Source organism: Macrosteles quadrilineatus, unplaced genomic scaffold (genome assembly GCF_028750875.1).
Source record: "Macrosteles quadrilineatus isolate MER2022 unplaced genomic scaffold, UCM_ALF_1.0 Scaffold_8__2_contigs__length_117827958, whole genome shotgun sequence".
NCBI lineage: Eukaryota > Metazoa > Arthropoda > Insecta > Hemiptera > Cicadellidae > Macrosteles > Macrosteles quadrilineatus.
The window spans coordinates 10,139,999-10,200,946 of NW_026542601.1; the positions used below are offsets into that span (position 1 = coordinate 10,139,999).

A 60,948-nucleotide genomic window follows, 5' to 3' on the forward strand; every position below is an offset into this window, starting at 1 on the left:
CCATTTGAGGAAACAAACTGTAGTGACTATATACTAAGCAATACATTACAATAATTTATTAAATGAGAATTACTCACATGAAATAATTAAAAGACTGTTGTCTCCTTTCTGTGACAGGTAAGCTAAAATCCGACCAAACAAAAAAAATGTAAAAGAAGAAAATACACTTTTTTTACTTATCACGCCAAATGTTTTTAACAAATTTGTGCACACAATACTTTTCTTTCAATGATACAAGTACGCTTTAAGCTTACCGGTAAAGGAAATTGTGAGCAAAATCTTAGGATATATCATACACATCTGGATTGAGTCAATCATTTTAGTCATATAAAGAATAAAACAATAAAAAACTTTGTTAAATGATAAGACAATCAATAATAAGACAATCAATAATAAGACAATCATTGATAAGGCCATGATTGATAATGATTAAGACCCTGTTTGTGTACACGTATAACTCATAGGTCAAATGTTAAGTGTCAAATTCTCTCCTAGAATACCAATAAACCTGACAAACTAAGGAGAAAATTTGTTTTTCCGAGGTGAGGACGTGACATGACTCTTAGGTGGGTCTGAGAGAAGAGGTGCTAAAACAAAATTACAGTTTATGGTAATAACCAACCCACTCCCCTCTAACATTGTACTTCAATATGAACAGTATGTTTGTCTTTATAGTCGTGTTTAGTGGTAAATAACAATACAGCTTCATTTGTATGAGCTGGTTTAAGTATCGTGAGTTGTAATGATAAATAGATTCACGTTTTATTTCTATTTTCTCATACTACCTTACCTACAGTTTCGTATAGGGGGTGGATTTAAAATCGATAGGAGCATGACTTAAAAAATAATACTGTAAGTAGTGGCGAACTAGCAAAGAGACATCACTTTAGGCACGTTTTCCCCATAAGAATAACATGGGGATCATTTTTTGGCCACCAAAACCAAAAATCCTGATCTTTGCCTAAATATCCCTATATAATTGTCAAACCTTATTCCTTACTTATTCCCCATAAATATATTTGATATTAAGCTAAAAAGCTATTTCTTATATTTATTGACCCTTACAAGTGTAAATTTAGAGTAGTGACAATAGAAGAATATGACGTCACTTGGGGCGTTTTTCCCCATAAGAATAACATGGGGATCATTTTTTAGCCACCAAATCCAAAAATCCTGATCTTCGCCTGTACACCCCAATATAAATGTTCAATACCATTGTATAACTTCATTACTATTTCAAATCCACATGCATTCACAAGTATATTCTCAAAATCATCAACTTGATAGTGCGAGGTTTGCACGTGCTCCCAGCTCACGGCGCGCTCCCTTGGATATCCTTAGTGGAAATCCATGAATTCTGACTACTTGGGAACCCAAGCCATTTGACATACAATAAATCACCCTTCCTTCTAATTACCTTTTCTATTAAATACATGTCTTTATATTTGGTCTTTAACAACTCCTCTGTATAGAAGCCTCCCCTGATTATATTGCCATTTTCATCATTCAAGATATAAGTCACAGGCTTTGTATTCTTAACTTCTGCTATTGTAAATAGCTCACCTGTCCAATTTGGGGTATAACCTTTACTAAAAACATGTTTATACTTGGAAATTCTCACGCTATCACCCACCTTATATCTTGGCTTCTTAACTTGCACTACTTTAGAAGTCAAAGTCTCATGCACATATTTACTATTCTTAATATTCACTTGGTTAGGCTTCATTCCTATAGATCTATGCACCTTATTATTATATTTTCGAATTAACTTTGGAAGTAAATCCAACCATTTATAACTCCCCTGAGCACTAAATTCCCTATATAACCAATTCTTTAAAGTTCTCTGAAACCTCTCCACAATTGCAGCCTTAGTTGTAGAAAATGTGTGATAGTGATTAATATTTAAGTTTTTCATTAGTTTGCTAAAATATTGATTAAAAAATTCTTTTCCATTGTCAGATTGAATGTTTTTAACCCCCTTTGGTAGAATGGTTTTAATGGCTTCTGTAACCACCAACCCTGTCTTATTCTTTAGCGGAGCAGCATAAGCTTTTTTAGAAAATGTATCTATTAAAGTTAAAATATATTTATTGCCAGAATTTTCTCTAGCATAGTTTTGCATATCAATTAAATCTATTTGTAAGGTTTCGTTTATACCTAATACTTTAAAAGATCTTCTAATGAAATTCTTTCTTGCAGGCTTATGAAGTTCGTATGCAATTTCATTCATTTTTTATAACATCACTCTTTCCTTGTACTGTAAATATATTACCATTAGCCCCAATCAATAGATTATCTTCCATTCTTTTAAATACATAGTTTTCTGGTATATAAGGTCTATTATCTATATACTTAAATCCACTCAAAGATGTAGGGTCGGCAACTAATAAATCAGGATTGTATTCCATCAAATTAAATTTTCTTCCTGCATATACAAATTTTGATCTATCATAATACATAGCTTGTGACATTAAACAAATATCATCTAAATATTCCCCCTTTGGCAGATTCCTTATAAATTGTTTTTTGGCATCCCAACATTTTTCTTTTTTATCAAAAGTTATAGTCTGTTCTTTTGTAACACAGTCAGTGTCATCAACGGCGGGTTTTACACGTACTAACCTTTTATTATTAAAATCCCAATAGCCTGCTTCCATTTTTGGAACTTGTGAAACATTCACAGCATCTTTACTATCTGTACCTTCCATCAAATTGCTAAGTTTCTGTTTCTTAGCATTCCAAACACCATTCTCAGATTCTAAAAATTCATAATTATTATCGTCTTGTACAAATTTACCATCTTCTTTTCGTATTAAAGTCTGTTGTAAAGTGGGCACATCATTTAAACTTTCACCCTTTTCTACATTAGTAATTTTCCGTTTCTTAGCATTCCAAACACCATTCTCTGATTCTAAAAATTCATAATTATTATTGTCTTGTACAAATGTACCACCGTCTTTACGTATTAAAGTCTGTTGTAAAGTGGGCACATCATCTAAACTTTCACCTTTTTTCACATAAGTAATTTTCTGTTTTTTAGCATTCCAATTTTTATTCTTAGATTCTAAAAACTCATATTTAGTTTTACCTTGTAAAAAGACATCACCTTTTCTAGTTAATGTCTGTCCCAAAGTTGATACATCATCTACAATCTCCCCATCTTTAACATTACCAATTTTACGGTTTAAACCATTCCAACTATCGTCTTGTAAATTTAAAGTAGGTTCATGACTAGCCCTGGGTTCTGCAGGCTTATTATATGGATTATATAAACGATAAAATTTATCTATAAACATATTTTTATTTAATAAATAATACCACTTTCTCTCAATTCCTCAATAATGGAATCTATTTCATTATCCACTCCTGAGTTACCGGCTTGGCGACTTAGCCAAAGAAGTCTTAACCTATCTACAAGCTCATTAGGATCATCCCAATAAATATAGTCTATTTTATTACCAGTCACTTGTCTCAAACCTTCACCAACAGATTTAAATAGAGGTTTAATTATATTAAGATATTTAGTATGTCTATTACTTGAAATTGGTGCACCATCTTTGTAACTCTTTAAATGCCCATTTGTAGCTTCCAAAATTTCTTTATAATTTTGCAAATCAGCCGGAGTATAATCCTCAGGTTCTTTTAAAGTTAACAACTGCCACAAGCCTTTTGTCCCCTTGTAAGTTTTATTTGCAACTGTAACATCATCATTGGCAATATCAACTTCCTTATTTCCAATAAAAAATTTATTTGCTTCTCGTCTAATACCATATGTAGTGTCTGTCATACTACTTTTACTGAGGTAATTTCCTAAATAGTCTGATGCTAAAAGACCAAAATCTAATTTCTGTGGGGTGGATTGTTGTAATCTTGGTATCATTGATATTCTAGATGGAGTCATTGGGAGTATCTCCATTCGAGGCCTCTCTGTTTTGGCGATTTTTTTAAATTCTTGTAATGGCTCTATTAAAGGTTGGAATGTTTGGAACCTCTCTTCAGCCTCTAGAAATTTGCCACGTTTTAAAGCTCTATATTTCTCTCGTATTTGATTTGCAGAGTCAACCAATTCTTGTTGAATGTTTTTCATCTTTTATTTAAATTTTATTTATCTCATTTGACAAAGGATTGTACTCAAACACTTTATCATGTATTATCAAACAATATGCAGATGTATTTGCTGGTACATTTTCTGCAGTTTCAATCTCTAATTTAATATCAACAATTCCTTCCTTCATTGTTTCGTTCTGTCTAGAACAATCTATTACAATTAGTGGATATTTCTTTATAAACTCAGCCCTACTAATCATAGGATCTGGGATAGTAGTGTAGTAAGTCTCTCTAAACCTCATAAACATCTCATAAGCTTTAGAGACATCTCCATTTTCAAAATCGAGATTTAAATCACTATAAGGATAATATTCAGAGTTTAGAAATACTTTGAGATTTTTTAACTTACAGTGATCAAATTCATCAGTTCTTTTTCGTGCACTATTATCCCTTGCTGTTTGAAAACCAAATATAATATACCTAGGCTTCTGCAAACTTGAAGATGTCTTTACTGACCATGTATGTCTTGTAGTATTGGGATATGATGGAAGTTCATGCAACTCTAAACTTCTAAATGCAATTTGCAAATTTTTATTTTGCAATAACATCTTTTGTAATTGTAACTTCTCCCCATCTGATGGTGTCACATGTGGCATCACCCATTGAATTGAGTTAAGTGTAATTTTGGGAATCATATCAGCAGTGCCACTGGCTGGAGCACTAGCAGTTGTTAATATACAATTCAAATCATTTTTGGATCTTTTCAACACCAATTCTTGTTTGACATTTACTAATACCTTATTAAAATCCTCAAATACACCCATTAACAGCTCTAATGGCAAACATGTACTAAACTTACCACCTTTATGGAAATCTTTTAAATTTGTGTCAGAATCAAATGCCACATTTGACAATTTAGTAGTTTTATTGTAAGAGCTCAATATTTTCATAAGACTAGAAATTCCTGGGTTTCTTACAATGTCTATTTCTTTACCTGCAACTTCGTATCTAATTTCATCAAATAAGAACGCAAATGCATTATTTATAAAATGACCTTTATCATGATTTTCAATTTCTCCCTTAATATACAGATAACTCCTACATGGGAGAGTTAGCAAATCTTGATTATTAATACATATTCGAATTTCATCAGAATTATTTATTGCTAAAGTATTGTGGGGAACATAGGAGTGATTTGTAATTTTAACCACACTATCGTCGAATTGGGATTTCCCTGTAACGTCTAGAAAATCTTCCATTTTTATTAATAGAAAATTTTAACTTTAGTCCTATTGATTTTAGGAACCTAGCATTTTGTACACTTATAGATAAATTCTTATAAATTCTCATATCTTTTTTATATGACAAGTAATTGTAGTTTCTTCTCCGTTAAAGTCAATTGCCTTGTCGTGTTGATCGGCAAATGTAATACTGACAACATCTAAACTTCTCTTATTTACAGGAAAATATATAATATTTCTTGGAACTTCGATAATTTTGTAGCCAGGAGGAGCTTCTGGATAAAAGCTATGTATGGTGTGTGATTTGTTGCCATTTAAATAGGACCCGTTTGCAATATTACATTTTACTCTAATCACATTTACATTATTAATGTTTATTTTATTTGTAGATTCAAACTGAACACCAGGAGTAGAAACACCTTTAAATCCCAATAAAACAGACCCTAAACATGGTTTTGTAAAATCAAACACGTGGCTAGAAAGTAATGTAGCTTTCATAGTTTTATTATTAGCTGTAAGGAAAAAGTCTGGGATTTGCTTTTGAATTTCCTTTGCAAGCTCAACCACCTCATATGTTCCTTCAGAAATTTCTATTGTAACTGGAGCATTGTGATCATAATAGAAAACATCATCACCTTCTCTAATGGTTAATTTGTTGCCTTTAAGTTGATTTAATTTTGGAATAAGCCCTTTGAATAAAAGTTTAGATTTAGTATTAATTAATGCTTCTCCATTTTTATCTATTATAACTTTAAGTTTACCATTTAATAACTGGTTTAAATCATCGACAGAGATCTCTCCTTTTGGTAATGTCATTTTCTCTACTTTGTAATATGTTAAAGTATTTAGTGGTTTTTTAACATTAAATATAGAATTATAACTTTGAAAATCTACCAATCCAATTACATAATCATCATTTAATTCTATGGGAGGAAAGAATACTGACTTTAGCTCTGACTCTGTACCCGAAAATGTTATGGTAAATGAATCCATTTTTATAAAGAAATATTTTTTATGAATGATAAACATAAAATTCCACAAATAGAACTATTTAAATCTTGTATTTGATCGGTTGTATAGAATATTTTATATCCCTCAAAATATTTAATTACTTCTTTTGGAGGTTGGATTCCAAATGGATCAAAATAAATTACAATATCCTTATTTTTACGATAAGCTGTCCAATGTGTGCCAGATGAACTGTCTAAATTAACTATTCCGCACTCTTTTACTCTTGGTGTTAGATTTTTTAGCTCGCTTTTTAGGTACACTCCCCTGAAGTGAGGCACGTCTTTTGCGGCCTCTAACAGCTGGTAGTTGTCCATCTTTTTTATTAAATTTTAATCCCATTCCCATTTTTGCTTTTGCCTTCATCAAATTTGTCACGGCATAAGCAGCTGCTCTTTCAGCAAGATTTGCATCATTGGCCGTTACTCTAGTCCAAGCTAAGTCTGCTAATCTCATGTCTGCTTTGTTCCGAGCAGCGGTATCAGGATTATTCATGTAGAATATGTCATGCTCTTTACAATAAGAGTCTAGTTTATTTTTTGGAGGTACATTTTTAGCTAGATTCTCACGTATATTCGTTCCAGGTCCACAGTACCGATATGATGGTATGTGAAGTGGAAATGGAAGGTTATTTATAAGAGTATTCAATAACCCTCGACCTCTGTAAGGCTTTAGGAATAAACCTTTGCCCTTTTTACATGTTTTCTTATTATCATTTTTTACCATTTTTATTATATAAAAAATGTCTTTTATTCAACAAAAACATAAATTTAAAATAGTACATACTAAGGAAAATATACCAAAGAAGTTGGGTCTATTTCCTACCAATATTCGATGTGTTATTTGCGGTCCAAGTGGAAGTGGGAAGACGGTTGTAATTTATAACTTAATTGTAAGAAAGGAAGGATTAAAATTTACAAACTTATATTTAATATCTAAATCATTAGAACAAGAAAAATATAAAAAAATAATTGAAATATTTAGTTTGTGTGATGAAGTGAAATTACACACGTTTACTGACTGTGAAATCACACCAAATGATGTAAAATCACAGTCAGTTGTTGTATTTGATGACATAAATAGTCAAAATATTACACAATTTTTCTCAATGGGTCGACATAAAAATATTAACTGTTTTTACTTGTGTCAATCTTACAGCAAAGTACACAAACATTTACGTGATAATGTAAATTTCCTAATATTATTCAAACAAGATGATTTAAATTTAAAACATGTATATAACAATCATGTTGGTAATGACTTTTCATTTAACCAATTTAGAAATCTCTGCCACCAATGTTGGGATAAAACTAAATATGGCTTTTTCGTAATAGACAAAGAAAGGTCAAAGAATAATGGTAAATATAGATTTATGTTTGACCAATTCTATCAAGAGGATGGTAAGGGTAAATAAATAAAAGACTGGAGTTTTTTAACATTTGTATTTATTATATATCTACACATACAATTCATGTTTGATCAATTTTATAATGACCAAGCGCAAGAGTATTAATGCCATCTTCAAGAATAAACCTCTTGTCATCGTCAAAGGATAGTACTTTCTTGTTCATGGTCAAGGTTTGAAGATGATGATTTGTAGATTTAATTCTTGTCACATTCTCATAGTAATCTTGCCCAGTTGCAAGACAGTTCAAATAATGTTGATGTCTGAGGAGATGTTTAACAGTGGCACCATCAGCTCCTTTAGCTTTCTTCACCTCTAAAGCTTGCTTGTCTTCTTCATATAACCATTTTAGAGGAATGTAAGAATATAACTTTGGTCTTAAACCACAATATTCATACATAATATGACCACCTAATTCATCTTTAAACTTTCCAGTGACTTTTTTATTTTTATCAGAGTATAAGAAATGGTCTTTACTATATCCAGAGGTGTCAAAATAGTGTAAGTCACATTCTATTTCCTTGTAAAAGTCCTCTGTAACTATAGCATACATTAATGAATCTGTATCTGTCATTAGAAATCTTTTATTCTTAAATTTTGACATATAATTATAGTGGAAATCATACATTATTACTTTACTAATATCCAAAATGGTCATTCCCAAATATATTGGTTTATTAAACTTTACAACTAATTTATTTAAATGTATAGCATGTAAATTGTTATCAAACTTTTTGCTACAGTCAAACCTTGGATTAGTGACATATTTTGTTAATAGTGACTCATCCTTGAGATATATATCACGAAACTTGCGTTGATTCATGATTGTTCGACCAAAGAGACTATTATTTAACAATTTATAAAAGTCTTTTTCGAAATCAGTTTTAGCACATTTGCGTTTTTCAATATTAAAATTAATATAGGGCGCAAGCCATTTAGACTGTCTAAATTTTAAAATTCTATGGTATTTTGTAACAATCAAACCCAATTCCTCATATTTTTGTAATGCTTTATAATGTAAAATATATTTAGTTTTGTCATTTAAATTCGGCATTAATTTGCCATTCATTTTCTCAGGTGCTAATGGGTAGTCATTATGTAAATCATGTAAGCTTTTATCATATTTTAAATCAACTTCTAAAATGTATCCAAACTCATCATTTTGATTGTATTTGTAGTCTATCTCATTAGTCCAACGAAATCCATCCACAGGTAGTGGCTCACACATTGCTGTGGAGTATAGCGAGTTACAATCTAAATATATTAAATACACACTTTCTTGATTGGGGTCATAGTATTCGCCCATATATCTATTATTGGCTTTAGCATAACGTGTGGAAATCATACTGACTCCTCCTCTGATTGCACTTTCTATGAACAAATGCATGTCAATATCTTGAAATAATTGTAATTTTATACCGGTCATTCTAAGACAGGCCTCCCATGTTAGTCCAGGGAGTGAATACATATGTACGGGGTCAAGTTTATAATCTTTTAAACACAGGTCTCTAAATGTCTCAAACACATCAGCCAGTAGCAATACGTCTGTTTTAAGATATAAATCATGATATTCTTGTAAATTATTTATATTAAAATGGGTCCAGACATTTTTAGCATGTTCGTATTCGTTGGAAGAGATATGTTCTTTAGTTAGAGTGCTATAGAATGCTTCTTTTGGGGGTAGAGACTCTGCGAACTTATCTGGTCCCGTCATATATTCATAGGGATATACACCTTTACGTTGTAGTAGTGGATTGTCTATAAATCTAAATGTATTTAAATTGGAAGCTAATTTGTATAATGGAAGGGACAAAAAGTTATAGGAATCTAAAAATACTAAATCATCAATAGAGAATGAAATGTACTTTTCCATATCCTTGGCTATGCAATTTAATTTACGATCTAACTTTGCATATTTTCCCAAGTGTTGCATTATTAAATGACCGTCATAATTTTTCAAGTTATGGAAGAATACTGGGATTTTCTTTGTTACTTTATAGTTTAAATTGCAATCATTGTGGGCAGCTCCACGGTATTGGCCAGATGAATGGCAATGATCTCTCACCCTATCAAAATATAGGGGCTTTTCACAAATATAACAATGTGTCGAGTTTTGGAACGACGCCTCTTGCTCTGGAGTCATTACCAGGGGAATATATATCGCCATTTGACTTTTAATATAATCGTAAGTCTGAAATAGTCTTTCAAAAAACACATCCATAACATTTTCGACACTATATAACTCTTCAGAAATAATCTTAGAATCTTTTACTACGACAAATGCAAATCCAGATGGAGTATGGTTGTTAGAGTTTATAAAGCATTCAAAATCTGCATAAATAACAAATGGGGCTTTAAGTTGATATTTATAGTTTTTAAATTGTAATGTATCTTGTTTAGACATTTCCACTCGTTGGGCATCAAAGTTTTTACAATACGTTGTGTGACGTTCTAATATATCATTAGTGTAAAAATGTTGCAAACACAACTTACAAAAATGCTTCTTATGGTCATATTTTGTAGAGTGGAACATTAACTTATCAAAATCACGAATTAAACAATAATGTGATTTACGACCTTCTTGTAATAATAATAAATCGATGTGAGTATTACTATTCAGTTTGGTTGTTCTTAATGGATATACACATTTCTGGTCTTCAACTCCAAATACATTTACACTTATATTATTTTGTGTTTCAAATTTATCTATATCAGATATTTTCACAGGATACTTAATGTTTGTCATATTCAGCTGACCTATGTAGGGTACATAGCTGGAGACTCTATTAGCATTTTCATTAGAGTTCCTTGGATATAAAGCTGCTAATATCGACCAAAGGAAGCATTTATTATCAGCATTTTTTATATTTAACACTGCATGTTTCGATTGAATAGTTTTTGGTGTGGGAATGTATGACTTTGGAGTTAGGGGCTTATACTTGTAAACATGTAACTGCCAATATTTAGTATGGTCATAAATCCATCCACTGCCTTGGGCTTGATATTTGTGTATGGATGCATCAATCTTTAAAAATGCATTTTCAATTTGAGGCTTTAAATCTCTCTTCTCAATAGTTAAGGTAGTAAGGCTTCTAAAATTTGCAATACATTCTTTTTCATTAACTAATTGTCCATTTTGATCCATTGAATATTTTATAAATTTAATTCTCCTTACTAAAGTCCATTTTATTGGCAGAGGACAAGACTGAAGAGTATTTTTAAGTTCAGTTCTAATCGATTCACCAACAAATTTAATCATTGTGTATGGACATTTTATGCAAGAATTGGCATGTCTTTTAAAATGTCCAACAACATTCGTTTTACAGAAATTACAAGTCTTGTGATTTTGTAATATATGAGATTTTAGAGCTATGTTACTATCACAGATTAAATTACAAACTTTACACAGTTTTACCTTGATTTGATGTATCAAATTGTAGTGGCGAATCAGGTTACTTTTGGTGGAGAGCGACACGGAGCAGTGTTGACAGGTGGGCCTCATGGTCCAGAATGAAATATCACCCGAATGTCACTTCTATTTATAGACTTTTCGAAAATTTCAAATTTTTTTAAAATTTCAAAAATATTTTTACTAGAAATTAAAAATTGTTAAACAATTTAACTAGAAATTACTTCAACAGGAGGTCACCCACCCAGGACTTAATCAAGAGCTGCCACTAGAGACGAGAAGACCGACCATGGGTCAGGAGCGAGAAGCCTGACCATAAGTCGGGAGCATGCCCACGCCGTGAGCCGGGAGCACGCCCGAGTTCGCATACAAACCTCGCTCGATTTTGAGAATATACATGTGAATAGATGTGGATTTAAAATAGTAATGAAGTTGTACAATGGCATTGAACATTTATATAGGGGTGTACAGGCAAAGATCAGGATTTTTGAAAAAAGTGGCTAAAAAATGATCCCCATGTTATTCTTATGGGGAAAAACGCCCCAAGTGACGTCATATTCTTCTATTGTCACTACTCTAAATTTACACTTGTAAGGGTCAATAAATATAAGAAATAGCTTTTTAGCTTAATATCAAATATATTTATGGGGAATAAGTAAGGAATAAGGTTTGACAATTATATAGGGATATTTAGGCAAAGATCAGGATTTTTGGTTTTGGTGGCCAAAAAATGATCCCCATGTTATTCTTATGGGGAAAACGTGCCTAAAGTGATGTCTCTTTGCTAGTTCGCCACTACTACTGTAATAATATTACAGTACTTGACTTACAACATATCGATTATCTCATGCAATTCTTTACATCTCAAACCATATAACATTCTAAAGCGTGTGGGAAAACATTATCAAGGAGCTCAAGCTACATTAAAATCAGTAACTACTGCCTACTACTACTTACACAAATTGAAGCTTTCAACTAACAGATTTTGTCCTAAACCGCTGGTCTATTGAATTTGTTTGTGGAGAAAAAACACATTCCTAGATTCGTTCAAAAATCAAACGATCAAAAGTTCCGCTAAATTAATCTAAAATGTAAAGTAAATGGTATAGTGTCTATTTAGAAACACGTTTTATTTATTTACTTAAATATTTCATGAAAAAACAAAATCTAGGAAACTAATATGGTTATTTGCACTCGGATGTGTATGTAGACGATCTAGATCATCCATATTAATAGCAAAAAGTTTCCTTATCAAGTTATAATAAGAAATATAGCTTACTTGTGTTATCAAAACATCACAGTAATTTATCACAATTTAATACTTGACCATTATAGCATTAGGCCTACATCTTTTACTAATGATGATTCTATAGGTCTATTGGTCATATACTAATACAAATACAAATACTAATACTAATAAAGTATTATGTTTACTATTCACCCTTTTCCCCTTCCCCGTAGCAGAAACCTTTGGTACTCCGTTAATCTGATGTTTTTTGAATTAGGTAAAAAGTGGCATATTTATGGAAATATTTGAGATAAAATCAAACTAGACTAATTAAAAATGCGCTTGTTTTGCGGGTCTGTGGCGAAATTTAAACAACCCTGACTATTTTAACTGATCAACACCTAAAATGTTAGGACAACTTGAATATAAAACACTATCACTGGCGTATCTACAAAAACACTGTTATCAAACTGCGGCTTATTGTACAAAGTTGGTAGAAGTGGTGGAAGGTACAATATCGCCAGTGTCTGGCAATGACGTCAGATTAGAGGTGCTTACGTCTTAAACGTCTCACAGTTACAATTCTCAGCCAAAATCTTTGTAGCTCCTTTTATTCTGCAGAAAACCAAGTAAAATAACGGTGTTGATTAATTTCTTCCTGCATCTTGAAATTTACAAATTATAGAAGAAGGGTCTTTGTTGAAGGTGAAGGAGTGCGAACACTTCTAAGAATGTTTTGTAAAACATTATTTCCTGACCATGAAAAGTTTTTTCAAACCTTTGCTAGCTCTTGCCGTTTTCAAGCTGGAGCCGTTAAAAAAAACAATTTTCTCAAAAAAGGGGGGGGGAATTAAATTATTGAGCTGGCATAACTTTTGACAGGAATGACGTAGAGACCTCTAGTTTGCGCCATTCTTTTTCTTTTTTCAAAAGGGGTACCTTGCAGTTTAAAATTTGTAGGTTAAGGTACTTGTTTATTTATTTCTACGTCAAATAGCCATTATACAATAACGCAACAAAGGTAGAGGGAGAAAGGGGTGAATAGGAACTTTACATTGAATTCACAAAAATTGTGCCTTTACGTCAATAGATGATTCCCGCAAACTGCATATTTCTATCTATTGCAGTTGTAACATTAATAAGGAAGCAAGTTTTTAACACCTTGTATAAAATAATCAGTTCACTTGTCTATGATTATGGTGTTATCCGCAAGTTTTACCAAGCAAGGAACAGAGTTGAATGGTGTTATCATAATATATATGCCGAAGCTGGCAATAACAAAAGTATATATATTTCCGGTTTCCACACCACTATTTATATGCTTGGAGACTAACTCTCAAATTGAATTGAGTTGGAGATTCATTCCTTGTATTCATGAAAATACGCATGACGTAGACTATCTATTTTAGTACTTAGAATCTATGATGTTAAATATTGCAGTATTATAGGAGTGTGTTTGTGTTTTTACGTGATTAAGTCCATTTAACAGAGATTCAAACTTATTTTATAGAAGGAATACATAAATGTATAATACCCCCACCGCAGCAAACCTGCCGACTAAGCAAATTTCCATTTGTCTGAATTTATTTTCAATTAAATATATTTCAACAACATTAAGTATAACTAGTAACTAGGTTTGCTCCTACAAGGAAACTAATAAATTGTGGCTTTTAGTAAATTATTTATAGCTTAGTATGAAATAAAAAAATTGTCAAATTTTATAAAGAAATATATCTATAAACAAGCAAACTACAACAGTTTACAATATTCTCCTAGAATAACACGGGAATTTTAAATTTACAATTAATTTTCTCCTTTACCAATAACCACCCAAAAACACTTTGATATACTAAATTATTTGTTGTAAGGTCTTAAAAAAGGTCTAGAGAGAAGTTGGGAAATTTTGTGTTTAAGGGTTGAAAATGAGAAAGGCCAATTTTATCCCGTAAAACCCCGCTCCCATGGTCCGATCATGCTGGTTCACGAACTCGTCCAAGTTTATCCCGCCTTACATCCTTAAACCAAATTTCATCAAATTCTGACAAAAATTACGCGAGTTATCACGTTCACAGATAAATATATACAACTCTACATATAAACATTTGAACGAATGGTATTTTTGACCTCTGGAGACATCAAAATGAAAAAGTAAATCGGTCCCGGGCCTAGGTCTTACCGGGACCTAAGTTAATAGCTACTTCCCTATTACAACTTCGCTAAAATGAATCTTTCAATACAATTGAAATATGATAAAAATTCTACCAGGCTTATTAAAGAAGGAAAACATTTTATGCAATGTAATATTCAGAGTGGTTAGTTTGCTGGTCTAATGCCCAAGTGATGTTTCCTAAATTACCTCATTCTTAGCCTAAATTATCCTCATTTCATCCGTCATCTTCTGAACATCTTCATTTGTGAAACGTTAGACGAAAAATACCTCTTCACTTGTTCATTGCATTATAATGCTGGATTTATAATGCTGGATTTCTTAAGTAATTATTTCGTAACTAATGGGAGTTTTTTTAATATTATTAACAATCACTACTCATAACTTTTAATAAAGGTTATGTTTTCGTTAATAACCTCTCGTTGCCACTGGCAGTGATGCAAAGAATCATTGTAACGAAGTATGTTTTATCTATGTTGTAACAAACCACTCATTAACAGTTAAACTGGCCTGAACAGCTGATTAGTTAAATTTCGAAGGCTATTTGTACAAGAACTACCTTGAGATAAAACGTGTTTACATGCGGTAGATAATTAGAGCTAATTTTTTAGCTCATTAACATGGAGAAGGTTCTATCTAGTTTAAGTTATCAAGTTGGTAGACCTGTTAATGGCTCAACAAACATTGTAACACTTGATCTTGTGTGATGAGAGGAAAGCTTCTCACTCGATGGAAGTGTTAAAGTGGATCCATAATTTCGGTAAAACATCCTATTCAATGCTGATACCTAAGCGGTGATCATACAATATTTATATGCACTTAACTTTGCTAGTTTGCAGTGATGTAAACTATTTGGTTGTTGACTTTAGTGTTTGATACCTCTAATTTAGAACAAATAAAACACTATCTTTTTCTTGAATAACTAAACATAATAGACAGGATTGTCTAACGGTACAGGAAATACCTAAAGGGCCGCAAATGGTATTTCAATACTAAATTACAGTTTAAAATATGCTCATTTAACAGATAAATCGGTAACAATTTGTTTGACCGCTATACTAACTAAATTTTATATTCCAAAACCAGGAAAACACTTCCGAAGTAGAAAGTCTGGTAAACATATTTCCTTTCGGTCTCAACCACAAAAGTAAACAATCTGTGTGGGATCCAATCTAAATATTTACAGAGATAAAGATAAATCCAAACCGAAGAGATTGGACTGAGTTGTCAGACTGAAGCTGACTTTAGAAAATCACGTTTCAAGGAAACACAATCAGATTACTTTCACTGGATTGGATTTTCACTAGTTTTACGTGTTTTGAGGAGATTCGGGTCAAATTTCATACTTGGCGAACTTGCTTATGTTTATACTGTCTTTAAAGACGAACTGATGAACAAAATACACACGGTATTATTTTCACAAAACTTACTCAATATAAACTACTTTTTTATTGTAGAGTACATATTTTAATGTTTTATATTATTCTACTCAAGTATGGAACTACAATAACAGTAGTAGTAGGTATATCCTTATTCCGATTCTGGTACGGTGGGGTCGTCCTGTAATCCAGCTACTAGGAGGTCCCAAATTGTGGATATTTATAGGCATGGACTGTGGATGCGATGATCCCTGGTGTGGATTATCGTCCACTCTAGTGAGTACTACGACTATCCGCAGTACTATCCTGATAATTTGACCAATTCGTTAATTACAAGGAAAAAATGTGGTTCAGATTTCACTATAAACTGTTTAGGTCCCTTAGTTGCCATTAGCTGTATTGGCTATTAATTAACGGCTGTGTCTAAGAAACATGTCGGCCTTAGTCACTAGCAAGACTACAAGATCGCGCCACTCATCCTACACTCATTCCCATTCATACTTGGCTTAAAATACCGACTTTGTATGGTCGCCATTTCATTAAAAAGTATTTAAGTATGAAAAACTCTCTAACCACAGAAAATAGATGTACAAAATAAGGTAAAATGCAATGCGTAAGATCCCAGGTGATAAAGGATGATAAGTTAAAGTGAGGGGAAATTTACAAGAACCTGGCAACTGCAGATGAAGGGAGAAAGTGTAAGTCTTGCGTAAAACTTCGCTTCTGAAACTTGACTTGTATTTCACTTGTAAAAACTTGGTTTTGAGCACAACTTTGTGTGAAAGTTGGAATGTTTAAGGTCTTTGCAAATATTTACAGTATACTTGAATACCAATCTCGTTGTCTACTTTTACTAACACCATTTTTTAAACCAGCTGTTTCAGTTCAGTTCATAAAATAATTGAAAACATTTATTTACTTAACAGCGTTTTAGCAAATTTTCCTATAGGGAAGTAACTATTACTGTAGGTGGCAATTTTGTTTATTTCATACTAAGCTATCAACATTTAAATAAAAAAACACACCTCAATACCTTCCCTGTAGCAGCAAACCTAAGTACTCACTAAAATTAATGTTATTTAAATGGGAAATAAATTTGACAATTTTTAGGGAATATTTTAGTGTAAATCCAGCCAGGTAAGTGGAAATTCACTTAGTCTGCAGGTTTGCTGTGGCGGGGGTATTTATTTTAATAAGGATTATATATATATAGATATTTACATTGCGTCATTTTATAGTATGAATCCAACGCTTATGTTAGCACAGTTTATTACTACAAAAGAACTCAACGTTTCGGCAATGTAGAAAAACTGTGCAGAATTATTATATATGGGGAAAAGTTGGCAACAACAAAAGTATATATTTCCGATTCCCGTGGTGTGGATATTTATGGACTATAATACGCCTGGAGACAAACACTTGAATTGAATTGTGTTAGATAAATCTTTGGTATTGCAGTGATGGTAAACAATAAATGGACGAACTGGGGATATTTTTGTTGTTTTCAAAAATATTACTCTTTACTAGTTTTTCAAAAGCTGTAAAACCAAATCTACAATGCAAAATGTTATCAAATACGAATTCTATGTTTTGTTAATAAGTAAAACCAACCCATGTTAAAATTGATAATTATTTAATTAACTTGGAAAAAGTCCATAAGTTAGCTCACATTGTACAGTACCGGAACAGTAAAATTTTGAATAAAAATCATTTTAATTTTTACAACTTTTTAAATTTAAATCAGTAAACATAACTAACACTAAACCTACAAAATAGCTTAGTTTGGTAAAACGAAGAAGATAAGACTCGTACGTTAAGTAAACAACTGCATTCCACCATTTCTTTTCACAAGGACTCTGTCACAAACATTGTAAAAGATATTGACAACAATCTTCACTGGATCCAATCTAAATATTTACAGAGATAAAGCTAAGTCCCAGTCTTCGAGAGATTGGAGTGAGCTTTTGCCTTCAATTTGACTTTGGAAAATCGCTTCTCGAGGAGATAAAATTAAATTACATTCTGCTAGAAATGGTTTTCATTTTTAGGGGCGCCAAAAGTAGGTCACTTTAAAATTCAAGGGTTACCTTTTTCTTTCTTCAGTAGCAAGGTATTATCACAGGGTATTTTTCTACGCAACCCAAAAATTACAAGTGCTGTGATTGTTGCATAGTATCATTGACTATATATACCTACCTAATTATGTTAAATTTGTACAAAATTTAAGAAAACAAACCTCATATGTTATGGTGATAACTATTTGTGCAATTCTCTCAAGGCAGGCAAGTCCTTAAAAAGTTACATCTGCTAATCGTATGGATCCATGCAGGATTATTTCTGCCTAAACTGCAAAATCTGGCCAAGATTGAGAAAATGTCGATTGGTTTAGGTCAAAGGTCGGGTTCAACCAGAACTGTGGGTTTACCAGATGACATTAGCAAGCCAACACAGGAAAAATAGCGATACTAAGGTTATGAATGCCCACATCTTTACTAATGAAACTAGTTATAGATGTTGATAGTTCTGAGCGAAGCTTATAAGTTAAATTGATGAAATAGTTGTATTTTTTATTATACCTATAAAATGTTTATTTATTTATTGCTTTATTATAACTATGAAACGTGATCGCTCCGCTCAAATGGCTTTCACTGCTATGAAAGCAATCCTAGTAATGTTGTGTAGGCATATAAATAACAAAAAAGCCGTTGGTTACATCGTGTGCATTTATAATGCATAGGTGAAATCTTTAAGTGTCGAGTTTTCCCTTAGAACACCCATAAACCTTACGAATTAAGAAGAAAATAGGGTTTTCCGAAGGTAGGACAGGACTCACTTGCTAAATTGGACCAAGAGAAGAGGTGCTAAAACTAAATTACAGTTTATGATAATCCTCACCCTCCTCCCTTACTAAAACTGTTCTTCAATATGAATAATATGTTTCGGTTGCGTAGCCATGTTTGCTGGTAGTACAGGAAAGCGTTATTGGTAATGTCTGATCTAGGTACCTGTTGTTGCAATAATAAATATAGTTTTTGTTATAATCACTTTCCTTTTAATCATACTATATTACCTAAAACTGTTTACAGAAAATTCACTGATTCAATATATGTAGCAGTAGGTACGATTTAAATAAACTTTATATTATTTTATGATAGAATCTTTTGACAAACGATAAGTCATTATACAGTACTACGCTATAACATCCCAATTGATTTAGCATAGTTTTGTAGCTTTTGGGAAAACATTTTTATAGAGCTGAAAGCAACATTGAAATCACCAACCACTGCAATCTTCTAACACAAATTAAAGCTTTCAACTACTTTCCTAAGCGATCTGGTCTATTGAAGTTGTTTGTGTAGAAGAAACACATTCTGAGGTTCGTACAGGTTCAAACGTCAAAAGATCAAAGGATCCGCTTCACTCACATAAAAAATCAATTTAGAAGGGTGATTTTTTATTATAATGTAAATAAGAGTTAAGAAAGACTTATGTTGGCTAATAACCTGTTGTAGTAATATCATTAAAGTCCAATAAAACGCGTTACAAATCATAAAATTACATTAATTACCCACTCATTGTTTGTAAAATTAAAGCTTAACTATTATAGAAGTTTAAAATAACGTGAGAACAAAACGCTATCATTAAATACTGGCGTATCTACAAAAACACTGTTATCAAACTGCGGCTTATTGTACAAAGTTGGTAGAAGTGGTAGAAGGTACAATATCGCCAGTGTCTGGCAATGACGTCAGATTAGTGGTGCTTACGTCTTAAACGTCTCACAGTTACAATTCTCAGCAAAAATCTTTGTAACTCCTTTTATTCGATACAAAAACCTGCAAAGTTTTTCAGTAAATTTGTTCTGATTACTGATTTACAGGGTGACAAAAAAGTTTGGAAACGGTTTAATATCTTTTTAACTAAATCCATTAGAAAATTCAAACCTTTCACATCAACTTACATGTATAAAAACTACTTTCTCCAAGAATTATCATTTTTTTACCTCTACCAGGGGACGGCCCATGAGGAGTAAGTACATAATCTTTAATGTAAGCATAGGTTGATATGCACACCATTTTAAAGGTCTGGTCAAGTGGAGTTCATTGCCGGAAACCATGTCAAAAAAGGTTCATCCATTACAAAATGGCGGCTGTCCAAAGTTCTTGTTGAATATACCTGCACAGGGCTTACTATTGGTAAATACTCGTATTAAACATAAGCTCGAGAGCTGAAACTGTATTTTAAAGTCAACTAGCTCATAGACTAATATTATTCAATCTTCAAAACAAATTTAAACGGGTTTCGGATTTCCCGGCTAATTTTAAATATGAGTATTTACCAATACTAAGGCCTCTGCAGGTATATTTTGCAAGAATTTTGGACTGCCGCCATTTTGTAACGGATAAACCTTTTTTGATGCGGTTTCCGGCAATGAAATCCAGTTGACCAGACCTTTAAAATGACGTGCATATCAACCTATGCTTACGTTAAAGATTATGTACCTACTCCTCATGGGCCGTCCCCTGGTGAAGGTCAAAAAATGGTAATGCTTGCAAAAAGTAGTTTTCATACATATAAGGTGATGTGAAAAGTTTTAATTTTCTAACAAATTTAGTTAAAAAGATATCAAGCCGTTTCCAGACTTTTTTGTCACCCTGTATATCCTATTGTATATTATGTATCACAGCTGTGTCGAAGGGACATTTCACGGCCTCAGTCACTAACAAGAATACAAGATCGCACCACTCATCCTTCATTCATATTTGAATTAAAATATGCACATAGTGGCGTCCCCATCCTAAATAATTGGTTGATTGCCGTAATGTATCTCTCAAACCGACGGGTAACGCCCTTGGAAAAAAAATCAGCGAGATGAGATGAGTGTGGCCCCGGCCTTGCCATCGTTGAACTTTTTACATCGTTCATCCGTATGGTTTAGCCACGGTCAATTTTAAAGTTCTAGTACCTGTTTGTATGTTCACTATTTGTTTATTTCATGTTATTTATATAACTGTAAAATTATTTTAACATAATGACAAAGTTTATAGACCACTACTTTAAACTAAGGGATCCACTTTAATAAACACTCCTGTGTGTACGAGAAGCTTTCCTCTCATCACACAAGATCAAGTGTTACAATGTTTGTTGAGCCATTACCAGGTCTACCAACTTGATAACTTTTACTGGGTTGGAAGTGTTTTTTTTTTCAAAATGTTGGCACCTTGAGAATAAATTAATAGATATTGGAGAGGTTTGAACAGTGAACACGTTACCTTCCCAAAAAGTAGATCATTATGTTAAATGTTGTGTTAAACTGTGTATCCTTAACAGTATTTATGAAGTTTATTTGTGGGTTTATCTTCATTTTAAAGACCTTACTGATAAGCATTCATACTGTTTAGCTGATTACAATCTTTATCTTTGTGGTATAACCATTTGAATTTTCATGCGAGTTCTTTCTTCAGAAATTGCACAAAAATGGGCTTGTGAATATAAGTTGTTGTAATTTGTGACGCCATTGATCAAACACCCTCACCTGAAGAAATAATTCTTCTCCTTGTCAACATGAAGAATTTAATAAGCCATTAATAACCTTTTCTGAATCACTAAAATGAATGGGAATCAACCGCTCTTAGTTTAAACATCAGTATTGGAAAACTATAGCGGGCAAGGTAAAGGATTAAATTTATTTAGGGTCAGAATAGACCACGGCTTGGTTTGGTTCTGAAATCGACAGTTCTGATTTATCAACTCCAAATCCTTACCTTTAAATCACTTAGAAACAACTACCACCACCACCCCAGATGTTAAAAATGTATTTAATCCTGAATTTTGTTTAAAAGATATTATTAAGTGTTGACTATATTGTTTTACAGTTAATGGTTTGGCTAATTAAATTTAATATGATTTAACAACAATAATATTTTTTTAAATTTAATTTTTCTTCAAAATCTAGTTCAAGTAATGAGTTTTTTTTCACCAAAAATATTTTCTGCAGTTTGATTATACAATTGAAAATGTGATATCTGTCTTATCATTCATTTCCGGTACGCCACCACTGAACTAAATTATCTGAAAATGTTCACCAAGATAATATACATACACAGGTTTGTCATAGGCAAAGGCAATTTCCAATTTAATAATGACTAGGGGTCACGTTAGCAAATTGAGTTTTTTTAGGGTTTAACCTTTTTGAGACAAAACGAAAACTTTAATACCCGAATACCAATTAATTTTCAAAGATTATTTGGTTTAAGTCACTGTAAGAGAGCCACTAAGGGAATAACACTATTAATTTACTATTAAGTTAAAAAATACTGATTAATTTGCCTAAGTAGTGTTAGCCGGCCAAACACTGAGATATTAATGCAAAGTGTGTATGCATCCACGTTTCCCATACTCCAAATATAAAAATTTTCCAAGAGATAGGAAGTAATCCGGTTATCTTCCCGATAGTTCCACGCGCTGTTGACTTCAGACAAACCATTTCCGGTTCCGCCCCGCCACTCTCACTTCCGGGTTTGGACATCCGGTACTTTGAAAAAAGGGCTAGAATCCAATATTCGGCTAAGCCACCACTCCTGTATCAATTTTTCGCTTGTAAAAAGGCCTATTGTATGGCCTGTATATTGCTTAAGGAAAATAGTAAATTACTGAAATGCACTACTAACTGCGTGTATGTAACTTTATTTATTTTGTTTCACTAGTAATATAAAAATCAATTTTAATTTGTCAAGCACAGCAATTACTTATTTGAGTGTATAATTATTACAAGCTATTTTACCACTCTTTGCTCGAGTAAACATACTAATGGTCAAATAAATTAATCGCCTGTGAAACATAGCTGCACAAATTAGTAATAATCATCATGATATAAATTACCTACCAGTTTCATGGTATACACTTGTCCTATCCTCGCATTTGGGCAAAAATGGGCTTGAAGCCGCCTTTAAAATGATTCCCTCTCTAAGCGAATTTCCATTAAAAGCAATATTAAATTTAAATAGTTAAAGAAATTTTCTTTGATTTGTCCTTGTTGGAACAAAAATGCATTGAAAGTATTCGGACCACTTGTCTAAACGCTTCCCCGCTGCTGCAACCTGCGACGTAACTATTTCCCTTCACCTTTCCATTGATCACAAACGGCTATGAACAAAACAAACAGCCAACCAATTCAGACGCTGCACAATTCAACTGTTGACCGGTATGTTGAAGTTGAAGGCGTCTTCTGATCACTGTGTGTGAGACCATATACTCTCAGTCATTCGAAAAGTCAAAACATGGTCAGCAACTCTTTGTGTGCAGTAGTTACAAATTAATTGTTTTTATCTGCCTTCCAAGGGTAGAATATCAGATATAGCATGAAGAAAACATGAACCTATATTCTTAGATGAGGAGGTGTCCAAACGCCATCAAAGAGGTGGATGTACTTTACACGTCCATCAGGTAAAAATTCAAGATCCATATTTGTAAAATAAAGAAAAATTTAAAACACAACCTAAACTAAATAAAAAATGTGAATTGTGTTACGTAAAAAACTGTGGTAAGAATACGTTTAACCAGGGAAAATTACCAATAACATTCGTGGTCAAATAAATGCATTATAAAAACCAACAGACAAAATTAATATGGCCTACTTATATTATATAGAAATTATAATAGTCCCAAGTATTATTATCCTTTACTTACCACTTGGATTATATTTGGGGATTTTTGTTTTGGTGTTGAACTTTAGCATGGGGGGTTCACACGCGCTTTTGGAATAAAACGTTAGGGTTAAGTTTTATATGCACAGAGAAGTAAGGTATACAGAAAACTCGCTTAAGGAACGGCTGTGAACTTTCAACTCCAGAATTAAATATGATACCATTTTCTTTGTTATAAAACATGTTAAATATTACCATAGTGGTTGTTATTTCACTCATAATACCAATCTATTGTTATATTATTGTTTAAATAGTTAAATATTATTTATTTTGAAAACTGAGTTTATTAAAATAAACTTTGCCTGTTAGATACAGTAACAAAAACTTAAATTTACAGAAGAATAAAAGGTAAACTTCTAGCATCCAAAGTCAATGTTTAGTACATGGTAACAAATTGTTTATGTTCTGATACTTTATTAAGTTCTTAATAAAATAGTATATTATGGATTTGATAACAATCAATGAATGAGATGATAAAAAGGTGACCATGATCAATGATTAATCATATATGAGATGTATAATCAATGCTTATGGTTGTAAGACTACATACACCGCACTCGGCACTAGCACTAGCACTGCAAACACTGCAAACCCAAGGCGTCTGCAAACCTACCTACCTAACCTATAAAATTAATTGACTTGACATTGACATGTTCAGTTTTTCAGTTATCAACAAAAATACGTAACAAACAAGTAACTTATCAATATTAATTAAGTTATTGTAAGTTAGTATAATCGATAAAAAGATTGTTTAGTTAGCTATAAATACTTAACAAACAAATAAGTTATTAATATTAATTAATTAGCCTATTGTAAGTTAGTATAGGCCTAATTGTTAGGCTAGCAAGATTGTTTAGCCATGAATGATATTTTATATTTGCTTATCTTTTAATGATAAACAAATATTAATACTAAGTTACTTTTATGTAGTTAGTATAACTCAAAGCGGTACGTACAGTTTCTTAACTGGGCTATGCTAATATCGATTTGATTAGTAGGCCTACCTTCAATCGATTTTTTCATTATCATCAAGTTTGGTCGGTTAGGTTAGGTTATGACAGTTTCATTTTATAATTGATATAGTTTGAAATATTTAATTGATATTGGTTGCACTTTAGTTTGCATATGTGAGTAAATGTAGGACGTAAATTAAAGTGCAGCCTCGATATTTTCAATTTGACAGTTTAAATCAATGATATTTTAGCATAGCCCAATTAAGAAACTGTCTTTTACCCCATTCTAATTCTTGGGTTAACATCCTTAAGACAAATTTTCTGTTCTGCCTATGCGATTTGTTTGCAATGAATTGGTTAGCTTATTTATGGGTTCATATGTAGGCCTACGGTGATGGTTCCATTGAATTTCTCGCCCCAAACATAGGGAGTGGGAGATGTTTGGAATGTTTTACGCCAAAAATAGGTGAAATACAAAGATTAGGGAGAAAATCTCTGGGAAAAATTATCACTCCCCAGCTATTACACCTACCGCAACTAAAATAATTTTGTTTTTTTCAGACTGTATTTCCATGGCAGTCGTTGAAGTTGACTGTAGGAATTTAAAAAATAATCCAAAATGTCCCCATGGTGAGTGTGAGAGTCCTATGTTTGGTAAATCATATCTTAAATTATACATTCAAAGTAGGCCTACCATACAATTATTCCAGACCTGTGTCCAGCAGTTTATTTAGTTACCAACAATTAGTAAATTAAACAGGAAAATAAATTACTCTCATAGGCCTAAGTATCTATACTTTTTTACTTTTGAGTGAAATGGTGACCATTACTCGAAGGTAGGTACATGTAGGTACAAGATAGGTGATTTTAAATAAACTATGAATGGAGATGAGTGTAGGTTGAGTGGCGCGATCTTGTAGTCTTGTTAGGTACTAGTGTATGTAAAAAATGTGAGTTAATTTATAAATTAAAATCCATTTTCAGCCCCTGAGCTGTGATATTAATTAAAAATAGGTATCTACCTTCGTCTTCAGCTCAAACTGTTGTAACTTGAGTTACGGCCGTTTCGGCATTTCAATGCCATTGTCAGATGTGGAACATTCGCTGAAGTAGCGTCGTCATAGTTAAAACACATAAAACTAACAACATTTTACAATTTCAACCAAAATACAACGAATAACAGGCCTGTTGCACACCGGTGCCAGTTGACATTGCCGCGATCTAAACTGGATGCCGACTAGCTATTAGTCATAAATTAAAAATCAATGGTCACCATTTCATTAAAAAGTATTCAAAGTTTATGAGAATGTATTTTAAATATGTTACTTTTTTATAACAGCAATCAATGGAGGTAAATCACATAGCTCTTAAATCAACAATTTTACTATAAATTAGTAGTTTTATTCACTTAATAACTGTTATAGGCTAAACAAACATGATCTTGATAAGGTAAATCGGTACCCATTGCACTAGATTAATTTTGCCTCGGAAACAAGTTTTAGACCCTATTAAATTGCTTAATTTGTGCACGGTTCCTATAATGTCTTTTAGTCATGGATGGACTTTACAGGCCCAACATTAAAGTTTGTCAAGATCGACAAGGACCAGAAACAGGAGTTCTATGCCTGTTCAACATATCGGGACAGAAAGGACTGCAGCTTCTATCTACGGGTAGGAGACAAACTGACCGACAAGATCAAACAGGTGTGGGACCAAGAGCGGAACAAGTTGCCAGTTGTAAACCATGAGCTGTTAGAAGAGAGGTAAGAAAACAGAAAGGTCTATATTTGTAATGCATTATGTTTGACAAAAAATAATTTGATAACAATTTTGTTAAAAGTAGACCTAAAGTTATACAAACCTTTAACTGTTTGTGCTGTTTTTCTTGCCAACAACCATAGATTATATACTCACATTAAAAATGTCATCAAAATCAAACAACAGGTGTATTTTGTAGCTAGATCTGTACACATCCACGGAGACATCACTTCGAAAACAACTATTTTGGGTTCAGGTGGACCCTAAAACGGATATTAGCCTACTACCCTACCCAAAACTCAAAAATGTTAACGAAAAAAATATTTTCTCCATTTAGGCTATTATTTAATAACATTAAATATTCGCTCGGTAATATTTGATATTTGAAAATATTATGAAGTATTTGATTCGAACCCAAAAATCAGTTTGCACACCCCTATTATTTATAGGGGAGAAAGTAACATAATTTGTTAGAAAAATCTGAATATATGTTGAAAATAATTGATTATAGATCCTCTTCAGTTGCAGTTATTTTCCTTGTGTCGGCATCAACTTGGCCTCTCTACCCTCTCCCATCCCTGCCTTCAGTTCCTCTACCTTCACAATCTGACATCTTTCTCCTCTCATCTTTATATCCTTTGGCCTTATCAACCGCACCTACCTTCTTGTATATGTATTTTTCCCTGTCACATTCCTTCTATCCACCATCAACTCTGTTTCTCAAGGATTTCTCTATTTTCACACATCCAAAAGATCCTAGCCTTGCATTTTCTATTCTAATGTCTTTAACCACCCCTCTTCTAACCCTTCTTCCTATCTCTACCCCATCCTTTTTTCATTCAAGCCCTCATAAATCTCATTCCTCCAACTTGGTGTCTACCCATTGCCTTTCCTGTAAATTCCACACTTCAGCTCTATCAGAAACTATCCGCCTATTCATACTTTAGTTTGATACTTTATTCTCAGGTTACAAGAAGTTCGCAATGTTTTACCCAAGGAGAGACTTTATTGCCACTCTTGCAGTGAGCTGGACCTTGCAACAAGGAGAGCTAATCATCAGTCACACCAAGTTCAAACAGTAATATCAGACACGATTCTCTCACATCCGTCAAAAGTATGTAGGCTATGTACACAACCTAACTTATATTTTCATTTGAATGTTATTTTCATAATTGTGAATGTATGAGACTACTTTTATCTGTAGTCTTATTTCTGATTTAGATCAGACCTTCTAATATTGGGGAGAAAGATTTTCTCAAAAAGTATGCCCATGTTAGAAAAGACTATGTGTTAGTAAAAGTATACGCAGATGGTGTTATATATATATATATACTTGATACTTTTAGTCAATATCTTGACTACCCTTTACTTATTTTTCAACTTTCAATTTGTTTGATCCTGATTTTACAGATTCTCAGGACAAAAGAAGGCAACAAAAAGGAGGCGCAGTATCTCTTTTCACCAATTAGCACCAAGGTATTTGTACTATAAGTAATCCTCACCCTATCATGTCCTATTTGTCTGTTGAAATATGTAACGAGTTAGGAGATACTAATGTACTATATTATGTATTTTACTAACAATAAAGTTCTTGTATCTTGTATCTTGTACAATAATGAAGAGTTTAACATTCTTCTAATTTGAATTATTTTTATTGCCTAGGTCTATATCTTGCAATAACTCACTAAAAAGATTTCTCTTTCAGATTTTTTATTCAGGGAAAATATATCTTCACTAATACTTTAACAAATTTTCTCTCAAATTATTTAAATCATGATTCCTCTGTTTAGGTGATCGTGGACAATCTACAGCGAGCGGAGGTATCAAGGGTTTTGTGCATCGGAACTCCACGAATCCACGAACACATTCAATCAATGAATAGCGGAATGGAATCACTTTTATTGGATACAGACCATAGATATGTGAGTAGAACTATTTAGCTGATAAAAATCAATTTTATTGTACACGTTGTCATTGATCCTATACATTTGAAATTATCAAGGAACCAACAGCATGAATAAGTTTAAATCTATGCCACAGTCTAAACCTGATCCGACTCCAGACTTTACTCTTTACTAAGAGATCTGAAATTGTATTAGAATTTAGATTAAAGAAAATAGATTAAAATTTCATACTAAGAACTCATTATGATGCCCACAAGATGCATTTTTTGAAAAGGCTCCCAACTTGGTGATTACAGAAAGTAAATAAAAGAAACGTCTTACAACACTTTAAAACATATATTTACGCTTATACACTCCAACCGAAAAGACACCCCAATCGAAATCGATCACCACTTACCATCTTTTTTGTATATTTACCGTCTTGTGAGTAACAGTATAAGCGTAAATAAATGTTTTAAGTGTTATATGGCGTTTCTTTTATTTACTTTCCGTAAATTTAATAACACGTACAATGCTGATCAAGAAGTTATTTAACTTGGTGATTGTTTCAGTTGTAGCAAGTTTTTGTATACGTTTGTCTTTTGTCCATATTTTAAATTACAATGGTAACAATTAAAAAAATAGGCCTAGTTTGGAGATGTTTAATTATTCTAAGATTTTCAAGGGCATTTTTAATTAGTTTCTTATGATAAAAATACAAATATTTTTTTCTAAACAATCTGAATTGCTTACAGAAAATATTTTTAAAACCTAAAACTAAAGTAATAAGAATTGTTATTAATGAAGAAATGCTGTGATCATGGCAATATCCTGAACATCTCCCATGGTCAACATCACCATCATCTCCTGGGGTCATAAAAACATTACCATTGTGTTCTGTGATGGATGCAAAATCTTATCTTGCACAGTCAAGTAGACGTCTTCCCCAGTCACAGAAACATCATTATGGTCAGTGGTTGTGTAAATATCTTGAGTATCTTCTGCGATTGTGTAGACATTATCATCGTCTCCCGCAGTCACGGGAATATAGTCATCGTATGTTAAATTGGTAGGCCTACTTTGGTAGTAAACCAACCACATCGATTAATTGACTTCCAAATAAGATTTTAATTAGTTTAAATTTTTAAAAATCTTCCTAACCTAACCAAACCTAAAACATAGTCTACCCTTAGGTTAGGATAGAATTATTAGGTGTGGTCGGTATAATACCAAAGTACCGTTAGCCTAAATTTTATATCAATCACTTGTTGAAATGTTTTCAGCATTCGTTCTGGCCTTGCGACAAGTTTGTGTGGTTCAATATGTTCAATCGACACTTCTACTCCTCTAGTCCCGAGCCGAAGAGAGTTTTGCGAAAGTTTCTGTCAGGTTGTGATCGAGGAGCGCTGGTCATTGATCCTCCGTTTGGTGGACACGTGGACCCTTTAACCGCAACAATAAAACATTTCTCCAAACTCTACTCGAAAAAGAACCCTGAAAATGATCTGAAAGGTATATTTTATAGTCTAGCCTCGGAAAAATTCAATAACGTAGGGTATTATTGATTGAAAAAAGGATTTTGATATCTAGCATACAATATAAGTAGGCCCTACCCCATCTAAAAATCATAAGCTACAATCAACATGGATGTGTTAAATAAATATAGCCTATAAAGATGTTCTATTTCTTCTAATTTCTTTTTCTACTTCTAGAGTGTGTATTCCTTTCTTAAGACTTAACTATCATTTTTCAAGAAAAAAGGTGTTGCCTTTTGGATGATTAAGAACAAATTTTTTTTATTACATCATCTTGTTTTACATCAGCAAGTTTTTCCGATCACTCTAGTTTCATGGAGGTCTACCTTTATAGTTACAATGAAAATGACTGACAAGGTACTAACAATTAATTAATAATGTTCAACAGTGCTTTGGATTTTCCCATATTTCCGAGAGCGACATGTCACACAAAAGTTGCCTCACTTGAAGATGTTGGACTACAAAGTTGAGTACGACAATCACAAGGATTATAGTAAGTTCAAAAACTGCTTGAATAATAAAAATATGATATTAATAGTTTAAAAAAAATAGTTGTTGAGAAAAGCCTATGCAGCATTTTACAGCTGCAGTAGGCCCTATCCAAATTGTTTTTCCTAAAAAATAACAGGAAAATCGAGGCAGAAAAGAGAAAAACAGCATTTTAGGATATATTTTTATAGAAATTGTTTTACCTATAATCAGCCAAGAATTTTTCTTAAATTAATTTAGAAGAAGACTTTGTTCAGTATAACAAGTATCATCATTGCATACAATAAAATCATGATAAATATTTTTTTAGTATTTTCATGTTTGTGGTTTCTGTAAGTTTATAACAAATACAAAGAAACTTGTTAAAATTGATATTTTTATATGTAGGCCTACTCCTACGTAAATATAGTTTCGAGAATCAGGTGATAGTTTATGTAAGGCCTACCTATTGTTATCCACACTGTAAGTGTTTAGCAGTAGTTTACAATAGTTTTTTTACAAACATTCAGTAAGGATTTTTGTTGAGACAACAATGATGCTTAGAAACAATTAATACAAACCCTTTAAGAAGCTAAATGCTTATGGAGAATAGTCAGACTGGAATTTTGCCGCCAAAATGTCCTTAGCGTAGCCGCCGCCAGGATCGCTCGTGTGGCGGCCGCGCTACTTTTTCTCTCTCTCTAAGCCAATTCTTGGTCTCACTCAGTCAGCTGACTTGGCCGCGCGCTCGCGATAGTCTACCTATTGGTCGCTGCGGGAACTATCAGAAATTCAAATATTTTCAAACTGTATTTAACAAAGTGCGATTCTTAAAGGGATTGTATTCATTGTTAGAAGTAAATCTTTAAAATCTCCAGATTACCAGACAGCAATAAAGGCCATCTAAACCACATAAAATTTGATCGATAGTTGGTATATTTATGCTGCAAAAATGTACAGAATTACAATAATTTTTTCAGGTTCAAAACGCAAGTTAGGATCACCCGCAAGGTTGTTCACCAACCTAGACCCGTCTCAGTTTGTCCTACCGGAATCTGAAGGCTACAGATTTTGCCAGCCTTGCTCAAAGTGGGTTTCACCGGAAAACAACCATTGCAAGAAATGCAACGCATGCACTTCTAAGGTAATTTATCCAAAGAAAAATTTAGATGAATTTTGAGGGATGATTGTAGAAATTTTTTATCCCAAATACACTGTTTTCACAACGTTTTGGGATCTGGAAGTCTGGAACCTAATCTGGTTTGTGGTTCTATTTGATTGTTTTGTTTCAGGTTTCATTTTTATTTTTTTTTATGTTGTTCTGACTACTATAGTTTTCTTTGTGGTTATTCTATGTGATTTTTTAGCTTTAGTTGGGTTTCTTTATTAATCTTGTCATGTTTTAAATACTTTTCTCACCTAAGAAGGTGATCAAATTCCAGATCCCAAAAAATTGTTAAATCAAGTTTTTAACTCATCGTAATGGAAAATGTCTGCAATAATCTCTCAAACTCCATGAAACCGCCTTTACTGAAAATGAACTTGAAACGGAGTACAGTTTTGAGTTTAGACACAAAGGTCCTCTCGTCTAATCTAATAGTTTAACAAATTTTACATTTAGAATCTGTTTGATCTATCCATACAATTAAAAACAAACAAGAACAATAAAAACTACAAATGAGCATAATTTTATAAAAGCATCAACTTTCCAGTTGGTTACAGTGTTGTGTAGTGGGTATGCTTCATTTTATTTATATGCGTTAGGAGAAGATTTCTACCACCTCTTTATTACAAACTAGAAGTTAGGACTAAGAAAGCTTAGATTCTTCCCTTGAAGGTGTTTATGTAAACTGTAAAGAATGTAGAAAAAAACTAAATTCAAATTGTATTAGCTTTATCTTATGTTCTGATTGCAAATACTGTTTTCAACCAAAAATGTATATTTTGTTTAGGCCTGTTTCAATGATTCGACCTTTGTTATAGGACATCCACCCTTACATAGTGAATTGAAGAATCCAGTATCGTAGAAAGTATCCACTCATCTGTTGTCAGCGGGTGGATTGCTCGTACTAGTGCTATTTTTTTAAATTTAACTAACATCATAAATTAAATTATTGTAAGCTGTATACGACTCCCTGCAAGTCACCTTAGTTGAAAATGGTTCTAGATCGGTTGAAACTGAACTCCAACATTGTATTATGGCCTACATGAAACCAAATGCAAGGAGGTGTAAACGAGTCTAACTGATTTATCTTTGACAGAATGGCCGAACGTACAAGCACTGTGATGAGTGTAGGAGATGTGTGAAGCCGCGATGGCAGCACTGCAATACATGTCGAGACTGTTTACCTGTAGATCATATCTGCGGTAGTCAGGTAAGTCAACATTTACCAAGCAGTTGTAATAGTAGGCGTACCATTAAGGCCGGCACACACGGAGACTGACGGAATCATGAGAACGGATTTTTTTGTACCGCTCGCAGCCGCAGGAGTCTGCAAGTAGACTGACTATCCCTTCCCTCCTTCACCTCGTGCTTTCACGACTTCGGTGATATGAAATAGCATGCCAAGTTGTGCAGCAATGATTTTGAAAAATTATCTTCCATAAGGTAAAGAAAAAACTACGTGTGACATATGACATCATGGAGAGCAAACTTTAGTCCGTCCGTCTGTCTCTGTGTGCACCAGCCTTATAAAGATGTTTCTTTTAAATGAATCCGTCTGTGTAGGCTCCCTTCCAAAATCTGGTAGCAAGACCAAGACTAGAGTCCATTACCCAAAACAATTCTTTCCATAAGTGTATGTTACTATTTATAAACTCACACTAATAAGTCCTCGATGATGCTAAAAACACAGCTTATTCAATTTCGCACATTTTCAATGACTGTCATGAACTTACAATACATAGTACATACTCTTTTGCAAAATATGTTAGTGTAAATAATTGTAAAATCAAAGCATTTGCCAAATGTAAATAAAGGGAATATAAAAACTTAAAAAAAATGTACCCCTCTTGTAGATTACATAAAAGTTAATCAATGAAATTAATCCTATAAGCTTACGGATTTTTAGATCATAAATAAGGATTAATTGTACAAGGATAGGGATCAGCTAGCTGACCTAGTAGACAGAGTCCAGATGAGCCTTGGTAACAGACATAAAACACATGACACAAAACAGAAAACTTAATATTTTGTCCAGTCTTCTTTCTTCTCCCTCTAGATGAAGTCCCTAAACTAGGACAATATTAAGTTTTCTGTTTTGTTCTGTTAAGCTCTGTCCATCCTTGTACATGATAATCCTAATCAGCCAATTGGCCATTCCTTAACTTCTAAGATGATAAATAAGACCTTTTGGGGCATCTATAGTATACAGAACAGTTGTCCAGTTAAATATTCTTCAGTTTAGAAAATGTTTAGTTTTTATACAATTATTATAGCCTTTAGAACAAACAACAACAGGAGGCTAAATAAAATGTCTTGTTTTGTGTGCAGGTACTCCATTCACCGAATGAAAACATAGAACCAAGACACAAAAGGATAAGAAAAATGAAAATGTTGATGAAGAGTAAAAATAAAAAATAAATTAAAATTATCTAAACAATTGTTTTTTTGCAATACCATTAGGCCTACCATTCGGACACTACAAGTCACAAATTTCACAAATCACAAGTGTACTCGACTACAAAAATTACTGAAATAACCAATTACAAAGTAGTAAAAAAAAGTTAAAACTAAAACCCCTTACTTGTAAATGTACTAGCACTAATTTAATGTCCATAAGATACAATTTAGAGCAGAAAATTTCATCTAATCAAGGTTGATTAAATGTCATGTGGGATGAAAAAAAAGACAAATCTACAAAGAATTTTGATTTATTTAGAGTGAATAAAATAAACGTCGAAATTGTGATCCACATAACGGAACAGAAAGACTTAATAAATATAATATACATTGGTGCCGGGAATATTTACACGTTCAATCAGTAGAGACCGGAGGGAACTCTGAGTCATCAGTGAGGCGGAAACCGTCTTTGGGCGGCGAAGACGTGGCCAGGTTCATCTCATGGAACTTCTCAGAGTCTGAAAACAGCCCAAGTGTTAAACACGAGAACACTAGGAAAACAAAGTTAAACACAATACAAAACATTACGTACAAATCCCTTCAGAAATAATAAAGTTAAATAAATAATCACAGCTTAAGTTATTGTTGAATCTAAATTTTCGGGGACTGTTTCATTGACCTGGCAAAAATACTGGCTGACGTTTTACACACGTTAAAACGCGGTCAGTTTTTTGCCTGTTTAATGGCGTTGTCTCATCTCCTAAAGATTTGGAGTCTATGGAAACCAGTTTGGATAGCTTCTAATATAAAAATTTTAACATCTGAATTAACAGACATAAAAAAACACACCATTTTGTGAAAAGTCATCAATAGAATTTGTCTAATGTCAAAAAAAGGCTAGAAAGAAAATAATTTTGACATTTAATCAAATACCTATACAGGGTGTTTCGAAACTCTCTTCCGATACTCAGTGGACATGTTCCTTAAGTAAAAAAAAAAACAGAAAATATACAAACATATGTCCTAGCTCGCTTTCTTTTCCGTCTGTCGGTGTGTATGTATTTTTTACATAACTTCCCATCACTTTGGAACCACTAGAGGTACCAGCTTAACCCTTTTAAGTGCATGATGACTAACAGAGAAACTATATTTTTGCAAAGCATTAAGTTTCTACTTTGTATAATTTCAAAATGGCGGCCATTTTTATTTATAAAGCTTAATAACTCAAAAACCATCGGATTAAAAAAAAGTTACAAATGACTATAAAAAGGATGGAAATGTAATTAACTTCACAGAAATCTGTAAAGTGAATTAAATTTCCATCCTTTTCGTCATTTTTAATTATTTTTTTTTATAAATCCTATGGTTTTTGAGTTATCAAGTTTTGGAAAATAAAAATAGCCGCCTTATTGGAACTATACAAAGTAGAAGCTTGATCCTTTGCAAAAATATAGTTCCTATTAGTCATCATACATGTACTACATTTGCAGTTGGTACCTCAAGTGGTTCCAAAGTTATGGGAAGTTATGTAAAAAATACATACGCACCGCAGAGACAGAAAACAAAGCAAGATAGGGCATATGTTAATACCATATTTTTTTTTATTGCCTTGGAGTTTGGAAACATCCTGTAGAATTTGGATACACTGACTTAGAAATTTATATTTATAAACTGTAACAACTGCATTAAATGTGTTAGCTGTAGTTAACAGGAGTTGCCTCAGCAATAAGAGTGGAACTTGCCTCATGATTCTCAGCTGGGATAAAACAAGGACACATTTAGACTCAACCAAGGCGAAAAAGTTTCTAAATATTGCCAAATATTGTCATCCCTAACTCTATAGATTTTTGGTGACAAACCTATCTTGTAAGTGGCATTCTCATTGACTAGGCTGTGTCAGCCACTGGGAAAAACATTTCACGATAAGGAATAAACGTCAGACAATAAATTTCATCTTTTTACACGTAGTTTAAAAATGCAAATTCTGTCACCAATCACCAAATTCTACAAAGGAATTTTTTTTTTCAATTCTCATTTTCAAGGTAATGATTGATGTTTTAGTTCTAAATAAGGAATAAAAGCTTTTAACAAACTGAAATATAGTGAACTAATTATAGGTTAGTTCCTCAAATTGACTTGGTACATTTACCAATATGGTATACATAGTCTTGCTTACCAGTACAACACAAGTAAATTCAATAATGTTTGCAAAATAGTGTCATTTCAAAATAGTAAATTATGTTATTTTGTTTCCAATTGTGTACAACAATCACTCTAGGTGGTTAAGTTTAAATACGTCCATTTGGTGTCCCATTAAGAGATCAATTTTTTTTGTTAGCTGCTAGTATAGACACTTTCATTTTGCACATGAGTTGCAAGTCGATAAGAGCTGTCATTGAGCAATATTAGTACAATTTATTATTTAAACGGAATTACCAAAAGAGATAATATTCTATGTAGGCTACCAGTACTCCATTACATTTCCTTATCGGACACTCTTTTTATTAGATCTTTTAATTAAAAAGTGCTTTATAGCTTTACATTATGTTAGAGTTATAACTTGAAACATTTAAATTATGGTGCTTACCTACATCATGGTCTTAGTATCCATAATTTTCTGTAGTAAAAAAGATTCTCGGGTATTATAATAACATAGCTCCAAATTTTTGTTTCAGTGATATTCAGCTTATGGAGAAGTGGTTAGTTAAATATTATTGATACAGTAGCAAAGAATTAAGTTTATCAGTTTGTTCCGTAAGTAAACTCTATTTCATTCCAGTGTGGGTAGGTAATGGAGAGCCTTCTTAGTAAGAGGCACACTTTATGGCTTGTGATAGTTCTCATTCTGAACATACAGCAATTTTTTATTGCTTGTTAAATTAAGATCATGTAATTAAACAAGTCCTGCTAAATTTGCAAGGAGCATATACTACCAGGTACATAAACAAAAACAACTGAATCCAATGATGTGTTAAGGAATCTTCTGAAATATCCTAAATACTTTTAATTTATCACGATTAGTGAAAACAAGACAAACAAAAATAATACCATCCATGGTCATTGATAATATAATCAAGCAAACAAATTACTGCACATCAAATTGTTCAGTTGATTTGAGAAAAGATGAAAATGTAATTCTTTTCCAAGTAAAAATTTTTAATTTTTTGTCATCCGGGTTTGGATATGAAAATCTGGCATGTCCTTATAGCTAGAATAACGTTAGAGTGCAACATTCATTTTGACAAGCCAAAAAGCCAATTGGGGTCACAGAAACCAATCAATCGTACAGAGAGTCAATTATCCCAGCTTTGATCCAGGACTGGTTTGAATAATCCAAAAACAAAAATTGGACAAACTAATTTTTATTTAGAATCCTTATTTCTGGAAGTAAGAATAGAGGACATAAATTTGGAACAATGAATTGACATGTTGTGTTGCAAGTACCCAAACAAAAACAATTGATCAACTGACCATAGGATAATTGACTCTTCATCCTTCTCCTGTTTCCACGCAGGAAGGAAACAGAGCTTACTCCTGGAACAAGCTGGTAATCAACACATACTACCTGACATGTGGCCGGGCGAGTGTCCTTTGAGAATGCCCGCGTAGGAGGAGCTACACAGGCCTGGTAGACAACACAAACAAGAGTTGGCGGCAACATAACCTCACATGCATACATGCAACTAACTCTACTGGGTGTGTTGTGGGTGGATAGAAGTTTGCACTTCCGCTATCTGACTACTTTATTTTTTAGGTTCAAATTTTATATTAAAAATTTAGGAATAAGTTAGGATTGGTTAGGTTAGAACTGAAATATGTATAAACTTCTGGTTGAAATTTCGTCTGAGCTTAATGTGATTTAAAAATTGAATAAAATGATATGGAGAAAATAAAACACATTGTTTTGTAAAAACTCCTAAGTAATTTTTAGAAATGAAATACATGTTCTGTGCAATATGATAAAAGTCCACTTTATACAATCATAAAGTGTAATGAATCAAGTTATAACTCTAACATGAGACATTGGCATGATTATTTTACTTGCTTAAATCCAAACGAAGCTCTTTTGGACGCAACCACATCAGATACAACCTGGGTTACTAGATTCCCAAAAATATCACTCAATAAATATAACATAACATAGTTCCTCAGTGACAGCACTTATCAATTTGTTGAAAATAGAAAATAGAATACGTTTTATTTCTTATTTCAATTAGAATGTCAATGGGCACAGTTTAACATGCACTCACCACTTACTCGCTCATGTGCATGTGACAATGTAGTTTTATCATATTCCCATCATTATTATTTTAGTACCCAATTTTGTTACAATTTTCCATAATAACTGGCAGTTATAATTATATCTAATTTTTCTAATCTGAAAGAAATTCTAAAATGTTTATATGATAGAAGAGTGGGAAAAATTTCTATTTCACTTTCAAGATCAAGGAGACAGGTAAAACTCCCTAGACTTCAAACAATAATTTGAGACAGTTTGGGTTATTCCCCTTAAAAATACAACTACTTCTAGCTTAAGATATAAATTAATTAATATGCAAGTCTTTGTCATCAATAGAAATCATTTTAGTCTAAAAAAATTAGTACTATGTTTCTAAAGAATATCTAAAATTTGGATATAAAGTAAAATTACACCAAACTACATGTTCCGAAACTAAATGTTGGTAAAAATATTTGAATCTAGTAACCATGGTGATGAAGCAACTATGATTACATCCAAGCATGTCTAGCCTATCACTCAGAAATCAGAATTTGATTATAGATGTTGGCGAATTAAATATTTCATACGTCTAGTTAATACTATTCTGACAAACTTTTAAGGGGAGTTTTACGACAAAATTAACGGTACTTTTTTTTATTGAGACAGACTAGCGTTTCCAAATATGGTTAAGTATTTGTATGAAAACAAATATAATTAGAAATTTTACTTGAAATATTACATACCGGCACTTGGACAAGATAGAATTTTTTTTAGACTAGAAAGGTGTTTGCTACATTTGCAATGGCTTTTTTTTTACTGGGTGTATTTTATAATGTTTAACTAAGTTGTGTCTGTTGGAAGCAGATCCAAGCTATCAGAAAAACTTGTAGTGAAGCGTTATGTTAAAGTAATGTATCAAAAAACTGTGGAAGCAAACTTACAAATTTACAACAATTAAATTAAATAAGAATTTTCTTCCCTAATGTTTCTGTTTCCTAAGTTCAAATAAAAAATTGGACTAAGATTTAGTTCCCGGTGAAGAAATATATAAATGGATCATTTGGCAAAAAACGTCTGTTAGTAGTTACAAACAAAACAGCTGCCACCCAAACTAAACTACTCTACTTCTGCAAACACTGGATAAGTGACAAATGAAATAAAACAAGAGATTTACCTTCACATGTAGTTTGGTAGGAAGTCTAAGCATGCATGGGAAAAACAGGGAAATAAGAAAACGCACCATAAAACCGTACAACCTCTCCAATACTGCTGAGACGTGAGATTTAATTATCTGACTTGATAGTGGACAGATGAGAGTCAACATAAGCATGACAAAACAACGTGACACGTGTGACGTGAGCATGACGTGGTGACGTCAAAACAATTAGTAAGCAATTTTGATTGTAAAAGTTTGTATACACTTGCAATTAATTGTGTTTTACGTCAGTTGAATGAGATATTTTTTTTAGTTCTGACCATGTATTATAAAATATAATGCTAAACCAACGAGAATAATATCAAGATAGAATTTGATTTTGCTAAATACTACAGTTAGTTTCAACTCCAAAACCGATTCAAGATGTTTCAAGCAAAACATTGCTCTCTTTTTAAGTTATAAGATTGCAATATAACAAAAAAAATATTCTGGAAATTTTTATATAAATAAATTTCAACGAATGGTCAATTTTATACAAAGTTAAGACAATTCTTATCCACATCGTTGACATGACGAAAGTGTGCAAAATTAAAAGCAGTAGTTCTGAAATATTAAATAAATCTAAAAACCTATCGTAGTGAAATGTTATGTTTTTTTTATTATTACTTAATTGGAAAATAGCTTAAGGATTTTTATATTTTTCGGGAAATTTTAACTTAGGCTATATTTTTACTATAAAAACCTGATATTTTTTAATAGCGTTTCATTTATTGCTCATTCTCAGCAGAATTGGAAAGACTATTTGATGACTTACGTTTAAAAGAATATTCTATTGTGAACAGCTGTCTAAACCATAAAAGAAAGTTATTAAAAGCTCAAAATTATCATTTTTTTTCAAGAAAAACTTAAAATAACCTTTTTGGTATGTTTTAAAACTAGATAAAAAACATCTAGAGAAATTAAATCTAAGTTGTTGGTTGGAGTGAAAATATGTTTTCGATTGGCAAATAGAATAATTGACCCTAGTGCAGGAAACTAGTGGGAATTATAATTGACCCTCTATATCAATGAAAATACAATTACAATTACTGAAATAAACTGATTGATATATTTACACTTATTTTGTAATCATGAGTTAACTAAATCTGTTTATAAATTTTAATCATTGTTTATAGCTTCAGTTAATTATTTCAATTACAACCAAATTCAAATGTTACACACTAAATTTAAAGAAATATTGAAGTTTCTGTAAAATGTTTTGACTTTACCAAAAAAAATAGTCTTTGTAATACTCCAATCAACAAATCACTAGCTAACCTATCTAGGTAAACACAACCTAGTAAAGAGGCCATTTGAAAATTGTGTAGGCAAAGAGCTAATGCTCCAGATTGCCAGACTGTAGGCCTTGCTTATAGTGTTTAACCTAGCTGACTCTCGACAATATCTACCTGGGGTGGGGGAGTCGGTTTTGTCGATTGGCAGCGGATTGGACGAAGGGGGGTTTTCTCCTCCGACACTCACCACTTCTGTGATGGTCTCCGCTTTACCATCCAACCTGACAACACAAAGTCAGTAAAAATTCATACTGATCAATACAGACAACACTATACCTCTCACTATCATATTCTAAAGGAAATATTCAAAGCAAACTAGTACAGTAGGATCTTGAAATCTCTTTCAATAATTTATTAATCTGTTAATTATAAGGAATAACTGCTAGGAATCAGTTTTTAAAGTCTATTAACTGAAAAGGTTGTTTTTCTCCCAATAAACTTATTACTGCCATTTGCCTATTTTATTATATTTTTCTGTTAATATTTTTTAGGTTATGTCTTTTATAATATATTTATTTTAACCCGATATCTCCATATTTAACTAAGATGAAAGCAAAAAAGAAAAATCCATGTCCTCCTCCTCTGCATTATTGTAAATATAAGCTGTTGTTGTGTGCAATCCCTTTTAAGCTCAATAATGCTGTCAAACTTTCACCTAAGCCATACACCATTTATTAAAGATGGGCCTCTCCTGCCAGCTAGCCACACATTATTGAGCTTAGTACGGATTGCACATGTAAAAAGACCTCAATGCTACACTCATCAGTGTAACACCTTAGCCAACTGAGCTACCATGCGACTGTCGGCCAGACGCGACAAGTACAGATGTAAGCCATCACAGGTGAGATTCACAAACTAACTCCCCGAGCTATACTCAGGCTTGAGTTTTAAAGTGTCAAGTCTATGAAGTTGTACATTCTACCTTCTACCGGAGTGATATATTAATTTTGGTTCTGAATCTAATTCCGATTATTGCAATGGCAATAATTGTGACACATAAACATACTAACCATAGACACTTCAGATTTTTAGAATTGTAAATGATCTTGGCTGACTCATATAAATACAGTAGAACCTTGATAACAAGACTCTCATGGGGATTATAAAATTAGTCTGGTTATCAAGGTTGACTTCTTATTGAGGTTTGCAATAACATGTGTTTAGAGGTAGGCTAAAATAAATTCAAGGGGATTTGAAAAATACACTTGTTATCAAAAGTGACTTGTTATCAAAGGTCTTCTTATTGAGGTTCCACTGTATTTACATAGTTCATAACTCAATTTTTCCGTAAAAACACTCAACCTAGAATACTTTTTAGTATTTTAGGGACAGATATTGCTTGTACCTGTACTGCTTGACCAGGGTAGTCTCCCCACCCTCGGATGTGTCCAGGTTGTATATGTAGAGGAAGCCGTCAGTTGAGGCTACCAGTAGACGCAGCACTCTCTGTATCCTGTGAAACAAACATTGTAAATACAGCTGTAGACTTGTGGCATTAGACAGTTCAGTTATTTTTAGACAAAATGGAAAGGAATATATTTAAGGAAGAAAAACCTAACCCCTAGTCAAACTGGCCAAAAAACCAAAAACTCGACAACTGTAGCAACAATATTTTTCTTTACGCATTTAAAAAAATTGCAAGTAATATTACATGTTTGAACGTTACGTCTTTAATTTTATTTGTAGCAAACTTGCTATAGCCTGCTAAAACGATGTAGCATTTTTTGGTTGTGTATAGAAAAATGCTAAAAATGCTACCGCAGCTTAAACCCTGGTTACAATGTTATATAAAAATATATGTGTCATTTTTGTTGAAACGTCAAACAAATATGAGAAATACCATCAAACAAGTATGAGAAATACAATATACTAAAAGAAAATATAGCCTAAAATCCTAAACATATTTGAACACTTGTTCTTACTATTGAATAAGAACATCCAAAACTGTACATCACTAACTTTAAACTCTTCCAGCTTCCACTATCCTAACCTATCAAGATGTACTATGTATACTAACGTGGCGACTGCACAAGCTGTCTTGTAGCCGTGGACAGGCAGGTGCACGCACACACACGACCTGCCCTGACTGAACACGTCTGTCACCTGTGTGGGGAGATACTTGGCTGACAGAGTGGCAGCCTTGGTCAGGTAACCCATCCACCCAGCGTTGTCCTCTACAGGGGCAGGTCTGTAACAGTGGGCAACACTTGTAGGCCTACTATGATGTATACAAATATTGAAGTTTGAAGATAATATAACATTCAGACTAGCTGAAAATCTAAATTCAAACTAAAGTACAATAGACTCCCACTAAAACGTTACACTTTGAAGTTAAGGGTGTAGACCCACACTATAAGGGCCAAGATCTTTGGGATTTTTTGTGAGGATAAATACACTCTCTTCCTTAGTTGAAAATGCTGTCAGTGACAGTGAAATAATCTAATGTTTTTCAATCAATTCAATTCAATTTTGTGTACTCAGTCAAAGTTTTGGTCTCTTGTGCTAGTTTGGATTCTTTCCCATTCAGGCAAGCCTGCTATCCTCACAACAAATCCCAAAACTTTACACTATTAGGTAAAATTATAGTTTCACTTTATCTGATACTCTTACTTATTGTATTTTCAACTAAAGGATGTTTGAGTTTGGAAGAGAGATGTCTTGGCAAAAAAGGAAAACTGTATATTTTTGTGTTTCTTAAGCCAGAGTGGACCTACTTAGGTAAGCCTGATATCCTAAGCAAAGTCCTTATAGTTTACAACAAGTAGACCATTCTGCTTGGCTTGATTATGTAAAGGTTGGTATCATCCTATGACATAAATCAGTAGATCTTAAGTGACAGCAGTAGAATCTGTTTGAGGCTCAATTTAAATACGTTTGGTTTCATTGTAAATTTAGCTTCAACTATATAGAAATGGAAAGTCTCGATCTAATAATGGCATACTGACAGTAAATATATGTTTCCATAGAAACTATTTATTTAATTCATTCACTGACACAGTAAATGAATGCAAGATCAAATTTTTGTTCCAGTCAATTCCAGTCAAAATGATTTTGAAGAATACAAATTCAAGAAAGTTAAGTCTATTTGCTGCATTCCAGAGACAGTGTAGAGCAGGTCTAGAAAATGAAGCATCAGTGAAAACTTGGCAGAAAAGTCTTCTTCCTTTCTTGTCACTATTGCTACATAAGAGCTAGCAAGATAACTATGGTAAGCAACCAAGTAGCAACTCCTGGGGAAAATGGGAGGTTATAGAACTACACAGAGACCTGATGTTGTATTGCTTCAGTAAAACAAAAAGGATCTACATAGTTATTAAATGGATTGTTTAGAGAAAAGTGCCAAAGGATTTGCCAAGGAAAATTTTTGAGAAACATGATGAAATGTAGGAGATGAATGCAACCATGGACGAGGAGATTGATTTTTTAAAGAAAGTTGATGAGGAAGGAACTGAAGAGTTCTGCAACAACACTGTGAGCCGAATGAAGACAAGTCCTGAAGAGGATTAAACTACAGTATGATTTAGAACCAACTTGTTAGTGTTAAGTATCTCTTGTATCTTAGTATTAAGTGTCGTTTGTACCTAGTGTTAGTATTTTATGTATGTGGTAATAAAGTATCCGTGCGCTTTCCTACTTAAGCGTATACGGAGCGTCCCCTGGGTGGCGGATAGGGGGAAGGTCGGTGGATCTGCTTGTCAGATCTCCCGGCTAGGTCCGATGGACCCGCTGACCAGAAGTAGGTCCTCCATTCATATTGGGGGTTGAGGCGATGGGCTAACCACCCTCCCTTGTAAAACAACCCTGGTTTTGTATCGCCTACGGAATGCTTCAGACAGGATGGATCACATTGGACAACACTAAGCAGTGTCATAAGGACTTGAGATTTGGAGCTGGACGGTTTGCCTTCTGGCTGTGCCAGGTGCTTTTGACATTGGAATTAGTAGGGAACTGAAAAAGTATACAGAATCATTAACGCTGGACACAATATGAAAATCATTCTTCTACGTGTGTATATCCTTATCAAACATCTACACTTCGTTCTCTTTTAGTATTAAAAATTGTTTATTTTCATCACTTTTGAATTTTTGATTATATTAAATTGTTACCTTGTCTAGAAAAGGAACAGTTGGGTTGAATAGATTGAATTTTTAAAATCTAGAAAGCATTCTGGAATGATATAGCTTTAGCCAACTAAAGGAATAAAGCTATAAAACATTATTCACTCACTGAGGCTCATCTAGTCGGAAGATGTGCACAGTCTCTGTGTTGCTCGACGCTGTGAGAAACTGTGAGTCGGTAGAGAAGAGAAGGTTGGCAATCCTGACACAGCGTTTCAAGCCTCGTCGGAACTCAAACAGCCGAGTGCCGTCGGCCACGTTGAACACTCGGATGACCGTTCCCTTCTCACTGGCCGTTGCCAGCCTTGCGCCGCTCGATGTGAAGGCCAACGCGGCCAGGGGAGAGTTGTGCGCGGGGATCATGATCTTGGCACGCTATTTGACCAAAACATAACATACAATATTATTGTTAAGTAGTAAGTATTATTTCTGGTTAGTCAAGATTTGCTGATGTGAATGTAAAATATAATTTTTACCTGAGATAACAAGATAAAAAAGTTAACATTTTTTATGACCAATTTAAACAATGTCCTTCTTTATCTTATAGTTGAATCAAATAGTTAACAAATCACATTTTTATTGACATTGTTCAATCGAGGTTTTGTGTAGTTACGTCTTTCTCTGTCAATTATTAGCTACAATGTATGTATATAAATAATAAAGCTTGTTACAAGGAATTTTGATATTATGAATGATATTGAAGACAGTGTAATCCTGTGGAATGAGAGATTGTAAAGCCAGTTAAATGTGGATAGAGCTAATGAGATAGAGTGTTGAGAATAGTAAGGAGAACAGGAGACAATAGTGATCGGAAGAGATCAAGAGTCGCTCAAATTGGTGGAGCAGTTTACGAGGTTGAGAACGGTGTTATCAAGTGACGTGAGGAAAAGGTAGGAGATGAAAGATACACTTGGAAAAAGTCTTTACGGGCTTTACTATAGGATTGGGACGGTCAACTTGTTAGTTAGTTCATCTACTCACCAGGTGGCTACAGTCGAAGATCTGCACCTCGCCAATGGTGCTGCTACCTGGATACGCGAGGTAGCAGTTCTCACTACTGACGGAGAGAGCACACAGCCCTGACACGTTGGGTGGTGTATCTCGTATGGTGTGCAGCACCTTCATGTCTCGTATGTTGTGTATGTACAAAGCCTCTTCCAGGCATACCACCAGTCTCTGTCGGCAAAATATCCATGTAGTAGTGAAAATTATTTAGTAAACCATCATGGAAAATCAAGGTGAATTATGTACTAGTACTAATAAAAATAGAGAATACAAGTACAAATAAACGGATTTGTTGATTTGTGGAGTCTTATATCTATCCAAACATAGGCCAGTCTTCATATTAGTACAGGTAAAAGTTCAGTAGAAATTGCAGTGAAAATTCATTCACTAAGTTTACTTAAATAGGTAATGCCGAGTGGGAATATTTTGCTTTTAAACTGGACAAACATTATCATGATATGATACCTTTGACAGTAGCTCAATCCCTATGAGGGGAATTCACTGATATTCCCATATATGGGAAATTCGCTGATATTCCTCACATGGGAATCTCACTAAATGTAAAGTTTTAACATGAAAAACCAAACTCACAATCCGGTTTAGCTTGACGGACAGGATGGTGTTGCTGTAGCTGTAGTTGCATATCTCCGTTCCCCGCTTGAAGTGGCAAACCTTGAGTTTCCGAGGGGAGCTGAGACTGACGACGGCGACCAGACTCGAGCTGAACAGCCTCTCCACGATGCAGCAGTCCTGAGTGTCTGCGGAAACTTTGGGTTAGGTTTGGCTACAGACTTAGTGTTAAAATACCGACTGGTCTTTTAACACTAGGTCATACAATGATTCCTGGTTTACACCATTCCAACAATAAATTCACAGATAAGAAAGAACTACATTACATTAATTATTTATATTAATTAATGGTAGAAATAAGTCTTATTTCAGCTAGGATATCCTTTATTCAGTTGGATTTAAAAGTTTTTAATCGTTATAGCGTCTATGAGCCCCTAACAGATGTAGACAGTAAAAGATCACTCACAATTTTATTTTATACCTATACGTAGTATAAAATATGACGCAAGTATAGTTTTGGTTGGAATTATCGAGTTTCAGTTTTGGGTAGATAATCCGTTTTGGATTCCTCTGAACCTGAACCCAAAACAGTGGTGTCCAAAATAATGTATGTGTGTGTGTGTGTGGGGATGTGTAAAGAACTAGAGACCACACCTGGGATCCAATTTAGATTCAATTGGTATATAAGTAGTAAGTACTAATCTATAGTATCTCCAAGTTTTTTTATATTTTTTTATTTTGATTTGAAAAAAATTATTTTTAAAAACAGCTCAAACCAATAAACCATTTTGGTTAGAGTTTAGTATGACATTTTCCTTTAAAATCCAAACAAAATGGTACAGCCCCCATTGCTGTAAAAACTCCGGTTAGTAAGTAATTGCTAACTTTTCTTTTTAGTAAGTAACTTTTCTGATTTTCCCATAAAATATCATAGCTACTACCACCTTTTACACAGTACAATATACAAAAATTATTGGAACCATACAAGTATTATATATATTTTCAATTATATAGTGTTTCTTAGAAACAGTGTCTATTTCAAAAATATAAGAAATACATAATGTTGTTTGTCAATAACACAACAAACAAGTCATGTGCCGGAGCATTTTTTACAAGTTGTTTTGTTTCTCTTCATTACAAACCTGATTTAGCACAAAGAGATAGTATAATGAATCTTTAGAAAGACCGAAGTTGTGACAGATAGAGAGTTCACTTGAGATGACCTCAGAGCTATCTAGTGACTCAGTTAGCTTCTAAACAGCATCAGGCAACGCAGAGTAAAGTTTAACTCCACTAACACTCTTAAGTGACGTAACAATCAAAAGACTAACTACCTAACTACCTTTCTTAAACGTCAAGTAAACAGAATTTATCCTATTTATTTTTACATAATGTGCAATATATTTTTTTTTTATACATAGAGCTTAATTTGAGGGAAAGCAAAATAAAATATTATGAGGCCTCTCTCAAGAAAATATTTTGTTTAATGTTTTAATATTCTATTTTTAAGCAAAATATAATTTCAAATAAGAATAATGTTGTGTATTGTTTTGTTATTAATTAAATAATTGTTTAAAGTTCCCATCGGGAACGAAACTGCAGTGGCCTATATTTGGACTACAAAGGTTCACTTGACAGTATAAATGGTATTTAAACCATTATTTATTACTACCAGTGATCCGGAGGCTAACAACATGAAGGGACTATTTATTGTTAACCCAATATAACAATTATCTATGAAAGAGAAGGGAAGTAGGTTCCACGAGGACAAAAACATTTGAAAAATCTCAAGCCTGTAAGGGATAGAGGATAAAACGTTAAGAGATAACATAGTTCCCAGTATATTTCAGTTCTGGTACCTCACTGTACATACAAATTCGGTCGTACCCCCAGTTCAGTGTCTGATATTTATTTTATCTCCAGTTATTTTAGCTCAAACAATGTTTATGTTTTCAAGGAATGTATGGCAAACAAAACTATAATCTCCAAATTTGAGAACCTCAGTAGGAGCTCAATTTCAAATGAAATGGGAATTGCTTGTGAATCATAGTTATTAAAGTAATCTTTAATATCTCACCATCTTCGTAGATCTGCTCGAGAGAGTCCACGGAGCTCAGGGAGAAGATTCGGTAACCTGTCTTTGTGCCCACTGAGAGTGATCTGAAACAACAGGGCTTGATTAGCTTCCATTGATCTTTTCTTGGAGACAGAATTGGAATCATTTTTGGGTCATAGTTTACCTAATGGGTAGCCAAAAGACATGGCCAAAAGATTGTTTTACACCTATACAATTTGATTTAGAATGTTATGTATATGCTTTTGGTGGTATAATCTTTGATATTACTGTGGAGTAAACCATTCAATTCATGTGCTATATTTTCAAGTTTGCATTCTTACAGTATTAAAAAACTAAAGTGACAACTATTTAACATTCGTTAGAAATATATTACATTTTATACTTGGCAGAATCGTTGATTTTCCCTCACATCGGCTACTATGATAAAAGTAATTGTCATCACATAGGGGATGACACCATATATAGCATCTCTTGGCTGTGACTGGACAGACAACCCTCATAAGACTCTTAGGGGTTCCGAGGTTTGATTATTTAGTAGATAAAATAATACTGAGGAAATAAAAATAAGACCGAAGTAAACATTAGAAATCAACGCTAGATTTACACCCAGAATGTTGAGTGCTTTTAAAAAGTGCACGCTACTTCCAAATTGTTTCCAAGTTTATCTTAAAGAAAATTGAACCCATATCACTCACCCAAATTGCAAAAATGTACTGACTATTTGAAACACAAAGGCCTAGTTTACATGAGCAATAATTTAATTTGAAAATGTTAAGCTAGTTTTTGCAATGTTGAGGCTCTTGTTGTTGACCACTTAGGAAAATATAAAAAACCAATTATCTGTCATAGATAAACCAACTTTATGTCCTGTTACAAAACAAATCTTTTAGTAAATGTTGGTTCCAATTTGTAACAATCCTCTACACAAACCTTCAGTGGAACATCCAAGCAAGATCATTGACTTTGAGCAAAAAGTAACCAAATAAATAAAAACTGTTCCAAAAAAAGAACAGAACAGAATGAAACTGTTCCAACAAAACAACCAGACTTGCTGGCCTTGGAACATATTGGAGGGCACCAGACAATGAGAATGAGAGGGAATTGCACCTGCAATCTGCAATTTACAGGACAAGGTCACAATGTCACTACAATGCATTGAGAAAAGAATTATACCATTGTAAAATATTTATTTGTGTGGTTTAGGAAAAATACTTGGCACGACGCACAACATTACTAGGCCTACTTAAATACATTTTTTTACAAAAACTTATTGACAAAATAGACTACCTACAAAGTTTTTACAAAGCAGGTGGTGACGAGTTTTGTTGCAAATACAAGGAGAATGTTTTGGACTTCAGAGGAAAGTAATATGGCATATTTCCTCATAAAGATTCCAAGGCAAGGGCTAAAAGATTAATTGTTATACAAAATATGTTTATAAGAATATTCCAATTTACCAAAAGTTGCCAACTGTACCACATAAACATTCAAGCGAAACGTAATTTCTACGAAATCATTAAGAGGTTATACCATATTTTCAAGAGTATCAAGCTATTATTTTAAATTTTGAATTCATTTAACAAGAAATTCTAATAGTTTTGTATGTATAAAGTTGGATTTGAAGTTTTAACACAAACTTTACTATTTTAAACTGTTAATTGATTATTTTATCTCTTAGATGTTACAGTTAATAATCAAATATCAGAATTACAATAACAAAATGATTAATTTATCACTCTTTGTTTGAGAAAATAAAATGGATGTGAACATAGAATTATTTTTTATTTGTGGCATAGCTAGATTTGAAATTGATATAAAGGATCTAGTTTGACTTTCAGACCCTTCAAATGAAAAAAAAGTTTGACTCACAAAGATTGTCACTAAAACAGTATTTCTGTAAATTTAATAGTCTACAGTATACCTTTCCTTTCCTCGCTTTGAAAGTTTTACAAAACTCTGTTGTGTGGAATGTACCGGTATTTGTAACAATAGTTTTAAAACTATACAAAAGGGCAGTATGGATTCATTCTTCTGTATGTTTCAGACTTTGACTGAGTTGAAACTTTGACAGAAGAGACAAGAGAACTCAGAGACAATGCAGTCAGAGTTGTTACTTGTTGGGGGGGAGGGGGGGAGAGAGAGAGATTCAAGGACCACTGTTATTAAGCTTCTCTTTCTCTCTATGATCAAACACAACCATGGCCTGCCCTAACCTTCTACAGTGGGATTATTTTTCCTTGTTGGCTGGAATAGTGCACTTTATGCACAATAGCACAATCCCAACCTACAAGTCCGGTAAAATCCCTTCTGTAAATACAATTTTCAATGTACAGATTTTAGAGAGTGGCAAGAGTTTACTCCTTACATCTTTTGCAACAAATAGTCTAAATGCTATTTATCTATAGTTGTTATGGAAAATAGTGGTCTATTCAGAATGATTTTGAAGTCATTATCACAAAAAATATCTCTCAAATATATCATTAAAAGTCTCAGTAAACCTACAAAGATGTTTTCCACGGCCACCGAGTAACATGATATCAACTACGTCGATCCACAATGTCATCGGATGGTTACAAACAACGCCACTATCAGCACACGGGCGCGATATCATAATGGCATTGAGATAAGTGTTGTCTACCATTGTTGTCAACAGCATTGTAAGTACTACGTCATAAAGCCACTGTGTATCAGCAACCAGAACCAACACAGTGACGTCACGAGATTAGCCGAGACAAAGAAACTGTTTTCAATAACTTGTTTATCAGTTATGGTACATTCACTCAATAATGTAGAAAAACAATTTTGTAAAATTATCTACGTTATTGGGTAGTCAAAAAAAAAATAATTTCAGCTAAATTATAGAGTTGAATAAATATTAGACGGATTTAACGTTATAGTCAAGTACGATTAGAAAATTCGAAAATGTGCCTCAATAGCACAAACGTGTGAAACAATGAAAAATTCAACATTACAGAGAAAATCGACGATTTGAAAATGTTTGTTTTATGATTAAAATGATACATGAAATAGATTTCCTTGGTTAGCGTTTTCAAATAATCTGAAAATCAGCTTTCTTCTCAGTGCTCACATATAAAAGTAGATCCTGTATAGCTTACATAAATTTTATTTTAAAACATTGGGTTTTAACTAGCACACATTAAATAGATTTGCTTTAATATAAGTTCTAAAAGATTTGTATTCTGAAGTTTGCAAGACACTTTTTTTCTTACATAAAAGAAAATGTAAAATGTTCACTAAATAGTTCAATTTATCGTTAATCAAAAATTAATTCTAAAATATTGCAAAAACCTGCGACTTGTGTCTTCATTCACTACTGTTGCATACAGCATAAACAATACTGGCAGCATCACTTTGGAGGTCGTTGACCTGCCATCAGCTGATCGCTAATTATCTCGCGCATTTCATTGTTGCGCTCCTCAGTTTCTAGGTTATGTTTCCCCTCTTCTATTACGCAATTCCAAGGCCGTTTAACTAATTGCGCCTCCACTCACTTAACATGTTCGGTTTCTTTTTTCACTGGCACTAAAATGGCTCTGCGCTCCGCTTGATGCATTACGTCTAACCTATTTTACATAGAGTTTGAATTTTGTAGATTCCAAGCTACAGTAGTCTAGTAATCAGGCTAAACCACGGATATTACAGCTAAAGTGGTAGGACTATGTATCATACATAAACTTAAACATATGACGTCACTGGGCCAAACGTAAACATGGTTTTATTAGTATTTTAATGGATTTCTCCAAACACGTCCGATTCCGAACCAGATGTTACGGCTATTAGTACAGTTATATGGACCAGTGTATGACGTAATTTGTTTATGTTTATGATCCTAACGTTTCTGTTAATATCCGTGTGCAAAACCAGAATTGGTCGACAACAATTGGAAAGTTGAAAGATCCAAATTGAATGGCTAACCGCTTGAGGTCCTGAATAAATACTATAAGTTACCTATTGGAAATTTGTTCCTATTTCAGTTCGAAAATATTATTTTTTATTTTGCTTTTTATGTTCACAAAAAGACATAGAACGTTAATAAAATAATAACATAGGTCTAGAGCGTGGCAAGAAACGTTAAGGAAAACTACTTACATGTAAACCTATACTATAAATAAATATCATCGATGCATCATACTTCTTGAGACTACTAGTTTTCAGACATTTTTTCCAATACCATTCTCACTTCCCAGAGTTAAAATGTAACCGTTAACATATAAGTATTTCAAGTTTCCCTAACAAGTCGTACATGATGAGGCAAGTGTAGTGTAGGAAAGGGAAAGTGGAGGTTATAGGCCAGCCCATCCTTGACCTACCGAGCATCTTACAATGGAACAGTGTGACCAACCGCGGGGTAAAAACATTGACTATTATAGTCAATGGTAAAAACCAGTCAAAATATCGTGGTGCAACCTCTGATTAGGTTCCAATCGCAAGATTGTGTATTAGATCGATGCGGTGTGAAAAATTAACAATTTTGAAAAACTACAAAAAGTCGCCTGAAATCGTATAGCTGCTAAGTTTTAATTAAGGCGGTAAGGCCCCGCAGACAGTGGTGGTGGGGGCCGTGCTCGCTGGTGGGGGCCTAGGGCGGTCCTAGGGTGCCCGGGTTGAGAGAAAAAAGTTATTACTTGGAATTTGGAGACAAGTATTTTTTTATTTTTTTCCTGAATATACTTTTGGTATTAACAAAAAAAAGTAGGGTATACAAAGCCCGAAAAAAATGAATGCAAATACTTTAAATGTTCAATGTAAACACAATTAAAACGTGTGGTATGAGTGGGTCAAGTAATGAGTTTTGAGGTGAAATGGGTACCTATTAGACCTACCTTTGTGATGTCATAAACTACACTATCGCAACAATAAAATTCTATGTAGGGTTTACATAAAACGTATAAATACCATAAAAGATTATTCATTTACAATTATAACAATGTTTGCTGTAAGAATCGTTATTTACGCGTAATTACAACTTCCTGTCTATTAATTATTTACCAAACGTGCAAAAACCACTTTTCGTCCCTCTGAGGTTTCAAATTATTTCATATTCATGAGCCTGGTCCGGCGTAAGAGCGTAATTTGTTTTGAAAACATCGCCACAACGTAGAAGCGTCTGGTAAACGACCCTTGTGTCCTGTGCTGTGAGCCTTCGTAAACAACAACAGTAAACAAACAGCTGATGTCTGTGTCGCTGCTACGTCAGCTGTAGCAACGATCCAACGATTACAATCATCAAAACACGAACGTTAGAATTAGTTACCCAATGACACGTTTTGTGTTCATAACAATTGTACTGACTTGTATGTCATGAAAACAAGCATAGACAACTAGAATTGTATATAGGAAAGCCGTGATGCGGTAAGCATGTGTTCTAGCGTCCACCGCTAGGAGTGCCGTGTAGTTACAGCTACGTAACTAAACGGCGCTCCTAGCGGTGGACGCCAGAACCTATGCTAACCGCATCACTACTGTCGGTCTATATTTAATTCTTATTGTACATGAAATATCAACGTTGTCTCTGTCTTTGACACGAAAAAAATTACGCGATTGTCTAGTGTGTAGGACGTAGTGTAGTTAAATTATTTCAACTTTAAACCCCTAAGCTTAAGGGGCTTTGCTGTGTGAAAAGTAGATATAATTAACGTGCACACGAAATAATAATGCAATAACACAAGAAGATTTAAGTAACCAAAACAGTGTTGCTATACTGAACTCTTAAAATAAGTTGTAGTGTAACTTGGCACCTTAACAAAGACAATATTTATTTTGAAACCAGGTGTATAATCTAAACAAGTACCTATAGCCTACATCTTATATCTTTTGAACAACAAAGTACCTATATACTGTGCAATATGTTTTAATTAAATGTTAAACAAATCACCGCAACTTTGCCGCATAATTGATTAGTTTGAATAGCGATCCAGGAAGTTACGAGAGTTGACAAGCCTTCTCATCACATCGTCGCGGTTATTAACTTTGAAAATCAGCTGTTTTACTTCTTTGTTTAATCAGCTGATCCATGCTGTTCTGAGTCCGTAGAGTAAGGAGTGGAAATTAAGAATTGAAATACTAAACTAATTAGTTTTCTAACCACAAACTTAATCTTGCAAACCGCAAAAGTAGACAGGATTGTTTACAAAACAAAGCAAGTCAAAAGATGTTTACTTGATAAAACCGCATTATCAACTTACCAAGTTTACAAACCAACCACGTCTGTTTTCATTGTTGTTGTTTTGTTCTTGTTTCTACGTGATTTGACAGACAGTAGCTCAGCAGTCGGTTTACTGATAACGATGTTACCAAGGTCATATGATAACAATTTGACGTGGACCAAGGGGACCCACTGGGTAAACATACGGAGGGATGCAATGTTATTGCTTTCTCCCTCTATACCATAGTATACAGGGTGTCCCGGAACTCTCTACCAAAATGTTAGAGCATTGTTCCTGAGTAAGAAACATTTCTAAATACAAAATTTAAATTGTCCGGAAGTCCTTATTTACTCACACAAAAGCCATTTTGTTTTTTTTTCTTATTGTTTTCTAAAGAATGGTTTTAAACATACAAAATGGAAACTTTGCACAAACATTAATGACATTTGAACAAAGCTACCAACAAATTATTACAATTTTTCAAAATCATAAATCAAAATGGCAGCCATTTAAAAATGTGTTTCTTAAATAACTCAAAAACGGTTGATTTTACAAAGATCTTACAAGAATAACTTTTTAAGGCAATTTTATTACAAATCGATTGACACCTTATTTTTAAAGATTGGACGAGTGTTAACTAAAATATGGCAGTTTTAGATCAGCTGGAGGTTAGTTGCAGTGCATGACGAAAGAAAGTCACGTATCACGAAATTTGCAATATCTCAGTTAATACTCGTCCAATCATAATAAATAAGGTGTCAATCGATTTGTAATAAAATTGCCTAAAAAAAGTAATTCTTATAACATGTTTGTAAAATCAACGGTTTTTGAGTTATTTAAGAAACAAAATTTTAAATAGCCGCCATTTTGTTTTATGAAATTGAAAAATCTTCATAATTTTTTGGTAGCTTTGTCTTGTTTTTGCCAAATGAGTTTTGAGTGGATATATCCGTTTTTGGGTCCCCTGAACCCAAAAAAGTGGTTTTCGAAGTGACGTCTTTGTGTGTATTTGATTTTGGACAAGCAGAACATTTCTACTATTTTGTAAAGACGATACTACAATTACAGTTTTCAGAAGGAATAACAAATTAATATAACAGTTATAGTATATTTCGTACCTAGGGCCGAAAATGAGGTTTTGCCGGCTCGAGATAGTTTTTAAATCGATCGAGAGCTGCAAAACCATTTCGGTCCGTGGTACGAACGCTATTTTTCACCACACTATACAGTATTACCACTATTCACCACTATATATAATAATGCACAATGGTAGTCAACACAACTAAAACTTTAAGGTTATGTGAAGAAATAATTTGAGGAATCAGCAAAAATAAAAATAAATAGTTGCTAGGCAACGGTGACAATAACACAATTCTATTGCAATGCTATGGATTTTGATTGTGTATTTAATGCATTCATGTTTTGAGTAAGTAAGCGGACAGCTGATTTTGCGGCCCCGGGCTGTAAAAACCTGCTTGGTCCCCAAATTACTATGACAGCTGGCATGGCCAACAAAACGTAACTTTCAGCCACCAATCAACGTATGTAATACAGCCAAAAACATCATAGTGTGAGTGAAAAATTAATTAATGCATATAAAATAAGCTCCACACATTTTCCTGGCCATCTGGCTCTGACATAAGCCTCATCAACAGATTAGAAAAAGTACATTGCACTTTAAACAAAGATGTGTTGAAAACAAAGATTAAATTGACCATCAAAAGATACCTCTTATCAGTGATCAGCTGTTTTTATGCTGTAGAGACTAGGTCAATCTAATAATGCAGTGGAAATTCACAATAACTTTGGTGATTAAACATGTTATATTTTGCTGAATTATGTTAACCATTTTATCCTACAGTTTTGATACAGTAAAGTTAAAGTTCGGACAGAGCTTTGATCTGAAAAATTGTTTGACTTTTTTACGTCACATATAGGGTTAAACCTTAATTTGGTTTTAAGTTTGTTGCATAATATGTTTATATTTCAAAGGTTGGATTTAACACAACCAACTATTAATAATTTTTTTTACATATGGGACAATTGGAGATGTGAGGTACGCCATATTCCCCTTGATATTGACTGTATATAGTACTTTAAAATCCTTGTGTTCATTATACAGGTATATTTGATCTTTTATTCCTTTTCATACACAATAAAGTCTATAATCTATTTAATAACATAAACAATATTAACTTAAGGATCAGTGCTTCTCACAACAGCTGATTTCTAAAACCAGCTGACCCTCCATTGCCAGCTGATCAACAATGTGCTTGGCAGCTGTCAGCTGTTATTATTCTACACCTGGACTGGAGTTCTTTCTACTTTAACCCACATGGATTCCAAACAAAGAAATAATAAAAACCCAAGCATGAAATTTATCAGTATACAAGTATATTATTAAAAGAATTTGTTGGATTTTTGTATTCAGCAGATCGACCCCTAAAAATTTATCATATAAATCTAATTCATATGTATATCTCATAGGCCCTATCTATATCTGGATCGGTTGTTGTTTCAAAACAGCGATGGTTTCTTTTAATTCCTCAATTGATCGAGACCCAAAATATATCGATCCTTGGCACTTTTGAGATAAAAAATTTTATTTTTAAGTTACCGGTACCAATTTTTTTCCTCGCACACTAGACTTTTTTCCCGTGGCAAACCTAGCACTTTTTGGACAAAATAAGTAAATAACTGTAGCATTTTTTGGAATTACAAACAAATTCTAGCTTCCAAAGGGTTATCACATTTCTTCCCCGATCTTCTGCCATTAACCAGTTTAATTGGTTACGTCATTCACAAATGTGGTAAATTTCAGTTTTGCAAGTCACACATGAGTAACAGAAGCCCTGGACGGAGTAAGGCTTCTTCATCTCCACTAATGAGAATAAACAACGGACACCTGACGCTCCCTATGTCCCTGTTGGTTAAAATATCGACCATAATTAAATGTATGGTTGGGCCTAATGTGTAATATGAGCAGTCATCGATTTATAAAATACCCCTACCGCAGCAAACCTGCAGACTAAGCGAATTTCCCTTTATCTGGCTGGATTGTATATAGCCTACTAAAATATCTGTTTAAAATTAACAGATTTATTCTTTACTAGCAGAGTACTCGTATTTTTTACGGGGTTGGCGTAGAAATATGCAGGGTGTCCCGTAACTCACTGGACACTTGTATATAGCGCTATTCCTTAGGTCAAGACAAACACAAACACCATAGGAACATGGGTCTGTGGTGTCTAGTTTACCGACTGTCAGTATTTATGTGTTTTTTTTTTAAAAAAACTAATAACTCCTAAACGGTTTGAGATACAGCTTTGATATTTTGCAAAAATGTTAATCTTAATAAGACCTATTATTGTTAGAAATTATACTAAAAAATCATTAACCGTTTCAAAATGGCGGCCATTTAAAAAAAATGTTGATGCCAAATTTCACGAAAACCATTTTTTTTACTCCATAATGCTTTAATAACGAACATTGCTCACAGAGGATCAATCAGGACTTGTTGCGGGTAATTTCATAATCTTTGCGAAAAAAATCGGAGATTTCAAGTGGCGATTACATGGAAAATCTTTATATTAGGTTGGCAACACTGATAGAAGAAAATATTGTGGGGAGACACTTAGAATTTCCCAACTATTTTACACCGATTTCCCAACTATATTAAACAGATTTCCCAACTATATTAGGCTACACAAATTCCCCAACTAAGTAATATTATTATCAAGGCTAACAAGAAATTAAAGGTGTTCTCACATTATCGGTTATGACTGTCAATCTTCATTGTTGATTGTGTCTTAAGTGTCTTGGGTACACTTCCATATCTGTTGGCACAAACAGCCGAATGAAAATATCGATCGATGTATCGATTATTCGATATATCGTTTGGTTAGTTCGGTAACCTAACCTAACTAACCAAACGATATATCGAATTAAAAAATCGAATAATCGATATTACTGATTCGGTTGTTTGTGCCAACAGATATGGAAAGGTGTGGGACCCAGTGTCTTAACAAATGTCCACACCGTAGGTCTACTGAATGTATTCGAACATATTAAGTTTTCAGCCTGTTAAAATCAATTTATAATAAAAACTCAGTAGATACTGCTCTTCACGTGCAGCTCAGAAGGCTACACGTGATTTAACAGTACAACAGATAAAATAAAATATCTGGGACGGGTGGCGTCGTCCTGTAATCCAGCTACTAGGAGGTCACGAATTGTGGATATTTATAGGCATGCACTGTGGATGCTATACTCCCCAGTGTGGATTAACGTCCGCACGGGTGAGTACTACGACTATCCGAAGTACTATCCTGATAATTAGACCAATTCGTAATTACCAAGGCAAAAATGTGGTTCGGATTCCACTATAAACTGTAGGTCCCTTAGTTGCCATTAGCTGTATGGGCTATTAGTTAACAGCTGTGTCTAAGGAATGTCGGCCTTAGTCACTAACAAGACTAGAAGATCGCGCCACTCATCCTACACTCATCTCCATTCATACTTGGCTTAAAATACCTACTTTGTATGGTCGCCATTTCATAGAACAGTATTAACAGTATTAACAACAACTTAATGATAATTTGATCATTTGTTGTGTTGTGATTATGATTTAAGTTAGTTACTTGCTATTTCCTGATTCTGGCCAGCCAGAGACAACCTCAATTGGGTTGATTTTTGGAGTTCTTTTGAACGTGATTACACCTCTGGAATGTCTGAAAACGTGAGTTTGGAGATCTAATTTTTCAAAACTTTCCGGGGGGGGGGGGCCCGTTGGGGCTCCTCAATCCCCCTCCCCCCCTAAGCTATGGTGCAGTGGTGTAACTAGAACCACTGCGGCTGCAGTTTACTTTAGGTCCTACACTCATTCAAATGAAAATATCGATTATTCGATCGTTTCATTCGATATATCGTTTGGTTAGTTAGGTAAGGTTAACCTTATATAATAATATATAATATATAAGGTATACCTTAGTCTTATATCGATCAATATTTTCATTCGAATGAGTGTAGGACCTAAAGTAAAGTGCAGCCACCACTGCACCTGATCATTATTAAACATCATAGGATAGGCCTAGGCCTAAGATCTATAAATTAAGATCTTTTTAAGTTAATCATGAGATGATAACTTACAGTATCTGGACTCCTCGGTATTCGTTACACATAAGTTAATCTATAAGGGATAGGAAACAAAATCCAAATTGGTAGCCTACTTTAGAAAAATAATATTTTTGAGCGAGCAGTTGCAGCTCACAAGCATTAATAACCATTACGGACTACATTCAAAACCTAAAGAGGTAATGTAACTGATTCAAGTAACTGCGTTTGAAAAGCTTTATGAACAAAGAAACATTTTGTTTGCACACAACAAATCCCAAACAACCTTTATGACAGATGGCGTACTTACGTGCAATCCTGATTGAAATTTACAAAATACACAGAGCTGGAAGAATCTGCCTGGCTGTTTGGTAGGGTCATGAGTCCTTTTAAGTTTCCCTTGATAGTTTCTGCAAACACATTAAACATTAACGAAGGTAACATTAAAAAATTCACTTATTTGAGCGACCTTGACAGTCCACTATAACACCATTTTGACAACTGAAACGAAACTGAAACTGAACTCACTCAACTCAACTCAGTCAACTGAGACTGATCTGATCTAAATTCTCAAAAGCAAAACAGAAAAACAGCTGACTTGGGAATTGAATTGCATAATTTCAGGTGGGGGTATGCTGTAAGCAAAGCAGGTTTGCCAACAAAAGACGTGGAAAGTAAATAAAAGAAACGTCATATAACACTTAAAACATATATTTACGCTTATTGATCATTGGAATGTCCGTCCAATCGAAATCGATCACCACTTACCACCTTTTTGTATATTTACCGTCTTGTGAGTAAAAGGATAAGCGTAAATATATGTTTGTGTTATAAGACGTTTCTTTTATTTACTTTCCGTAAATTTAATTACACGTACAATGCTGATCAAGAGGTTATTTAACAAAAGACGTTACACTCAATTAAAAAGAAAGAGTATTTAAGAAAAGTTAATTGCACAATTAATTATGGAACAGCAAGAAACAAATCGTAAACAAAACGAAAAACACGACCTCTAGTGCACCGGGTACTCTACTCAGAACTCTACGGTTCAACCCAACTTTCGTAGGCAGAGTCGAGTAATATTTTGTGCATCCCTACCTTTAGCGGGTGTGTTGCTAGCCTATCCTGTTGATTTCAGCTCTTTGCCTCTAAATGTATTCTCTAACAAACCGTTAAAGTGGTGCAAAATCAATCCACTGTACGATATAGATGATTTTTTTACGTTAAATTCATAAACAGTTATCTAGATTTGGAAAACTAGCTTTTATTTTATATATTCTGTTTGACAAAATCCATTGTAATTGTTTAATTACCGAACGATGAATAAATTGTCTATTGCCTAGTGGTTGTAGAACAGAGCATCGGACCTCCATGCGAGAGGGACGGGTTCAATTATTGGCTCATCCTCCAAGCTTTAATGGTTTTGGACCAATTTCCCTAA

The 60,948-nt window shown here is 33.5% G+C and overlaps 2 protein-coding genes across 9 annotated transcripts; one reads left to right on the forward strand and one right to left on the reverse strand.

The window, feature by feature from the left end:
* Positions 1-24,216: 24,216 nt before the first annotated feature.
* LOC128999565 (rRNA N6-adenosine-methyltransferase ZCCHC4-like) lies at positions 24,217-33,999 on the forward strand. The gene is made up of 12 exons (XM_054426138.1): positions 24,217-24,283; positions 25,105-25,173; positions 26,114-26,306; positions 27,268-27,415; positions 27,712-27,777; positions 28,092-28,223; positions 29,468-29,696; positions 30,108-30,212; positions 31,168-31,331; positions 32,449-32,562; positions 33,681-33,757; positions 33,981-33,999. The coding sequence occupies exons 2-12, from the start codon at positions 25,116-25,118 to the stop codon at positions 33,997-33,999; spliced, it is 1,305 nt and encodes a 434-aa protein (XP_054282113.1). The 5' UTR covers positions 24,217-24,283; positions 25,105-25,115.
* Positions 34,000-34,044: 45 nt separating this feature from the next.
* On the reverse strand, positions 34,045-60,049 carry LOC129001070 (WD repeat domain phosphoinositide-interacting protein 2-like). 8 transcript variants are annotated; one of them, XM_054428233.1, is made up of 10 exons: positions 59,818-60,049; positions 48,229-48,311; positions 46,173-46,339; positions 45,558-45,752; positions 44,686-44,951; positions 42,476-42,646; positions 41,804-41,911; positions 40,573-40,679; positions 37,315-37,374; positions 34,045-34,267 (listed from the first exon to the last, which is right to left on the reverse strand). In XM_054428233.1, exons 1-10 carry the CDS (start codon positions 59,949-59,951, stop codon positions 34,164-34,166), a joined length of 1,395 nt encoding a protein of 464 aa, XP_054284208.1. In that variant the 5' UTR covers positions 59,952-60,049; the 3' UTR covers positions 34,045-34,163. The 8 variants fall into 8 exon arrangements, with proteins under 8 accessions (XP_054284208.1, XP_054284203.1, XP_054284202.1 ...); XM_054428228.1 differs by having other exon boundaries at positions 37,312-37,374; XM_054428227.1 differs by having other exon boundaries at positions 46,173-46,348.
* Positions 60,050-60,948: the final 899 nt, after the last annotated feature.

Bases quoted from the DNA above. Each gene is read 5' to 3' on its own strand.
- LOC128999565 (XM_054426138.1), top strand. From the start codon at position 25,116: ATGGCAGTCGTTGAAGTTGACTGTAGGAATTTAAAAAATAATCCAAAA. The intron at 27,778-28,091 runs GTATTTGTACTA...TCCTCTGTTTAG, and splicing joins TTTCACCAATTAGCACCAAG to GTGATCGTGGACAATCTACA. The intron at 31,332-32,448 runs GTAATTTATCCA...TATCTTTGACAG, and splicing joins GCAACGCATGCACTTCTAAG to AATGGCCGAACGTACAAGCA.
- LOC129001070 (XM_054428226.1), bottom strand. From the start codon at position 59,951: ATGTTACCTTCGTTAATGTTTAATGTGTTTGCAGAAACTATCAAGGGA. The intron at 40,680-41,803 runs GTACAAGCAATA...TTGTGTTGTCAG, and splicing joins ACCCTGGTCAAGCAGTACAG to GTTGGATGGTAAAGCGGAGA. The intron at 37,375-40,572 runs GTAGATATTGTC...GTTGTCTACCAG, and splicing joins AACCGACTCCCCCACCCCAG to GCCTGTGTAGCTCCTCCTAC.